Consider the following 71,688-nt stretch of genomic DNA (forward strand, 5'->3'; position numbering starts at 1 on the left):
TGAGTTAGTAAAAGTTAAAATATCAGCATATTCATAGCATCAAAAGAAACAATGGTTAAGAAGAAGCAAAAATGTATGCATGAATTTAATAAAATGCATACCTTAAATGCAATGTTGCAATTTCCATAAAGCAACCATAAAGCAATGCCCTATCACAAACCTGTTTTTTTTTCCTCTTTAAATGCTACAGAGTCAGGACTCTAGGTTTGCAGACAGAATGATGTTCATATTTATTACTTCACATTCCAGTATCTAGATTTCCCTTCTTGCAACGCATTCAGTTCTCCAACAAACACACACTTCTTCTCCCACCACAGTCAGTCTCATCTATGCTATCTTTCATTTCTCCCTGTCTCGAACTCTATCTGCTCTAGTCTTCGTCAGCAAACACCTCGTTCATACTCGCTTTGACAGTGGTCTGGCCCCGAGTGAATTTCACAGGCGCTTCTGAGCCGAACGTTCAGATAATTTGTACATACCTCACAAAACTCTCTTCGATCAGTAAAGAGATGTGACAAGAAAACATCTGTGATGATGCCCTTAGTTTTGACTATCAGAGGTGTTTTCAAAATCTATAGTTCGCTAGTATATATGTTTGTATTATTGTATGTGCTGCAAAAGGACAATAAAGATTTCTACACTCATCATCCTAAAATGACTCCTCTGTTGTTTTGAGTATTCGAATACAGGACCCAACCCCTGTACATTTTGCATGTCAAATCATCAGCTCATTAGTATTGGGTGTCCGATAAGGATGAAATACAAAATGCGGACTGCTGGGGGTCTTCCAAACCCCTGTTCTAATCGACAGCACTGAAATGAAATCATCTTCACCTCTGAGCCTCTCTGATATAATGCTTGTGCTAGAGGAGCAGAGGATTTTCATGTTGTTTATCAGACCTGTGATTGGGATCACAAGCTGTAATGGAAAGCGTCCCATTAGGGTTCACAGTGCCATGCAGATGGAGACGGAGGAAGTAGGGAGCGATATGGAGGAGATCTGATGATTTCACAAGTATTCCAGAACCTGCTTAAACTGCATCCTGCCCTGCTTTGGACTCACTATCAATAATTTCTTCTATTATAATATGCATGTGTGTGTGTGTGTGTGAGAGAGAGAGAGAGAAAGATTATCTACAATGCAAAAATCAAACTCATTCACATATTCTCCCAGGAAATCCTTAAAGTACAGTAAATGGTTTATCCATTTAATTTTGTGTCTCTTCAAGTGAGCATGAAGACTTACACAGGGTGTCTTAAATGCGCATATTGTTTTTTTATAATAGCAATTTTACCATATTTCAGGTTTTTATTTTCAATACTGATTCAGAATAAAAACAAAACAGCTATTCTGAACTCTAATTCTGCAATTAGACAAAAAAAGCAAGTTTTTAAACAGGAAACGACATAACATAATAATGAAGGCGCATTCGAGACGCATAATTGTAAATTAGGAAGGAAACGGACACCAAGTCTGAGTTTGTTTATGGAAAATATTCCGATAAATATTAGAAAAATAAATAAAATATTACATAGAATATTTGTAAAAATATTTTACATATTATTGTATCACTAGTATATCAAATATGATAATAAGTAATGAGAAACATGATTTTGGTTTTACTTTTACAAGTGTCATGAGAGGCATGATAGAAGGTTATGCGTATAATTTATACTAATTTATGAAATTCACAGTATCGACGAGAAAAATGTAAATAGCTCTCAGGCAATGACGATGTATTATAAGTTCATATCTGACTGTAATTCTTAGGAAATTATATTGTGTAATTAAATAATTTCGATAAACTGTACAGACATTTAAGCATTTTAGTTTCGGAAAGACTCTTCCCTGCTTTTCTCTCATTTCTCTTCTCCTTTGCTTGTCTCGCGACATTAATTTAATTTAATCAAATAATTTATTGAGGCTCTCAGTCAATAGGTTTCAAGTAGGTTTTTCAAGCATTCTTTTAATTTGTGCTCATATCTTGCAATACTGGAAATAATTGAGGAATCCAATTCAATTCGGTAATATATATATATATATATATATATATATACTTTTTTAAAGTGTTTTTTAAGGAAATTATTAGCAAAGAGTTTTTATATGACCATATTTATTAGTTAAATGGAGTCTTTATTTTTAAAAGTAGAATATCAGAATTAATTCGTATGCACATGAGCAAATATACATATTGCAGTTATTACGCGTATAGATAAATGTCGTATACATGAACTGTTGTGTGCATTATATGCTTCATAACGCTCCTTATATGCATCATAATGACTGTAGATTTTTTTCCGGAATATTTTTTTCGTGTAAACGATGTCGGTGACCCGAGCGGGACTGAGATGCGCTTTACTGGAGGCGGAGAGATTGGGAGGAGTGCTGGGAGAGACTTCAGTGGGACTCTCCACCCTCATCTTCCTCTGAGTCTGCCGTAAAGTGAAGTGAAGCGGAAATGCTCCCGGCGGGCGCAGGGTGAAGGACAGCCCGGTGAGATCGAGTGGAATGATCGCTCACCTGTGGACATGTATCAAGGCGTAACGATGACCACGAACCACGGACCCGCGTCTTACGAGCCCGGTTTCCTCCATAACGCCGTCTCCGCCGCCGCTTCGCCGGTGTACGTGACGCCCACCCGGGTCACCCCGATGATCCCGGCGCTGCCGTACCTCCAGACGCCGCAGCAGAGCAGCCCGGTGTCCGCGCACTCGGGATGGGCGCAGTCGGGCGCGGACGCGGTCGCTTCTTACAGCTCCGCCGGCGGGCACCATCACTCTCCGGTCTCCAGGTTCACGTTCTCCACGAGCCCTACGTTAAGCTCTTCGGCCCGGGAGACGGCGAGTTACTCGAGTCCGCTGAACATCTCCGCTGGCGGGCGGGAACACTACGGGACCCGAGGTCTGAGCGGATCCTATCACAGCGGGTACCCGGCCTACATGAGCCCGAGCATCGGAGGCTCGTGGACGGCGTCGCACTTCGACAGCTCCGTGCTGCACAGCCTCCAGAGCGGAGGAGCGGCCGGTGCCCGGCGACACCCGAGCTTAGGTCAGCATTCGGAATGATTTCTAATGCACTATTTTATTAACCGTATCGATAAATTAAGTCAAATAAAGTAAAAAAAAATTGCAAGTCATTTTTACAAATAATCACAATTAAACGGCAGACAGATTGAATTAACATGACATTTTAAAGCAGAAAGACTTTAGCAAAGCTTACTCCAATATTTTTTTTTATTTGCACCTTTGAAAAATGTATTGAAAGATGTATTTTCGGTAAAATGGCTGTTTGAGATCTTAAAATTAGGTAAAAATGTAAAAGAGAAAAAAAATCGATTGTTTGAGCCTGATGTGGTTGCACGTGCTATTTGACGAACTTTAAATAAGAATTTGCAACAAAAAATAACTTAACTTTTATAAGATTACACTACAATTAATTTAACGCTTATGAATGTGCTTCTATTTTACCTGTTCCTTCCGTGAATGCATTTAATTGCTGATTAAACTTTAAAACCGACAAAAACCCGCTTATAAATTAGTGAAAGAAAGAAAGAAAGAAAGAAAGTCTATTATTTTTTCCAAGATTGCGTTGCATTTTAAAAGCATGTGAGTGACAAACTACAAAATAAAAATGATATATATATTTTTTTACAATTTAATCCTATTTTCTGTACAGAATAACACTTATCAGAGTAATAATTCAGTTTTGTCAGGTAACCTAAAATTGCTTTACGTGTTAAAATAAATGTAACTTTTTGATTTTATGCGTATAAACAGCAGCTTTTGGACAATATGCTGTCTTTTGGGCCTTATACAATTTTGCAGATTCATTATTATTTTATTTTTATGAAAGATTACGGAGTTGACATAAACAGTCTTGTACATAATCAATGTATGTGAACCCATAATTTATATGATTTCACTCTGACCGAGTCTGACATAATAACTTGTGCAAAAATGGGATCTGAATATAGACCAATACAACACAATTGTATGTAATGTGAAAACGTGCAGCTGTCACTTTAAATAACTTGGATTGTGTGCGATCTGTGTAATCTGAAGACTGATTCCGTCAACGATTAATGTTATATTGAATAGATTACTGGATTGCTTTAGTATAATTACATTAGTATCAGTAGCAATTAATAATTATAATAAAGGGGAAATAACAGCCTGTGCATTTACTGCTATCGTCATTTTCCTCGTTTCTTGCGTTTAATATGAATGTATTTATTGTTGCTTAAACTTTAAAACACGATTATAAATAGTCAAGAAGATTATTTTAGAAAGCATGAGGATGAAAAACTACAACATATATAAGAATAATAAGAATTACATTAATTTCCAGATGCAGTCGAGATCGTTTATCGTTTATATTTACTTAAAGACATAATGTCTGATGATTATAAATCATGCAAAACCTATTATTTTTGTCTTAATACGTGAAATTGTTTAACTTTTGAATTTTTTTATTATTATTTACATTTCATGAAGAGTAAGCACTTTAATTCAAAAGCGAAAATTAATCAAACACGTGATAGTTTTTATTTATTTATTATATATTCTTTTAAGTATGCTCTGTTTATTTTATGGCTAAATAAATTATATTGTTTTTACGGCGTACTGTTACTTGCGAGAGACGTTTAAAACATTAATTATAGTCTTGCAAATTAATCAAACTATAATTAATTCATAATATAATTCACTGTACATTAACTGTAAGCGATACTTTCATTCAATGAATCCAAAAGAAGAAAATGAATAAATTACGTCTCGGATAAAATACATAATTTTAGCTATATTTAATTTGGTAATTTTTATACATTTAAAAGACGATTGTTAAAAAATTACTATATCTAAAGTTTTACTTGTTTGTGTGTGTGTGTACTAAAAATTAAATTCAGCATGAGTATAATTCATACTTTAAAAAAAATAAAAGTGGTTTTGCATTCAATTTTGCTCTTGTTAAATCCTGTTAAAATAAAAAGAGGTTAAATTAACCTAATAAATGCAATTTTATGGTATATTTGAATAGATTATATTAAATAGTGAACTCATGAATTCATGTAACAATGATAATCAGTCATCACATAAGATTTTATTTATATCAGAGACTGCACACTCATGATTAAGATTATTATTTATATTATTGTTATATTCAGAGTGATGCATAATAACAAATCTGTGTGCATGATAAATGATATTTGCCTTAGAAATAAAATAAACTATAGTAGCAGATTTTTAATTAATCCTAATAACTGATAGGAATCCTGTTCTATTAATAGTCTGTCATAAATGACCCAGAGATGGACTTTAACACGCGACTGAAAGAAGCTTCAGTTCATTTCTCTTTGGCTTTGTTTTCTGTCTGTCTGTATTTTTGGAGGTGTTGCAGCTTCAAGTGACTTTATTAACGATAAAAAGCAGTTTTCCATATTACAATTCTTAAAAAAGCAGCATTTCTCTCTATGGTGCTGGTGTGAAGGTGTGTGTTGTGTGTGTGAGCTGCAGTCAATAACGCTATTTGTCAGTCGAGCTGAATGATTGCTGAGGCTTTTGTTCGCTCTTCCTGTCGTGTGGATTGAAATCTCAAGGTTAGAGCTGCTGTCAGACTGGAGTAAAGGCCACTTACAACAATATGTTCTGAGAACGTTGTGCTCACGTTGTGGGAACGTTCTATTTTAGAATTCTGCAAACATTATTTGGAACGTTCGGAAACAAGAAGTAACATTTAAAAAGGTTACATGAACGTCCAACTGAAATGCTTTGGAAAAAAAAATTTTTTTTTTGTATGAGTTTTGAAAACATTATTTCTCAAAGTTCTCTAAATGCTCAGAATTTCGTTTTTTGTTTAATGTTTTAAAATGCAAGCGTTTGCTAACATTATGGGAATGCTACTTTTGAATGTTGTCTTAATGAACAGTGTATGAATAATGTTTTTATGCATTTTTAAAAATGATTAAAGAACGGATATTTCTGAATGTACATTCTATTTATGTTTTTAGTTATTGCAGTCTTTTCAGTGTTTTTTATTGCACTTTTTTATTGTTGCATTGATTATGTTTATCTATTTTATTGTTCACTGCTTTATTATTATTTATTTTTTATATTGCATGATTTTTATTATTGAAATTTTTATTTTTATTTTGTAAAGATTGTATAATGTATAAAGCGCTATATTAATGTAAGGAATTATTAATTAATAATTTTTATAATTGCAGTATCTTTGGTGTTTGCAGAACTTTCTTTATATATCAGTGTTGTGTTTTTATTTTTGCATTTATATATATTTAATATATATTTAAATATATATTTATTTTTACTGATTTATTATTCAAGCTTGAATAGTTTTTAATAATCTATTTTATATAATTTTTAGCATTGATGAAAACATTGTACATTTTTGTGTTGCAAAATGACTTGCTGTAAAAACTGAAAAGATTGCAATACGAAGATATTAGTGCAAAATAAAAATAAACTCTACAATTTAAAAAAAAGCAAAATAAATACTAAAAATAAACGCTGTAATAGATTAAAAAAATAACAACAACAACGTTGGAATAATAACAATTTAGGTTAAAAAAGTTGTAAAATAAAAACGAATGGTTTGGTGTAAGCTAACAGTGTGTCTCTGTTCTCTGATTGATCTGTGTTCATGAGGAAGTGGATCAGAGAGTTTGTTTCTGTGTCGTGTTGTTGTGTGACAGATGATTTATGATGCTGAATGCATGTGAGTAAAGCTAACAGCTTGTTAAAGGTGTTTGAAAGCCTGAAGAATGGTTTTGTGAGAGACACGCTTCTGTCTCATTTGTCCACATTGCTCCGGCGCTCAGTGATGTAGTTAAGGTCTGTCATACATGAGCACTGTTTCCATTTAGAAAGATTAGCTGAGTTTGTGCAGGATAAGCTCTTATGTCTGTAACACCCTTGATGAGCAACAGCGCCACCTGCTGATCAGGAGCCTTCAGCAAACGCTGGAAAACAGCTAGACGTTTGTGACTCTTCCTGTGATGTGAAACATCACTTTTGCAATATTTTTTTTTTATTGCAGAATGCAATTTTGCACTTGTTTTTATTATTGCATTTATTGTTTTCGTTTTTTTATTGCAGTGTTTGCGGTGTTCAAAGAAAGTTTATTTTATATTTTGCATAATTGTTTTTTATCAGGGTGTGTATTTTTATTTTATTTTTGCACTTTTGTACTTTTTATTATTGCATTGATTATATTTATTTATTTTAATTTTTCACTGCATTATCATTGCAGTGTTTTCAGTGTTTGCAGAAAGTAAATAGTTTTATTTTCCATTTGCATCAATTTTTCTTGTGTTTGCAGAAAGTATGTTTTTGTTTTGCATTATTCTTTATTATTGCAGTGTGTATTTTTTCACTTTTTGTAATTGCATTGATTATATTTATTATTTTATAATTGCCATATTTTCAGTGTTTTATAGTTTTTATGATTGCTGAGTTTATTTATTTTATTTTGCACTTTTTCATTATTGCTGTGTTTATATTATAGCAGTTTTTCAGGGTTTGCGGAAAGTTTATTTAGCACTTATTTTCATAATTGCATTCTTTTTAGTGTCTGCAGCAAGTTGCCAATTTGGCAACAAAAGTTGTTTTTTAATGCAATTTTTTTTTGACTAACTAGATTAAACTAGCAACAGAATACAGATGCTTTTCTACAGAATAGACAGGTGTTTGTGAAATGTAAATGTTCTCCAGTGAGCTCAGAGCAGGTTTGATGAGGACTTTGATTGTGGTTTTGTTTGAATATGAATATGCATGAGTGTGTTTGTGTGTGTCTCCCCTCAGAGCTGCTGGATGATTTCACTGAGGGTCGTGAGTGTGTGAACTGTGGGGCGATGTCCACTCCTCTGTGGCGGCGGGACGGGACGGGTCATTACCTGTGTAACGCCTGCGGTCTCTACCACAAGATGAACGGGATCAACCGGCCACTCATCAAACCGCAGAGACGACTGGTGTGTTTCACCAACAGCACTAACAACATTCATGTGAAAATACTCTTAACATCTATGCATGTATAATAAATAAGAATAGTACATGTTATAGTAAGTATAGTACACTACAGTTCATTAAACACGTTTTTTATGTTGTTGACCTATCATAATTAAGTAGAGGGAGAAAATGACATAATATGGAGCGTGCAAGAACTTAGCTTCAACCTAATTTATTTTTAATTTACTACTGCAGGGCTTTTTTTTGCACTATTTTTAAAATTGAAAAATTATACATTTCTATTGTACTGTATATATTAAAAACTTTTTTTCACTACTTTTTTATTTTATTAATGTTCCATTACTTTTTATTATTGCAAGGCTATTTCTGTGTTTTATATTTTATATTATTGCAGAGTTTTTTATATTTTGCACTATTTTTATCATTGAAATGTTTATTTTTGCACTATTTTTATTATTGCATTTATTATTTCAATATTTTCAGTGTTTGCAGTACTTTTTTAATTTGCACTGTTTTTGATTATTTTGTATTGTGTGCAACAAGTTTATTTTTTATTTTGCATTACATTTTGTTAGTAAAGTCTTTATTTAGATTTTTTTTTATTGCAGTGTTTTTTTTCACTTTTTCATTGTTTGCAGTAAGTGTATTTTTTATTTTGCATTGAATTGTATTAATTTTGTTAATTATTGCAATGTTTTCAGTGATTCCGGCAATTTTTTTTGCATTACTTTTTTATTATTGTAGTGTTTATTTTATACAATTTCCATTACTTTTTATTATTCCAAGGCTATTTCTGTGTTTTTTGTTATTTCCTTTTATTATTAATATTTGAGGTTCATTTCTATTTTGCACTATTTGTATCATTGAAAAGTTGATTTTTGCACTATTTTTTATTATTGCATTTATTATTTCGTTATTTTCAGTGTTCGTAGCATTTTTTGAATTTTCACTGTTTTTGATTATTTCAGTGTTTGCAGCAAGTGTATTTTTTTATTTTGCATTGCATTGTATTTACTTTTTTAATTATTGCAATGGTTTCAGTTATTTATCGACTTATTTTTTTGCATTACTTTTTTTTTTTTTTTGCAATGTTTTGGAGGTTTGACTCATATTTGTAGACTATCACTAACATGCCTGCTTCTGTCTCTTGGTCAGTCTGCGTCCAGACGGGTTGGTTTGTCCTGCACTAACTGTCAGACAACCACAACTACTCTCTGGAGACGTAATGCAGAAGGAGAGCCGGTCTGCAACGCCTGCGGACTCTACATGAAGCTCCACGGGGTGAGACAGACAGAAAAAACACTCCATTTAGTTTATCTATCTAGTTTACCTTTTCCTTTGGCAATGCAGATGTGCAGTTTATGTGCCCAAAACTCTGTAGAAGCATGTGTGACCAGCAGATGGAGTCAGAGAATGAGTTTCTGCTCTTCTGTTCAGGTTCCTCGTCCTCTCACCATGAAAAAAGAGGGGATTCAGACCCGAAAACGCAAACCCAAAAATATCAGCGAGTCCAAACCTGGTGAGTGCAGACACTGATCACTGAACACAACAGAACACTCTTCTCCTTCATCTCACTCTCTATAGCACGTCAAGTCAGAATCCTGAATCAGTGATTGTGACCTTTGACCTGTGTGTGATTTGTAGGGTCATCTGAGGGTCAGACGCCGTCCAGTGCTGCAAGCTCCAGTCCCACAGATGAACCGCGGTCAATAAAGACGGAGCCGGACACAGCGTCAATCTACACACACCATAACATGAACACAGCGGTCAGAAAACACACACACACACAGACACACACACGCACACACAGACACACACACACACACACACACACACACACTACACACATACACACACACACACACACACAGACACACACAGACAGACAGACAGACGCACATACACACACAGACACACACACACATACACACACACACACACACACACACACACACTCACACACACACACACACACACTCACACACACACACACACACACACACACACACTTACTGCAATTTTATACATAAAAATTCCTTTACAAGTATTATAAACAGTCATTGAAATAAAATACGTTTAATCTATTTAATTAATAAATTAATTAATAATAATATTTAAATATATACAATTTATATAAATCTAAATATTAATTTAAATATGAAATCTAATGAATATTTTTAGGCGGAATTTGTTTTCTCTTTTATAATTATTTATTATTTATTATTATTATTATTGTTTAGATTTAGGTTATATTAATTAAGTAGTTTCATGAGTTCACATTAATTAAGGGAGTACATATATATATATATATATATATATATATATATATATATATATATATATTAAACACATATAATTTGTATTTATAAATATTATAAATATTCATATTCAATATATTAAATATTTTATTAATATATTCACAAATTCGGGTAGCGTTTCATTTCTTTTATAATTATCGTGCAGTTTATGAGTTCATGTTATTTTACAGAGTTCATGAAAAAGTAAATATATGTATTACATTCAATTTTATTTCAATTAAATTCAATCCATATATATATATATATATATATATATATATAATAAATATTAAGGAAAATATTGAATATATTTCATATTTTATATATTTAACAGTTTCCGAAACTTGAAAAACTATAGTTACTTCTGTAATTTATAATATTTTAAACATAATGTATAATATGTCCATAAATAACAATTGCAACATCAAATATAATACTTACATTATAATAAATAATGATAACAATAAATATCTAATTACAGTATATGTATTCAATTTGATTTAAAATAAAATGAATGATATTTAAGCTTCTTTCGTTTAAAATCTCAGTGTAGAAAACGAAATGTCGATGTTCTTAATCAAAGGCGTATTTACAGTTATTCGTTTATTAAATGCTTTTGTCTAAAGTGAATAAAACTCCGGCACGAGCGATTGATCCCAAGCAGATGACGTCTTTCCTTCGTCCTTCCAGGTTTCTGGATTTCCGTCTTATCTGGGAACTCCAAGCTCAAGTTCTGCTCTCAAGCTTTCTCCAAGTGGATCTTCTAGCTCCAAAAGTGAAGTGTGGAACAGTCTGGTTCTGGCATGAGGAACCTCAGAGCTGAAGATCTTGTCCATCTGGAGTTTCAGTGGGACCTGAACGCTGTGCTGGATTCACATCAACAGATCCGCTGTTGATCAGATGCAGAAAACCCTGGAGCGAATCCCAGAAACCAGAGACCGTTCAGTCCCAGCAGATCAGGAGAACATTATATAACCCGGATGTTCCAGATCAGATTGGTTTCGTTCATATTTCAAACCCTCTGAGTGGCATTCGGTTGCGATAAACACCTTAAAGCAATAGTTCACCCAAAAATAAAAATTTGCTTCATCCAAGATGTTGATGAGTTTGTTTCTTCGTCAGATTTGGAGAAATGTAGCATTGCATCACTTGTTCACTGCAAGTGAATGGGTGCCGTCAGAATGAGAGTGAAAAAGTGTTCTGGTCTGAATCAGGAGTGAAATCTGCACAGATCAAGCAGCGTTTAAACAAACATGTGTCTGGATTTTAATGTGAGAGACGACAGAAGATGCACTTTTTCATTGGAGGAAGTGTTATTTTGGATTAATGACTCTGTTTATTTGAGTTAAAAACGTCTTTAATGCTGGATTTGATTCATCTTTTGTCTTCTCCGGATGTGAACTGATGGACTGTGGATTGTGATGTTTTTATCAGCTGTCTGGACTCTCATTCTGACGGCACCCATTCACTTGCAGTAAACAAGTAATGCAATGCTACATTTCTCCAAATTTGACGAAGAAACAAACTCATCTCATGCAAATTTCATTTTTGGGTGAACTATTGCTTTAAAAAAAAATTTGCACAGTCAAACACAACACTTTTCTCAAGAAATGTAGTAACTTTTTGTGGTTTGTTGTGACATTTTTAAAGCTGAACTCTTCAGAGACAATATTTCAATGAAGCACTCCAGCGGATTCTTTTCCTTCACACTTTATCTGCAGGAAACATTTATTTTCCTTTTTTGTTGTCATGATGAACATGTCTACGAGCTGATCGAACTTGCAATGTGTTAATCCTGCTCACATCTGACTCAAACCTTCATGTTTATTTTTTATTTTTATTATTTTTTTTAAACTTAGATTTGATGCAGTTTAGGTTTTCATATTTGATGGCATCTATTGTGAAGACTGTTGAGTCGACCTGAAACCTTTGCATTAGCAGCCCGACACACCACTGAAGCCACTTCCTTTAAACTTGTTAAACAAAATAACCCTCAAACACAAATGTTACTTCCTTTTCAAATCAAAAAAAAAAGAGACAAAACCCCATTTTTAGTACAGCTGAGCACCTATACTTGTAACAGATTTTTAAACCTTCTTATATTTATTTCCATAAAGAAACAGGGTTACAGTTTGTCTTTCCGACTGGAGAGGTTTCAGAAGTCAATTAAAACTTATGATATCTTATTATAGGTTAAACATTGTTAGCATTTCTCTTGCACATGTGATTATTTTCTTGTAGTAGCATTCTTTAAATGCAAATATAACTGTATGTACACCAAACAACTCACTCCACGTTTAACTGTTGTTGTGCTACACAACATCTATGTGAAAATTAGATTAAACTTTATTCTTGCACAGAGAACAAGGTTTTTAAATGCCGAGTAAATCATAAAATCAAATAATAGTTTAACGTTTAAAATCTAATAAATAGCTATTTCTATATGCTAAAAACAAAGAGAACAGCGGTTTCGGAAATATATGTGTTAAAGCACATGTAGAGTAATTATTATTGTAATAATAATAATAATAATAATAATGTGTTCTTGAATCCCATTACATTTTTATGCATTTAGCCGATGCTTTTCTCCAAGGCAACTTACAGTGTATTCAGCCTAACATTTTTAACTAACAATTAATTAATTTAATTAATTTTATTGATAATTTATTATTATTATAATAATTTTTTATTGTACTGAAACGTCATAAGAACACGTGCAGCCAGGAAAATATTCCTGAGCAATATGTGCATACACATTAGGCACAAGAATAGTTTTAAATCACAGTGGTTATATATTATATAAAACCGTGTCAGTCTTATTAGTAGCCCAATAAGCAGTTGAAGTGATTCTGTTTCTTCGGAATCCCGACGTCATCACCCCTCTGACCAATCAGCGCCTCGCACTTGTTCAAGGCGGGCCATCACGCCAGTGGCTCTCGCCGCTCATTGGTCCATGCGCTCTAAACCCATGACGCCTCAGCCAATCAGAGGAGTGAATGGATCGTGTGAGTGAGGGATAGCGCAGGTAAACTCATCCGATGCTGAACTGGATCTCTATAGAGTTTGAATGGAAATCAAGCTCACCTGTTTAGAAAAGCGTCCTCATAAACACACGCGGTTAAATGGAAATCCTCAAGTCTCTAGGTCACCCGGAAGAAATAATCAACCTCTTTAAATACAAAATAGGAGGCTGTCGGTCTGTAATGCCTAAACTGGATTATGTAAGTAAATGCATTTTGAGCGTTCATCTTTAATATTCATTCATTGTGAGTGCATGTGCATCTGTCAAGATGCATGTCAGATTTAATAAAAACACTTCTTTTAAGCAGAGATTAAATGACATTACATCAGTTCTGCATCTAAAGATGGGGACATCTCCTGTCAGATGTCAAATAGACGTTTAGAAGATGTCTTTAAGATGTTTATGATGTAAAACTGACATCTTTAAGATGAGTTGTTCTCTGTCCCTCTAGATGTCGCTGCATCTTTATTTTGTAAAAAAAAATGTAAATGTAAATTACATGCACATTTAGTTTAATGGCATGTATATGCTTTTAAATCTACATTATAGTATTTAAAACTGTATTGCGTCAATAATTATGTGCGTTTAGATGATGTTTGGTTTGCTAACCTTTCATTAGCTACTAATACAAGGGATTCGCGTTATTATACATCCAGAGAGAGAGAGAGAGAGAGAGAGAGAGAGAGAGAGAGAGATTCAGTCTAACCTCTGCAGGATGTTCTAGCGTCATGTTTATCTCATACATGATTTATCAGCAAATGTAAGCACAAACAGTACATTAACAAGTGGTTTTTGTCACTTTTGTCAAGGCCAAAAGTAGCCTTAGTGTAATCTATCAAATACACACATCATGCCGCCTTTTAGACAAGTCCCCGATACAAAATAATAATAAAATAATTTTACTACAACTGAATGTATTTAATGTCATCACAATTTAATAAGAGTTGAGTAAATTATTAATTAGCCTACTACCACTTTTATCTCCAAGGTTATTCAAACAGCGAATAAGTTACAGAAAGCAGTAAAGAACATTTACATGATAACATATTATTGATTTGCATAATCCCTGACTTCAGTCTAGCACAAGTTTAAGCACTCTCAAAAAACTCCCGTTATAATCAATGAAGCTGTCTAAATACTGTACAAATAATCTCTTACTTACATCGTACGTACATCTGCACTTTGTTGTTTACGATGAGAGGATTTGCGAGAGCAGAATAAACAAAACTTTCAGCGATGACTCATCTGAAGGCCTCCGATTGCCTGCCTGATAGCGATCGTTCATCACAGAGATGTCTATATGACGTCTGCATTTGCATCTGCAAGACGTAATCTTTAAAGAGTTTGCTCATCTGCAATACATCTATAGATCGTTTCCTATCAGATGTCAAATAGATGTTTAGAAGACATCTTAAAATAGGTCTATCAGAGCTTGGTTACCATCCGTCTATATTAAACTCCTTCATTCTGTTCTGTAGAGGTTAAAACAGCACAGGATTCCCAGAGTCCTCAACTGCAAATTAAAAACTAAAGGAAAATACAAATTATCTATTAGGTCGGCACAGAGAATTTAGCATTGTGAGGTTTATTAATTAACATTAATTGATGGACTGTGGATGATTGTGATGTTTTTATCAGCTGTTTGGGCTCACATTCTGACAGCACCCATTCACTGCAGAGCATCCGTTTATGAGACACTAATGCAATGCTACATTTCTCCAAATGTGATGAAGAAACAAACTCGAATCACCTGAGGGTGAGGACATTTTCAGCAAATATTCGGAGCGGGTTCGCGAATCATTTGAGTCAGTTTGGGAGTTCGGAGCAGGTTCGCGAATCATTTGAGTCAGTTTGGGGATCGCGAATCATTTGAGTCAGTTCGGGAGTTCAGAGCGGTTTCGCGGATCATTATTAGTCAGTTTGGGAGTTCGGAGCAGGTTCGCGAGTCATTTGAGTCAGTTTTGGGATCGCGAATCATTTCAATCATTTCGGGAGTTCGGAGCGGGTTCGCGAATCATTTGAGTCAGTTTGGAAGTTCGGAGCGTTAATCATTTGGATCAGTTTGGGACTTCGGAGCGGGTTCGCGAATCATTTGAGTCAGTTTCCCAGATGGCAAGCAAACGTTGAATCATTTGAATCATTTCGGGAGTTCGGAGCCGGTTCGCGAATCATTTGAGTCAGTTTGGGAGTTCGGAGCAGGTTAGCGAGTCACTTGAATCAATTTTGGGATCGCGAATCATTTCGGGAGTTCGGAGCGGGTTCGCGAATCATTTGAGTCAGTTTCCCAGATAGCAAGCAGACGTTGAATCATTTGAATCATTTCGGGAGTTCGGAGCTGGTTCGCGAATCATTTGAGTCAGTTCGGGAGTTCGGAGCAGGTTCGCGAATCATTTGAGTCAGTTTGGGGATCGCGAATCATTTGAATCATTTCGGGAGATCGGAGCGGGTTCGCGAATCATTTGAGTCAGTTTCCCAGATAGCAAGCAGACGTTGATTCAAGTCGATCTTTGGGTGTGAAGGACAGTATCGGTCGTCGATCAAATTTCGATGTTGAATCAACGTTCACTATATCAGAACGTTATTTAGTGGAAAATAAAGCATCGATTCAATGTTGAAATCACGTTGACTCATCAACCGACACAGCCGACGCATCTGATCGAAATCATAACGTCTGATATGTTGAAACTTGATCAGAGGAATCGGAGATCTGTGCATGCACTCTCACAGAAAGAAAAAGAGTAACTTAATTTATTTTTCTTCATTATTTTATATAACCTCGTGGGTTATGGTCCGTGTATCTTTTGGTCATTTGATTTTCTATTTAAAAATAAATAAAGATAAATGAGAAACGGTTTGATTTTCGTTTTTTTGTTTTGTTTAAGAAACGGAAAAAGAAAATGTAGCTGGATTTTTCGTATTTTTGTTTGTGGGTAAAAAATGAGATTATGCTTTAATATTTGTTTGAATGTGTGGGCGGTGCTGAAACGCCCCTTTCATCCTTCTGTACTGCACCGACAAGCGGCAACCGCAAGCTCAGTTCATTTTCACCAGGAGAGAAGCGGCAGACAGCAGAGCATATTAATCCCGCGGATTCTTTGCTAGTGGTGCTTGCAAGATAAAATAATAATAATAATAATAATAATAATTAATTAAATAAATTAATAATAAAATAAAAAAATAATATTATAATTTTCCAGCTGCTGCATGTTATTGACAAAGCAGACTTGACAACTTTATTATTTTAATTATTTTAATTTTTATTTATTTTATTCTAGGCCATTCATAAAAAAAAAAAAATAGGAAAAACCCAACCCCACATTTATAATAAAATTTATATTAAAATAAGTTAAGTTTTCCCCATAATTAGTCTACTTTAAATGTTTTAATTATAGGCTATAGGCTACTTAGAATTATGAACTGAATTCACGAATTCTGTAGATGACAGTATGAATATAGTGATGGTGTGACATCATTACAGATAATGAGTTCAGACGAGAAACACTGCACCTCTCGTTGGTTTCATTTGAATTACATAGGCCTAAATATAAAATTATTATTATTATTTTTCTATTTAAATGGATTATTTTAAAAGTAGACATGTCCAGCTAGACACGGTTCGTCTGATGCATGAGCCTGGTTCATTTCTGACGTTTCAGAAAGAAGTTAATGTAGACCGAGATGGCAGAAAGTACATCGTGTTGAGTTTTGTAAGGTTTTCGTGTTATTTAGGGTGTTTTACGCAGGGGCGCCCCCAAGGGGTGGCTAAACTCTGGCCACCCCTGTGGCCACCCCTAGGATTATTTGCAGTGGGTACTATTAATTTAAATGCAGAATGTAAATTCACAATAGTTTAAGAAGTGAAAAAAGTGCAGCAGCTGCTGCAGCCACAGTTTTGCGTCTCTGAGCAACATTAAAGTGTTTCGTTCCTGAATGAATCAACCGTTTAAATGATTCGGTTCAATCGCAATGACTCACTTATTAACAGTGACTCGCTGCCACCTATTGGCGGTTTTAATTTCACATTTTATGGAACCTTTTCATTTTTTAAATAATTTCAAACATCAGTTTTCAATGTTTTATCTTTAAAATATCAAAACATTATTTATTCATCTGTAACTGCAGGTTAAAGTATTCCATGTTCCACGGAGCTGCATTAAACAGTGTGTAAAAACATCTAAATAGCACTTCAGATGCAGCTTCTGTTTTATCTGCATTGCAAAGATCAATTTTGTTGATACTGATTGCATTTGCTTGGTAACAGCCCAAATGCAAGTATTTGACCTAAAATATGGTGCACACTTTTAGAAACAATGGTGTAAAGGTAAAAAAAAAAAAAATCAGGTGTCAGCACAATTAAAAATAAGATATCAGCACAATAACACTCAGCAAAATAGTGTAATTATCGTTATCGATAAAATCCAAGAACTCACAGATATAACTTTTTGTCTATATTGCAAAACTTATTTTTTTTTCTTTATTTTAATGTGCCATCCCAAAATTTACTGTGGCCTCATTTGGCCACCCCTGTTAACATTTTCTGGCGGCGCCACACTGTGTTGGGTTTTACGATCCAAACTGACGGAGCTGAAGCTCTTTCCCCTGTTTTCGGGATGGAAGGTGTGGATCGGGATCCGCCGATCAGAGAAGTGCAGCAGACTACACTCTACAAGATAAAGCTTCAGTCGCTGTTGTTTGTAATAGCAAATGAAAACATAGGCTACTTGTGAGGTTTTTCTTAAATAGGTATAGAATAAAATTAGTAGGCTAAAAATCCGCATATTTCATGTCATTGTAGATCATATAGGCCTACAGTAAAATTCAAATGTCATTGAATAAATTAATTTCTGTTTGGTCAAAAAAAATTTATATATATATATATATAAAGCTTGCAAGCACCACTAGCAAAGAATCCGCGGGATTAATATGCTCTGCTGTCTGCCGCTTCTCTCCTGGTGAAAATGAACTGAGCTTGCGGTTGCCGCTTGTCGGTGCAGTACAGAAGGATGAAAGGGGCGTTTCAATAAAAGAGGAATTAAAATGACAAGTAAAATTTACATTTAAATTTGAATTGTGTCACTATTATTGCGTGAGCGTTAATAAAGAGCTTTGTAAAAACTGTATGTGTAGTTTCTTTTTCACGTTTGCTTTTCATTTTAATATTGGCAGTCGTGCCTCGAGACTGTATTGAAAATGAAATGTGAAATCAGCAATTGCATTTTATTTTTCAATTTGACAGGTATGTCACCGTGAAAATGAAATCATTTAATTTCATTCTCAATTTTGTCACATATTTTGCGTACAGTTTTCTGTAATGAAATAGTTAATCTGGTTTTAATTTTAATTTTAATCATTTCATTTATTTATTTAAATTTGGCAGAAAATGCCTTCCATATATAAGATCATCTTATGTATGGCTTATTTTTTTATTTTTTTATTTTACATTTAGATTATCATCTATATACTTTGAAAAGGCTCAATATCAGTAAAAGTTTTTGAAATGTTTATTTTTTTAAAGAAGTCTCTTCTGTTCTCCAAGCCTGCATTTATTTGATCCAAAATACAGCAAAAGCAGTAATATTGTCAAACATTTTTACTATTTAAAATATATGTTTTCTGTGTGAATCTCTGTTAAAATGTAATTTATTTCTGTGATGCGCAGCTGTATTTTCAGCATCATTCCTCCAGTCTTCAATGTCAATGTCAAAGTCACCTTTATTTATAAAGCGCTTTAAACAAAATACATTGCGTCAAAGCAACTGAACAACATTCATTAGGAAAACAGTGTCAATAATGCAAAAATGATAGTTAAAGGCAGTTCATCATTGGATTCAGTGATGTCATCTCTGTTCAGTTAAATAGTGTCTGTGCATTTATTTGCAATCAAGTCAACGATATCGCTGTAGATGAAGTGTCCCCAACTAAGCAAGCCAGAGGCGACAGCGGCAAGGAACCGAAACTCCATCGGTGACAGAATGGAGAAAAAAACCTTGGGAGAAACCAGGCTCAGTTGGGGGGGGGGGGCCAGTTCTCCTCTGACCAGACGAAACCAGTAGTTCAATGTCACATGTGTCAGTGTCACATGATCTTCAGAAATCATGAAAATATGATGATTTGCTGCTCAAGAAACATTTCTGATTATTATCAATGTTGAACACAGTTGAGGAGAATTTTGTCAGGAACAGCATTTATCTGAAATAGAAATATTTTGTAACATTATAAATGTCTTTATCGTCACTTTTGATCAATTTATAGCATCCTTCCTAAATAAATGTATTAATCTCTATAAATTACCCCCCCCCCCAAAAAAAAACAAAAAACAAAATAAAATAAAAAATAAATAAAAATATAAAAAAACTCCTTTCCCGATTCTTCAAAGAATCCTGTTTTAAATATTGTTATCATTAATAATAATAAATGTTTTTTCAGCATCAAATCATTATTTTAGAGTGATTTCTGAAGATCATGTGACACTGAAGACTGGAGGAATGATGCTGAAAATACAGCGGAGCATCACAGGAATAAATTACACTTTACAATATATTAATATAGAAAGCGATTATTTTAAATAGTATAATAATATTTCACAATATTACTTCTTCTGCAGTATTTAGGATCAAATACATGCAGGCTTGGTGAGCAGAAGAAAAAAAAGAAATCTTACTGTGCAAAAAACTTTTGACTGGTAGTTTACAGTTGGTCCCATGCACAGTTTGAGTAGGTGTGTCCAAGCGGCCTGAAAACATGCGCGTGTTAAAGCTGGGAGGAGAATCGAACCCCAGCCAATAATAAAGCCTCAGTAGTCTGTTTACATTTCAGTCGTGTGTTTGCGCGTAAAAACGCGCTCATCTGACGCTCCGCGGAGCGACGGGCGTTTCACCTCCTCGGGCGAATGACTTTAAATAAAGTTTAAGAGTGTAAAGAAAAGCAAGAGTTGCAGGAGCTCGTTCGCACATGGCTGGAGTCGTCGGTAAGAGCTCCGTGTCGTTCTCCGTGCTCAAGCGCTCGTTCTCGCTGCGCGGCTCGGTGCTCACGGGCGGGCGTCGGCTGGTGACCCGTACTCCTCCTCACCCGCTCCGGACTCACCGACACCCCGCGTCTGTGTGCTTCTCCTGCCAGAACTCCATGAGCAAGACCCTAAGGACCTGCTACGCGTATCTGGACCAGACCAGCCGGAGCTTCTCGGCGGTGATCCAGGCCCTAGACGGAGAGCTACGGTAAGACCTGCGGAGCGCTGCGGGAGAGGCGTCACCTCCGCCGGTACACTACAGCGGTGCAGCTGGGGGTTAGATATTAACCACATGCACATTTTGGGCGCACTTAGGTGTGCTTCACTTGTTTGCAAGATTTGTGGTTCTATATTAACGACCTTGCGGAACATGTGCTTTCTAGATAAGTCACACACAAATATTCTATAACAAAATATATAAGTCTGCCTTATTGCATATCTATTTATACACGCATGAAAAAGAGCAGATTTCTACAGTTTATAAGTTATAACTTGGATTAAAGAAGTCATGCACATCTGGCATTTTGCATGCATGTACTGTACACTGCTGCTCACAGTTTAGGATCAGAAAAACATTTTAGACATGTCTTCTGCTCATCAGGGCTGCATTAATTTGATCAAGAATACAGAAAAAGCAGTAACATTGTGAAATATTATTGCAATTTAAAATGCTGGTTTTCTATTTTAAGATACTTTAAAATGTCATTTATTTCTGTGATGTGCAGCTGTATTTTCAGCATCATTCCTCCATTCTTCAGTGTCACATGATCTTCAGAAATCATGAAAATATGATGATTTATTATCTATCCCGTCATACCCTGTGTGGAGTCTGCGAACCCTGCAGAGTTTCCCGATCAAAAGTCACGCAGATGTTCAGAGATGTTGCATGTGTTTATATCATCCGCTGATCAGAACAGACCGTGTTTGTTCACTTGTGTTGAGTTGAAATGCACCGCAGATCTTCATGGATGTTAAAACATCGCCGTCTCTCACTCAGGCATGCCGTGTGTATTTTCTACCTGGTTCTGCGAGCTCTGGACACGGTGGAGGATGACATGAGAATCCCGCTGGAGAAGAAGGTCCCATTACTACAGGACTTCCACTCGTTCCTCTATCAGCCCGAATGGAGCTTCGCAGAGAGCCGAGAGAAAGACCGGCAGGTGCTGGAGGATTTCCCCACGGTCAGCCAACACAATACATCACAACAATAGCCAAATCTAAAGCCTAGGAATAGGTTTTTTTTTGCAAAAAAAGAGTGAATGAAACCTGTTTTAGGAGTATTTTTGCATCATTGTGCATTAGAGATAAACCGATATATCGATTTACCGATATTTTCCCCGATATCTAAGCATTTGACCATAATCAAGTATAACATTATTACAATATATTCAACATAGAGTGTTCCTGTAGCTCAATTGGTAGAGCATTGCGTTAGCAGCGCAAGGTTATGGGTTCGATTCCCAGGGAGCACAGGATAAAAACGTCTGCTAAACGCATACATTTAATTTAATCGGTTTTGTAATATCGGATTCACTGATTAAACGCTGAATTGAATTCTCTTTCCATCATTAGTCTTGTGAAGACGCTTACATATTCACGATGAATTTTTGCTAAGAAACATAAAATAAATACAATAATTATTCATTTTTGCCGCAAGCGATCGCAGTTCTGTGTAACTGCATCTAGGACAAAACTTTAATAATTTTGATAGGACTTTCCGGTTAAAAAAAATGCAATAAAATACAATGTTTTGTTTGTTATATTCAGAGAATATTATTCAGTGAATTAAGTTTATCCAGTGATTTATTATTGACTATTAAACAGCTTGTAAACCTAAAATGAAGTTGAAGTTTCAAGAAACAGCTAAAGACTCACCTTTTTCGCCTGCACTTAACCAACTAACACTAGCACTTTTCTTGTCTTTTAATTAAAAAAAAAAAAAAAAAAATCCTACCTATGTGTTCTGTACTAGACTAACTGAGACTTGTCATGGCACTTGTATACTGTTGTTGTTCTCTTGTTGACCTGACTGCTTCTATTGTTCTCATTTGTAAGTCGCTTTGGATAAAAGCGTCTGCTAAATGATTAAATGTAAATGTAAATGTAAATGTGATATGACTGATATGTCCTTTATATATTTTCTCCATTTGAAAACATTAGACATTCTACATTTATTTTGGTTATTGTTAATATTAGTGTTGTTTCTGTTGATGCTTTTTATTAAAAAAAAATGTATTGTTGTATTATAAAGATTAAATTTAACATGAAAGACTATTAAACATGAAAGACTATTTTTCAACAGTTAAAAATAAAAAGATGATTGAAAAAAAGGAAAAACCTCAGTTTGTTCACTCAGACATTAATTTATTTTATAACAGTTAATAAATATCGGTTCTGCATATCGGTTATCGGGCACATAAACATGCAAATAATTAGTTTTGGTATCGGTTGATCATTATTTTGCATGCTTTTAGGCATTATGTTGATGATAATTAAATGCATTTTATCCCCAAATTCTTATTGCTGTGATGAAGCATGTATAACTGTTGTTTCTCTGATGTGTCTTACTACTTAATGAAACTATATATATAATGTACACACACACACACACACACACACACACACACACGTTTAGCCATTTTAATTATATAGAATTTTTGTAAATGAAAATTACACATTTTTCATTATTAATTATTAGGGAGCACCGGAATGAATATTCTGGGACAAATCCGGAAAAATTCTGGATGCACCGAAACCGAAAATGCTTTGTAATAATGATTTATTATTTTATTAAATAACAAAGTAATTTTGTAAGCGTTTTTAATTTAACTCAATAATTTTAATGATGCTGAATTTACATTTACATTACATTTATTCATTTAGCAGACGCTTTTATCCAAAGGGACTTACAGATGAGGACAGTGGAAGCAATCAAAAACAACAAAAAGAGCAATGATATATAAGTGCTATAACAAGTCTCAGTTAGGTTAACACAGTACACGTAGCATGGGATTTTAAATAATAAAAATAAATAAAAATTTAAAAAAGAATAGAACAAGCTACTGTTAGAGATCTTTTCACATACACACACACACACACACACACACACACATATAATTGCATAATAAATGAAAAGAAAATAGAATACAAAAAGATTAGAAAGGTAGGTAGATTTTTTTAAAGAATAAAATTATAATAGTGAGTGTTAAAGTTAGAGGGTCAAATAAAGATTGAAGAGATGTGTTTTCAGCCGATTCTTGAAGATGGCTAAGGACTCAGCTGCTCAGATTGAGTTGGGGAGTTCATTCCACAAGGAGGGAACATTTAACTTAAAAGTCCGTAAAAGTGACTTTGTGCTTCTTTGGGATGGCACAATCAAGCGACGTTCACTTGCAGAACGCAAGCTTCTAGAGGCACATAAGTCTGAAGTAACAAATTTAGGTAAATGGGTGCAGAGCCAGTGGTAGTTTTGTAGGCAGACATTAATGCCTTGAATTTTATGCGAGCAGCTATTGGAAGCCAGTGCAAACTGATAAACAGAGGTGTGTCGTGTATTGTTTTTGGCTCATTAAAAATTAATCTTGCTGCCGTGTTCTGGATTAATTGTAAAGGTTTGATATAACTGGCTGGAAGACCTGCCAAGAGGGCATTGCAATAGTCCAGCCTGGAAAGAACAAGAGCATGAACAAGGAGTTGTGCAGCATGTTCCCAAAGAAAGGGCTTGATCTTCTTGATGTTGAATAAAGCAAATCTGCAGGATCGGACAGTTTTAGCAATGTGGTCTGAGAAAGTCAGCTGATCATCAATCATAACTCCAAGGCTTCCAGCTGTTTTTGAAGGAGTTATGGTTGATGTGCCTAACTTGATGGTGAAATTGTGATGAAACGATGGGTTTGCTGGAATCACAAGCAGTTCTGTCTTGGCAAGGTTGAGTTGAAGGTGATGGTCCATCATCCAGGAAGAAATGTCTGTTAGACAAGCTGAGATGCGAATAGCTACCGTCGGATCATCAGGATGGAATGAGAGGTAGAGTTGAGTGTCATCAGCATAGCAGTGGTATGAAAAGCCATGTTTCTGAATGACAGAACCTAATGATGCCATGTAGACAGAGAAGAGAAGTGGTCCAAGAACTGAGCCCTGAGGCACCCCAGTAGTTAGATGTTGTGACTTGGACACCTCACCTCTCCAAGATACTTTGAAGGACCTATCTGATAGGTAGGACTCAAACTATTGAAGTTTGGTTCCTGAGATGCCTTTTGCCAGTAGGGTTGATAGGAGGATCTGGTGGTTAACTGTGTCAAAAGCAGCGGATAGATCAAGCAGGATTAGTACTGAAGATTTGGATTCTGCTCTTGCCAGTCTTAGAGCTTCAACAACTGAGAGCAAGGCCGTCTCAGTTGAATGCCCACTTCTGAAGCCAGATTGGTTGCTGTCAAGGAGGTTGTTGTTTGTGAGAAATGTAGAGACTTGGTTGAACACAGCTCGTTATAAGTGTATTAGTGACCATAACTGTCATTGTTCTCATTAATTATTTGTATTACTGTAATGAACATATTACATTGTTACATTTAATATATATATATATATATATATATATATATATATATATATATATATATATGCACACACGTGCACAAAATCTATTCACATATAATATAATAATATAATATATGTTTAATACCTTTTATAATGATAGTTTTTTTTTTAAATCAACAAATCAATATAAATTTAATTTAGTACGAGAATGGGGATTTGTGTATAAATCTATTAATATATATAAAAAAAACATTTAATAAGACCTTTTAATTATTTACTTTTTGAATAAAAAAAATAAAAAAAACTTTTTTTTATTTATTTATTTTTTTTTTTTTAGTGGAGTGAAAAGTCCTGATGTGAACCCGTTTTCGCAAGGGAATTCTATTTTTATTTTTATTTTGACTTAAAACCAACTTGAACTTGCCGAGCCAAAATTTTCTTCATTTTATCGTTTTCTGCTTTTTTTTTTTTAAATACACTTCTGCTTGTAATAGCTTCTCTGTTGTGCATTACTTCATGCTTTTTTGTTTTTATGTCATGCTTTTTTAATCGTTCCGTTTTCCTCAGATTTCGATGGAGTTCAGGAATTTGGGCCAGGAGTATCAAGAGGTGATTTCAGACATCTGTCTCCAGGTGGGTGCGGGAATGGCCGAATTCCTGGAGAAGAAGGTGTCTTCCATGAAGGAATGGGACAAGGTAAACCACATATGTCGATTTATTGACGTGTAACTCCCCTCATTGCATTTGAAAGCATTTCTTTTGGCTGTGTACAGTACTGTCATTACGTGGCGGGTCTGGTGGGGATAGGCCTGTCCCGTCTGTTCTCGGCGTCCCAGCTGGAGGACCCTGAGGTGGGCCGGGACACAGAGCTGGCCAACTCCATGGGTCTGTTCCTCCAGAAGACCAACATCATCAGGGACTATCTGGAGGACCAGCAGGAGGGAAGGGCTTTCTGGCCGCAGGAGGTACAAGCTTTTAACCTGCTCTCGTATTCCATGACCGTGTTGTACACTTACAGTATAAAACAGCAGCTTTGGATGCCTGAACTTTACTTTACAAAAGCACAACAGCAGTATTTTAGGTTTAACTAGACTGAACTTAAATTTATGTTCTGTAAGTTATTTTAGTATCATTGCTATACCATTATACATTTTTGTTAATATTTTATTTTTATATTGTCGTTTTTTATTTTATTTTGTTAGTTTGTTTCTAAGTATCTCTGTTTATTTTAAAATTTAGGACTAAAACTAAACAAACATGAAATATGTTGTTTTGGCAGCTACGGTAGCTGAAATAAAATAAGTTTAAACATTTTTAGATTTTATTCTATTTCAGTTAAAACTTTGTCATTATTTATAGTTTATATTTAGTTTTGAATTAAAATTGTAAAATTTTTAGTAATTTTATTGTCTTTTTTTTATGATAGCGCTTTTTTCATTGTTTTTTTAATTGTTTGTTTTTGTAATTTTATTATAAATAAGTCCTTATTTTTTATAAAGTTTCAGTTTTGGATTTAAGTTTATATAGTTTGAGTTGCTGAACCTAAACTTAATGGGAATTTTAAAAAAAATATTTATTTGCATCTAGCTAAAATAGGTTTAAGCTTTTTATATATATTTTTTTTTTCAATTAATGTTTATTTTTATTAACTAATTACATTTTAACAAATGTAAATATTTTAAAGTAAATTTTGGTTAAAGTTATAGTAGTATATATTAGTTTTATTGTGTGTTTTTGTCAGTTTTTATATGTCTACATACATGTATATTATATGTGACCCTGCAGCACAAAAGCTGGGGTATATTTGTAGCAATACCCAAAAATACATTGTATCGGTCAAAATTATAGATTTTTATTTTATGCCCAAAATAATCAGGGTATAAAGTAATGATTATGTTCCATGAAGATATATTTTAAATGTCCTACTGTAAATATATAATCTTTTTGTTTTTTTATTATCATTAGTAATTTGCATTGCTAAGAATTCAACTTAAAAGATGATTTTCTCAATATTTAGATTTTTTTTTGCTCCCTCAGATTCCAGATTTTCGAATAGTTAAATCTCTCGGACAAATATTTTAAACCGTACATCAATAGAAAGATTATTTATTCAGCTTTCAGATGATGTATAAATCTTAATAAAAAAAATAAAAAATTATCCTTATGACTGGTTGGTTGGTCCAGGGTCACGTATGGCAATTATAAATTTTTTGTTGTTGTTTTTTTCATTTATTTATTTGTTAATAGTAATAAAAATCATAATTGAAAAAGAATATATCGAACTTTGATTTTCCTGAAAAAAAGTTAAATTTCAAGGCTTTTGACTGCGAAGGCAGCAAGTGTGACCCATAAAAATGAAGGGCCCAGAGGGTTAAAATTGCAATGAATGATTGGTGTTCAGGCCTGGAGTCAGTTCGCGGCTCGTCTGGAGGATTTGGCTCATCCTCAGCACCTGAGCTCCGCTCTGTCCTGCCTCAACCTGCTGGTGACCGATGCCCTCCATCACGTCCCAGACGTCATCGCATACCTGTCCCGCCTCCGCAACCAGAGCGTCTTCAACTTCTGTGCCATTCCTCAGGTCTGATTTATTTCTGACACAGAGCACTGAACCTTCCTCAGTTTATGTGGAGTTAAACCGGTCAGGTCTCACACAGCGGTAATGCAATGCAAAGTTATCTAATGCTATAAAAGTGCAGATTATAGAAATGACACGCAATGAATGCATGGTTTTAAACATGTGTTCCACTGTGATGCTTTACCATAGTTTACTATACAAACATGCACTACATGCAGTGTTGTTGTGATTAACTAAATCTAAAATTACTAAAACTATTATTTTTTTTAAATAAATGTAAAGGTAAATATATCAAAATTGTAATCTTGTTTCAGTTAATTGCGAAGGCAAAAAAAAGGCAAATTAAAAGAATTTTCAAGTACAAAAATGGGCAAAACCAAAATAAAAATTATAATTATTAAAAAAAATTTTTTTTATAAAATTGACTAAAACACAAAAACAAACTAAATGATTAAAACTATAACTAAAGTTAAAAAGAAAATGTAAAATATAAAAACTAATTTAAACTTTCAGTCTTATTTTTGTTTGAAGTACTGCAGTTACTAAAATTAAAACTGAAATAAAAAATTATAACTAAATATAAATATAAAAACAAACTACAAAAACGTTTAAAGTAAAATTAAAAATAAAAATAAATTCGCAATAGAATATAAAAAGTACACATTTTATTTCTGTTACAAATGCAGAATTTCTTAGTTCTGTTTATTTTAAAGTTGAAGTGCTAAAACTAAACAAATAATAAAAAAATAAAAACTAAAAAGACATAAAAAAGACTAAAACACGAAAGTCTTACAAATTTTTTTTGCTAAAATGGAAAAACTAATTCAAAATAGAATATGAAAAAGTAAACTTATTTTATTTTTAGTTATGAAGGCAGAATTCGTTTTTTCGTTTAAAGAGCTAAAATCACTAAAACTAAAATTAATAACAAAATAATAATAATAAATACAAAAAAATCAAAAACTAATAAGAAAGACTAAAACGCAACAAAATGACTAAACCTAAAACATAAAAATAAACTAAGCATAAAATATACATATTCAAACAAAAACAACTTATACAAGTACTAATAAAAATACATCCTAAGCCGTAAAATAACCGTGATGGAACGCTCTCCTGGTGCTGACTGTAATTGTGCTGCTTTCCTCCGCTCAGGTGATGGCCATAGCGACTCTGTCGGCGTGTTACAGCAATCCTCAGGTGTTTCAGGGGGTGGTGAAGATCCGGAAGGGTCAAGCTGTGACGCTCATGATGCAGGCCACAAACATGAGCTCCGTTCTGAGCATCATCGCACAATACAGTCAAGAGGTGCGTCCTGAAACACACTTCTATCATGACAACTCTCCGAGGTAATGCACTACACGATGGTGTTAATGTATTTGGCTACTGCGAATACATCCACAACAAGCTGCTGTGAGCATGTCAGAAATTTTGCTGCTGAAAATATAACACGCATGAAATAATCGTGAATTGCGAAATTAGTAGATCTATACAGGTGGAGCTGGGGAAGGTGGAGGGTTTCTGAAGCAAGCTGCAACTGCTATGGCAAGCACTAGTCATATATTTGAATTCTGAGCTTTGAGCTCATTGGCTACCGATACAGGAGAGAGCCAATCAGCTGTGCCATGTGATGATGATGTCATTAGGACAGATTGAGTTCAGCCTATAGGACTGTGCCATCTAGAGTTTCATGCCACAACTCTGTAATTCTTCCGTACTCCAGTAATCCTCGTCTCCTCACAGATCCTGCAGAAGGTTTCCGTCACAGACCCGTCCCGGGAGAAAACGCTGCATATCTTGAGTCTCATCCGAGAGAAGAGCCTGTCTCCAGCCGCGCTGTCGTCCCGCGCGCACCACATCTCTCCGGTCTACATCTCGGCCGTCATGCTGTTAGCGGCCCTCAGCTGGCAGTATCTGAACGCCACGGCCGGGCAGCCACCAGGGGGCGCAGACATGCAGGGACACTGAGACCACACCCAACGACCGCCCGAAAACTGCCAGACCAAAATACATGGAAAAAGACATGAGTTTGGAATGTTTCGTTTTATTTTCTATTATGCTAAATGTTGTTCAGGTCATTTTCACCCCATAATAAATATATATACATGTATGTATGCGTGTATATACATGTATACATATAACTTCTGCTCTTCTGCTCATCAAGGCTGCATTTATTTGATCTAAAATACAGAAAAAAACTAAAATGTTATTATAATATAAAATAATGGTTTCTGTTTTAATATACTTTAAAATATTATTTATTTCTGTGACGCAAAGCTGAATTTCCATCATCATTGCTCCAGGATAAAGTGTCACATGATCTTCAGAAATCATGAAAATATACAGATTTATTATTAGATTTATCAATGTTTTCTTTTTGTTTGTAAACTGATACTTTTTTCAAGATTCTTTGATAAGAATTTAAAAAGAACAGCATTTATTCGAAATATAAATATTTTCTACCAGTTTAAATCTTTGCTATCACTTCTTAAGCTGCACATCACCGAAATAAATTACACTTTAATGTATATTAAAATAGAAAACTTTATTATACATCATAATAATGTTTCACAACAGTTTTTTCCAGTAATTTTGATCAAATAAATGCAGCCTTGATAATCAGAAGAAAATACTCCTGTAAAAAACATAAAAAATAATTCTGATCCCAAACCTCTGACCGGTTAAAAAATAAATAAATTATATATATTTAATTCGTTTTTATGTATGTAATATGTAGCAAAGTAAATGTTACTTTTAGATATAAAAAACCTAACTATTTATATATCACAATATATTATAATACTTCATAATGCAGAAAACAATAATGGTATAATAATCATAATAATATATAAATTTTTTAATTATTATTTACAGAAATCTAATATCAGCACTAAAATTGTGTAATAAAAATAATGCATTATTTTTCAGTGCTGTTATTACATTTTTGTGAATAAAATAAAATCTATAAAATATTGTAAACATTTTTATACAAAATAAACTGTGAAAATAGTATAAAATAAAAAAACGTTTTTGATTTTTTTTTTTGTTTTTGTTTATGGTGTGTCGCAGACATGTTCTTGACAGGATTCATGAGATTCTATTTGAGGTTTGTCCCACATCAGATGGCTGCAGATTCAATGTTTTCATAACAAATGTGTGCAAACATCAAAAGAGTTTATCATCGCTCTGGTTTCATCTCAACACTGTGAAGCGCTGCATTACCGTCTGGTTTTGCACATGAATTGGTCCATTTTCACTGGGTCAGTTTGAATATATAGTCACTGCAGAGTAAAGAACCGAATATCTGACGTTTGAGCTATAGCAGACGACTGTAAGTGTCCTTAATATTCAGCTTTTATATGGAAAAGCTAGCAAGAACTTCATGCATATCAAAGATCAGTTTAATTAGCATTGCTATGTAATGTGGGAGTTTGATTTGTTAATGCATTCATTGAATGTTGATGTGTATTGTAGCAAGATGTTTATGATTTAGTTTTCTGTTGTTCTGATGAAAGTAAACCCAGTTGTACATCACAAGCTCAGGTGTTTGTCTCATGTTTCTCCGTGTCAGACCTGTGCTTGTCTTGTGATGTTGTAAAGGCACCTGACAGTCCGTCACATGATGGTTTACTGCATGAGGCTTTTTTAAAGGAGCAGATTTCACATTTTGTCACTTTGTGACTCTTCAGTTTCAAAGACAGAGGAACAGAATCTGATGCTCAGGTAAAGTTTTCCTTTGCAAGGAGATCAGTGTTTAAAATGAATGATTTGAAATAATGTGGCATGACTATTGTGTAGCATAATCCTGTATTGACTTATCAAATGGTTCTGTTAATAATTTCTAATATTTCTTATTTACAGTCTTAAATGTTATTAGTCTTTATTAATAATAATTTGTTATACCAATACAGTCAATCAAATGTTTCCGTGACATTGTAATAGGTTTTATTAAAAATAAAAACAAATCTATATTATGGTTTAAATTTTGCATTTTATTTATTTTAAATATATTTTAATGATTAATCGTTATAACGTTTATTAGACTTAATTTCAAATATCGAAATTACATTGTAACAAGTTTAAAAAAAACATCTAAATATTTAATATGCATTTGAATTTAGATTGTTCTTAAAGTTCTATTTAAATTGTTAGTTTTAATTTTTTAATTAATTGTCTTATTTATTAGTCTTACTCACATGAATATTACAAGCATGGCTAATCAAATATAATAAATTTTTTTATGAAAAATATAAATTTATGCCTTTTATTTTTCATTTCCATTTGATGAAAATGTAAACATATTTTTTATTATTATTAATATTTTTGTATAGTTTCTTTTTTATTCACATGAATATTACAAACATGGCTAAGCAAATATTGCAATCAAATTCTAAATAATTGTACGGTTTTGAATTTATTTAGATTTGATCTCATTTACTATGGTTTCATTCTGTTTTCTTCTTCTTATTATTATGTTTTATTCATGCACATGAATACTGAAGCCCGTGATGCTCATAAATCCCATGCACGTCGTCCTCAGGATGTGGCGTCTCTGTTTCCTGTCCGCTCTGCTGTCCATCACCTGCGGCCGGTCACATGACATGATCCGCTTCATCAACACGGCCAAGACCACGTGGACCGTGAGAGTTTTACTGTGTTTGACTGTCTCTGTTCATCTCCAGCAGCACCTGTTCACCGCTCTCTCTTCCTCTTTCTCGCTCCTCTCTCTTTCGTTTCTTCACAGGCAGGTGTGAACTTCCAGAACGTGAAGTATGAACATCTGAAGTCTCTCTGTGGGACGATACTGAAAGGCCCACGACTGCCTGATACGTGAGTGACAAGAATCACATGTGATATACAGTATATTATATCATAAACTGTATGCACCTTCATGCAACTCGGTAGATTCCTATAGACTGGTTATAAACCAGATGAATTAGAAATGGATTACTAAATGCATTTGATTTGCATGCTAAGATTCTCGTGCATATAGTTCAATCAGTTGAAGGTCACTGGTTCGATTCCCAAGGAATGCATGAACACAATGCATCTGCCAGATGCATAAATGTACATTTGCATTTGCTTTATTGTATTGCAACAACAAGTGGATTTTACATGATTAGTTAATTCTCAATCATTTTATCGGAAACTATAAACAGAAATAAGTAAATGTATCTCATCGTCAGTGTTTCTATTCTAAAATACAGTATGTTATTAATTAAACAATTAAAAAAAAAAAATTCAAGAAAAAAATAAATATATTAATGTATTTCAACTTATGCTGATTTTCACTACATAGACAATAAATAAAAAACATTTACATTTTACATTTAGTAATTTTTTACAAACAAACTGATTTATGCGGATTTTCACTACAAACAAACAATATATTTTTTTATATAACTATTAATATATTATGGCAATATTGTGCAAATAATAAATAAATGCACTATATATATATACATATATAAAATTATTAATATATTATGATAATATTTTACAAATACATTTTTTGCACATTTATTGCATTTTTTTGTGGGAAGTGTTTTTGAACGTACGTGTCATGTAACAAATATCGCGCATGGTGAGTCATTGACAAACATACAGAAAACATAATATAAATTAAATAAATAAATTAAAAGTACAAAATAAATAAAAAAATATTTATTTAAATACTTGTAAAATTTATAAATACATTTTAATGAATTAAAAAAAATCTATAAATCGTGTGTTTTGTCCATCTTTAGGGTGAAACATGTCGCTAACATGAACCTTCCAGCCAGCTTCGACCCGAGGACGGAGTGGCCTTACTGTAAAACCCTCAGTCAGATCCGGGATCAGGGCTCGTGCGGCTCCTGCTGGGTATAAACCACCTGCTACAGTCACAGCGTGTGTGTGTGTGTGTGTGTGTGTGTGTGTGTGAGAGCTTGTGTTTGTGTCCCGCAGGCGTTCGGTGCAGTCGAGGCCATCTCTGATCGTATCTGCATCCACAGCAAAGGGAAAGTGTCTGTGGAGATCTCAGCTGAAGACCTGCTGTCCTGCTGCGAGGAGTGTGGCTTCGGGTGCGACTGACCACCAAAAACACACAGAACTGCAAATATATCAAACCTCAGAGAGATTTCAGTATCAACTCAATCACTCCATCGGAGCTGCTCCAACCGTTATCCCAGTGAACTACAACAACAAACATTCTCGTACTGAGAAAAAAAACATATATCACTTAAACTTATCTCAGATATTTGCCAAGACAGCATTTTTAATTTTAATTTAATTTAATGTGATGTGCTAAAATAATTAGAACAACCAAAAGAAGGATAAAAATAATAAGAAGGAAAACCCCTACTTTATATCAAAATACAGAAAAATAAAACAATGTGGTATAAAAAAAAGAAAAAATATAATCCATTTAATACAAAATAATCAAAAAAAATTTAAAATGTTAAAATGAAATAAAAATATTTATTTGAATATTTTCGCCTTACAAATTAAAAAAAAAATATTAAAATAAAAGTGTCGAATTGGTGTTTTCTGAGATCTTGTTGTAAAAGGTTTTAGGTTGCAGACTAAATAAGTAAATAAATAAGATTTTAAAAATAACATTTTTAAGAGTTCTGGGTCCTTTTTAAAGGTTGCTGGGATGTTTGTTTCTCTCGAGGCAGATGTTCTGGAGGTTTTCCGTCAGCAGCCTGGGATTACTGGACCAAATCTGGTCTGGTGACCGGAGGACTTTATGGATCTAACGTGGGTGAGTCTGGATCAGAAAAATCTGGATCTTTTCAGCCTTTCGACAAGAATAAATGAAAGAAAGCTCATCAGATACGATAACAGATCATAAGTTAAGTGTAGAGGTTTTAAAAAAGATTGTTTGTCAAACGTGATAGCATGAAGGCATGAACATTATGCTAAATATCTCCCTTTGAGTTAAAAAAAAGTATATCATACAAGTTTGAAATTAAATGAGTGAACCATTTTATAAATGTAAACAACTAAGACAAATAAAAAAAACTAAACTTTCAACAACAACAACAAAAAGTGCATAAAATAGTAGACCTATTTCTGTCTTCTGAGATCTTTTTGGACATTTCTACATTGCAGGCAAATAAAATAAAATAAGGTAAAATAAAAAATGGAATAAATAGTCTATTAGAATAAAATAGTTGTATAATTGTGGAGGTATTCCTGAATGTTTTTAGGTTGCAGAATTAAATTAAATTAAATTAAATTAAATTAAATTAAATTAAATTAAATTAAATTAAATTAAATTAAATTAAATTAAATTAAATTAAATTAAATTAAATTAAATTAAATAAAGTTAAATTAAATTTAACAAACAAACTAATTTAACAAACAAATATTCTATTAGAATAAAATAGTTGTATAATTGTGGAGGTATTCCTGAATGTTTTTAGGTTGCAGAATTAAATTAAATTAAATTAAATTAAATTAAATTAAATTAAATTAAATTAAATTAAATTAAATTAAATTAAATTAAATTAAATTAAATTAAATTAAGTTAAGTTAAATTAAATTAAATTTAACAAACAAACTAATTTAACAAACAAATATTCTATTAGAATAAAATAGTTGTATAATTGTGGAGGTATTCCTGAATGTTTTTAGGTTGCAGAATTAAATTAAATTAATTTAATTTAACAAATATTATATTAGAATTAAATAGTTGTAGAATTGTAAAGGTAAATATATGTTTTAAGGTTGCAGAAGAAAAGAAAAGAAAAGAAATATTATATTAGAATAAAATAGTTGTAGAATTGTAAAGGCATTCATGGATGTTTTAAGGTTGCAGAAATAAAATTAAATAAAATTAAATAAATAAATATTATATTAAAATAAAATTGGTGTTGGTTTTCCTGAATGTTTTTAGGTTAAAATAAAATAATTATAGATTTTTTTTTAGAAAGAATAAAAAAATTATATATAAATGTTTATAAAACAGTTCTACAAATAGTTTTTGAACATTTCTAGGATGCAGACCTTGAATTAAATAACATGCGAAATAAAATACAGGTAAATGCATTAAAAACAAATTGCCTGAAACAGCGGTAGTTGTAACGCTTCTCTCTGACCGTGTCTAGGATGCAGCCCGTACACTATCTCTCCCTGCGAGCATCACGTGAACGGGACACGGCCGCCGTGCTCCGGAGAACAGGACACACCTCAGTGTAACTCCGCCTGTATTCCTCAGTACAGCGTCCCGTACAAACAAGACAAACACTTCGGTGAGTCTCATCTTCTTCTTCTTCATCTTTAAGTTCTCTACTGGCCCTCAGACCCAGGCTCAGCTCTCTCTCGTGTCTCTTCCGCCTCCTGCAGGATATAAAGCGTATAACGTTCCCTCGGACCAGCAGCAGATCATGACTGAGCTTCACATCGGGGGGCCGGTGGAGGCGGCCTTCACCGTCTACGAGGACTTCCTGCTCTACAAGAGCGGTCAGAACACACACGCTCACATCTCTAACAGTCATGTGCACAGGGCCACACACCAACATCTGCTTTGGTCTCTCAGGTGTTTACCAGCACGTGACGGGCTCTGAACTGGGCGGACATGCTGTGAAGGTCCTGGGATGGGGAGAAGAGAACGGGACGCCCTACTGGCTGGTGGCTAACTCCTGGAACTCCGACTGGGGCGACAACGGTGAGAAATTATCATTAGATAATCGTTATGATCGTTATGAGAGTTTATCATGCATTCTTAATGAACTGCAGTGATTTATTATTCTTATTTTTATATCATTTATTGTTATCATTTAAATTGTATTTAATGAATTACAATAATTATTTTTGCATTAATTCATTCTAAAATATAGATTACATTTTAAAAATTATTATAATTAGTATAAACATTTTTTTATTAATAATAATAATAATAATTATATATATATATATATATATATATATATATATATATATATATATAAATAATTCAAAAATTTCTATGTTTTGAAATCTTTTTTCTAGTTTGCAGACCGAGAAAAAATTGAATTATGTAAAATAAATAGAAATACAATTTTTTTTACAAAAAATAATATATAAATATAATATAATAATACGATACAAAATACATAAAAATGTAATAAAATATACAATAAAATACAGAAATAACAATAAAAAATAATTCTGAGTTCTTGGATGTTTTTAAATGTTTCTGCATAAAATAAAATAAAATAAAATAGTTATGAGTTTCTTTTACATTTCTAAGTTTATAATAAAATAACATACAATATAAAATAAATTAATTTGAAATATATTCAAATAAATAAAATATTACATTTAAATAAAGATAGTTTTAAAATGTATGAGTTCTGAACAAAATTATAATAATATATTGTAAAATATATATATATATATATATATATATATATATATATATATATATATATATATATATATATATATATATATATATATATATATATATATATATATATATATATATATATACAGTACAGACCAAAAGTTTGGAAACATTACTATTCTTTATATTTTTGAAAGAAGTTTCTTCTGCTCATCAAGCCTGCATTTATTTGATCAAAAATACAGAATTTTTTTTTTATATTGTGAAATATTATTACAACTTAAAATAATAGTTTTCTATTTGAATATACTTAAAAAAAAATAATTTATTCCTGTGATGCAAAGCTGAATTTTCAGCATCATTCCTCCAGCTTCAGTGTCACATGTAACATCAGTCGATCACATGATCATTTAGAAATCATTCTAATATTCTGATTTATTATGAGTGTTGGAAACAGTTCTGCTGTCTCATATATTTGATCAATAAAAGGTTAAGAACTGCATTTATTCAAAATAAAAAAATTAATTCTAATAATATATTTTCTAATAATATATTTTCTTTACTATCACTTTTTATCAATTTAACACATCCTTGCTGAATAAAAGTATTGATTTTATTTTAAAAAAAAAAAGAAAGAAAAAAAATTACTGACCCCAAATTACTGACCAGTAGTGTATATTATTACAAAATATTTATATTTTAAAAACATAGCTTCTTCTTATTTTTATTTTTTTACTTTTTATTCATCAAAGTATCCTAAAAAAGTATCACATGTTCTGAAAAAATATTAATCAGCAGAACTGTTTCCAACTTTGATAATGAATCATCATATTAGAATGATTTCTAAAGGATCGTGTGATAATGATTCTAAAAATTCAGCTTTGCATCACAGAAATAAATGATAATTTAAAGTATAATACATTTAAAAACTATTATTTTAAGTTGTAATAATATTTCACAATATTACTGTTTTTTCTGTATTTTTGATCAAATAAATGCAGGCTTGATGAGCAGAAGAAACTTCTTTCAAAAACATTAAAAATAGTAATGTTTCCAAAATTGTGGTCTGTACTGTATATATATATATATATATATATATATACAAACAATCAATACAAAACAATGATATAAAAATAAAAATGTTCAGACCTATAATAAAATAACATACAACATTAAATAAATTAGAATTATATTAAAATAAGTAAAACATATTACATTTAAATAAAGATTAGTTGTAAAATGTATGAGTTCTTAACAAAATTATAATAATATTATTATTAATATTGTGAAAAATATTTGTCTTTCCACACAATTCAAATTTCAATAATCCATTAATAATGATAATACAATGAATGCATTATTATAATTGATTAATACAAATACTATAGCAGTTTATAATTGAAATGTATTATTAATGTTGTGGAAAATATGTTTGTTTTTCCATATAACACAGAACTAAAACTAAACTAAAATACAACAAAAAAAAAAACATGACAAGGCAGCATTCCTCATTCCATTTAGTTCATCTTGATGCACTAAAAAAAACTCAAACTAAAACAGAAATAAAAAATCAGGAATAAAAAATGAACACATTTTACATAGACATTCAAAAACAGAAAAAGTTTTATTTTTTTATCAAAAAATACAAATGATTGTAAATGATTCAAACTTGAAGTGAGAAGCGAATGAAGCCTGCAGCATGTGAGTGATGTTCTCTGTGTCTGCAGGTTATTTTAAGATCGTGAGAGGCCGGGATGAATGTGGGATTGAGAGTGAGATGGTGGCTGGCGTTCCTCAGCTCTGAACAGATGCACATCAACACTGAATCATTTCAACAGAAATAAAACTCTGTCTGCGTCTCATTACTGTGGTTGATACGTTCTCAAATAATAGTCAACAAATCATTAAAAGCAAAACTCTCATAGTGGTAATGTGAAAAATAAAGATATGTCATTTACATTTTATTATGTCATTTTATTGGGTGATTTTTACATTTTTTTACCCATGGTGCTGGGTATCTTTTCTGTCATTTTTACTGTCAACAAATGATGAACGAATTATGAAATCAACATTTGTATTAAATTGTAATTGTGTTCCTATCAAATTATTACTGTGTTAATAGTAGCGATGGTGAAATGAAGCTTTAACATTTTTTGGATTGTTTCATATAATAAATCAATTACAATTATTTAAAAAATGTCATTGTACATACTTACACGAATAAATAATAAATGAGTCATTTCTGGAAAAAAATATGCATGCTCAGGCATATATGATCAAAATAAGCCATAATTATATATATATAAAGACAGAAAGAAAGTGAGTTATTAATTTATTTGCCTACTGGAGATTCGAACTGTTTCGAACGATTCCGTCCGATTTGGTGAACCGGTTCACTAAAAAGAACCGATTCAAAAGAATCACTGCGCTCAACCCAAAAGATAGCGTCGAGCTATTACTTTTTAAACATTAAACATAAGTCATTTAATCAAGCCAATGCCGTTTCTAACCACAGATTCCCATTGGCTGCTCCTGTAACTTTTATTGAATGTTTTTGAAGATTTTATGATTGTAAAAAATCAGAATCAGAATGAGCTTTATTGCCAGGTATGTTAACACATACGGGGATTTAGTTTTCGTGCTCCGCAGTACAACAGAAGGACAGCAACAGAACACAAAACACATAATAAAAGAATAAAAAATGCAAAAATATTGTATATGAAGAGTTCTTGTCCTGGATAAAACAAATGTTAGAGTGCATTTCTGTCATTTAAAAGGAAAACCCTTCTGACCCATTACTTTTTGTCAAAAAAAAACAACACAACATATGGGTTAATGTATAATGTATAGTACCGTCAAGAGTCCAAACAGCTGATAAAAACATCAGAATAATCCACAGCACTCCAGTCCATCAGTTAACTTCTGGAGAAGACAAAACCTGAAACAAATCCAACATTGAGACGCTTTTAATGTCTAAAATATGAGTCCATAATCCATTATAACCCTTCCTCCAGTGAAAAAGTGCATCTGCTGTTGCAATACAGTACAAAATAATATAATATTTGAAAATATACATATGAAATTCCACAAAGGATTTTATGGATGCCTGCTATGTATAAAAAGTTACTGTACAACAATAAAAACGCACAAAATAAATACGTCATGGATCTGTCTGGAGTTAAAGCGGGGGAGGGGCGTTTTCGCTTTTCCTGTCAATCATACGGGAAAAGGGGCGTGGTTAGGAAGGACTTCGACCTATGAGGAAATCTACATTTAAATTTAGATATGAATGCATAAATAATTCTATTTGCAAACCCAAACACGCACATCCAGCGTTTCGGCCGATTGTTTGTCGATATAACAGATCAAAGTCCAGAAAACAGACAGAAATTCACCCAGAAAACACCGAATACGCTTTGAATCTCGATGTAGATGGACTTTAATACTTTACTAGCGTTAGTCTGGTAGCTTGGACTGCATCCACATAAACCACTTGATTACGAATATTATTGTCATAATCGACGCCTGATGCTGTTGAGAAGTGAAGGAAGCTGCAGGATCTTCAGGGATGTAACATCATTGTTTGTTTAGGTGGGTGTTTGCTTCTCTGCACATGTGCATGCGATGCATTACCTTCTGAATCCCATAATCAGATCATCTGAATGGCAGGACCACGACGTTTCAAATGCATGCAACAGGAACGTCTTTAGTGCATTTGATTTATTGGCATGACTGTTTATATATAATATGAGCATACATCATTTGTCCTGCCTGTGTGTAAATAAAGGTATGCATGATGTGATCTTTTGTAAAACCTTGCATATAATGCATGCATATAATGTTGTCACATGTGCATGAATTTCTAGTGTTGTGCGCGAGACAGATCCACTGTGACGCACGTGACGTCATGCTGCATGCACGCGCGTGAAAGTTACGTGCTTAACGTGTGTTTCACATTTTAGACGTGGGTTTTAATCTGATTATGTAATTTGTTTGTTCAGTTTGGTGTGACCAAAGCTGATTGATTGGAGATATCAGGTAGTAATCATATGCTTGGGCTCAATCTAATCACTGCTTGTCACTGGCTTTTGTTGATCTTGGACAATAATGAGTGTTTTAACAATAAAGATATATAATCCAGTGGCTTCACCCCCAAAAAACAAGCTCAGTTTTGTCAGGTCAGGTCTGAATCGGCGGTTTCTCGTCCCTGATGCTTATGTTTTTGGGGGCTATTGCAGCAACCCTTTAGGTGACCCATTGACCCGAGGCTAAAGATAAGGGTGAGCGTATTTAGGGGCCAATCTTAACCTCCCTTCTTTGTGAAGACGGGAACACTCAGGCAACATTGCACGACTGATACCGGAGTTGGAGCATTTCAGACATCCACAATGGAGAAGACAGAGAAGAGGCCTGGATACTTCGCCAGGTGAGAAATAATTTACACAGGAAGTACTTGAAAGGAAGTGAGAGCCGAGTGGGCAGACATTAAGGGATTGAAGTTAGTGATAGTGCTGCTGTGGTCGATCTGAAAGAGGAATTAATGATGTAGTTTCAAGATTAGGATATTTAAACTAACACAGGTTTTGCTGGTGTGAAAAATTTAACGAAATACCCAATTTTTCCCACATTAGAAACAAAATCATGCTGTGGTAGTTCAGAACTATGACATAAAAACTGAATTATGCTATACTCTGTTATAATTATAACCCTAACCTAAAAATCCAAATTATGAGAGTATTAGCCATAATTATGACCTAAAAATTGAAGTTGTGAGAAATTTGGAATTATGAGATACTTAGTCATAATTATGACCTTAGCCAAAGTTACAAAACTCAAAATTTGGATATAAAAAGTGATAATTATGACATACAGTGTTGAAATTATGAGGGAAAAAAGTCTTAATTTTGAGATACTAAGTAACAATTATGACATCAACATTATGAGATACTGTGTCATAATTGTGACAAAAATTCTAAACTATTATTAAAAAAAGTCATTATGATGTACAAAGTTAAAATTATGAGAATAAAGCCATAAATATTACTTGAACTGTCGAATTTACAAGAAATAAGTCAAAATTTTGAGATACCAAATCATAATTGTGACATGTTTAAATTATGTATAAAACTGCAAATTTGGATATAGAAAATTCATAATTATAACATACAAAGTTGAAATTATGAGGACAAAAGTCTGCATTTTGAGATACTAAGTAACAATTATGACATCAACATTATGAGATACTGTGTCATAATTGTGACAAAGTCAAAATTATTATATAAAAAGTCATTGACATAAAAAGTAGAAATTATGAGATTAAAGCCATAAATATTACATGCAATGTCAAAATTACAAGAAAAAAGTCAGAATTATGAGAAACCAAGTCATAATTGTGACATATGTCAATGTTATGATGTATAAAACTAATTTTAAAAAGTAAAATTATGAGATATTAATCATAATTATGACGTTAACCAAAGTTATGATGTACAAAACTCAATATTTGATATAAAAAGTCATAATTATGACATACAGTATTGAAAATATGAGGGGAAAAAGTCTTAATTTTGAGATACTAAGTAACAATTATGGCATCAACATTATGAGATACTGTGTCATAATTGTGACAAAAATTCAAAATTATTATATAAAAAGTATTTATGACGTACAAAGTAAATATTTTGAAGATAAAGGCATAAATATTGCACACAATGACAAAATTACAAATAAAAAGTAAGAATAATGAGATACCATGTCATAATTATAATGTTAGCCGAAGTTAAGATGTACAAAACTCTAAATTTGGATATAAAAATTCATAATTATGACATACAGTGTTGAAATTATGAGGGGAAAAAGTCATAATTTTGAGATACTAAGTAACGATTCTGACATCAATATTATGAGATACTGTGTCATAATTGTGTCAAAATTATTATATAAAAAGTCATTATGACGTACAAAGTTGAAATTATGAGATTAAAGCCATACATATTTTATATATTATATGTATTTATTATTATCGCAGGCTGAAGAAGAAGCGGCAGCTGAAGCAGAGCCAATCAGAGAAAGCAGATGCCGAGCAGAACCAATCAGATTTGGAATCCAAGACTCCAGTCATCTGTGAGCCCGCTCCCATTGGTCGATCTCAGCAGAGGAATGCAGAAAGAGCAAGAGGCTCAGGTGAACATATTGAATGTACATAAATTAGGGGTTTTAATGAAATCTGTTTTTTTATTTTCTTATTTACTGTCTATCTTAACTCTTAAAATTTCAAGAATATTTATGAGGAGGGCTATGTAATTAATCAAAATAAATCCCAAATCGCCACATGGCTTAATTATAGAGATGCCAAAGGCTGAATTTTAATTAAATTGCATTTTGGGAACACAACATATAAAAACCATCTTCCCACGCTTGTAATTAAAAGCTCTTATCAACACAACAGAAGCTACGGTTACGAAAACCCATCAAAATAAAAGTTAGGTAGTTGTAATTGTTACAATTAAAGAAATTATTATTATTATTTTTATTTTTTTTGTCAATGCATTATTTCAACTTCAACTTATTTCAGTTAGCCAAGGCAGCTTTTTAAATTTTTATTACATTTTTACAGTTTAACCCACTGTAACAGTTTTTGGTTTTAAGTAACATTTTGACTGATTCAGTGATTCAGTGAGTCATTTGAGTCGTTTGAATCATTTTAATTAATTCGTTCAGTAGAACCGCTTCATTAGAGTCATTACTTTTCAAATCGGACCACACCAGTGTTATTTTATTACTGTTGAGATAATATTATTAAAATAATATTTCTGTTTTTCTGATTTCATTTACATTTCTGTTAAAGTTTTATGAATTTTATGTTTACATAGTATTACTTATTTAGTACATTAAATGAAATGAAAATGACTGAAAATTATTTTAAATATAATTTTATAATATATATATATATATATATATATATATATATATATATATATATATATATATATATATATATATATATATATATAATTTATTTATTATTATTATTTTTTTATTTTTTTTTCTGTTTTTTAAATTTTTTATTTCCGTCTCTATTCATTACTTCATCATGATCATCGTTTATATGAATATTTATTCAGTATCTTTCTCAGCAAGAAGTAATTGTACTGTGATTCAGCAAGGATTATCAGCATCCTCTAAATATCTTGACTGTTGAATCTTTTCTTTTCAGATGACTACAGCCAGACCAAGAAAGAGAAAAGTAAACCTCCAAGGACTGTGGAGTTCACCGTGAGTGGGTCTGACTGTACAAACACTGCTCGTCTCATTAATAAACTGCTTATATCTGATGTGTTTGACTGGTCAGGTCGGAGCGAAGGACACTCTGAACAGCATCGCTCTGAAGTTCAACATCACCCCGAATGAAGTGGTGCATCTGAACCGTCTCTTCTCTCACAGCGTCGTACCTGGACAGGTGCGTTCCTCTCCTGCTGGCTGATCTGTGATTGAGTAAAGCCTAGAACTGACCGTCTCGTTTCTCTCGATCCTGCACAGAAACTGTTCGTCCCTGATGTGGACCAATCAGAGCGCGGTTCTCAGGTGGACGGCTCCTCTGAGCGTCTCTCAGCGTCAGAGTCGACAGAGAAGGAGATGAAGGTAAACTCTTTTATGAGTCAAACATCCCATGATGCAATGCGCTACACTATAATAAAACTATTGTTTAAACAGAATTACACACTTAGTGTAATTTATTGCTAGACCAGGGTTATTATAGTTAACTAAAAAAAACTTTAAATGAAATATGTATAAAAATGTATTTTATATTTATTAAGAACTTCTTAACTTTAACTTTTTTTCAACTTGATGTACTAAAGTATTATTTAGAATTTTTATTTAAATTTTAGTTTTATTAATTTTATTATGTGCTTTTAAAAATATATATATATTTTTTATTTTAGTCATTGTAGTTTTTAAACTTTTATTTATTTATTTTTAAGTTAATTTAAAAAGTTTACTTTACATTATTAAAATCTAATGTTTAGATTTGATCTTGTTTTATTTACGCTTTATTTCCTTTAACGATGTATAAAACTAAAACTGAAATTAAAAAAATGTTTTTTTACAAATGTATACAAATGTAAACTTTTTTTTTAATAAAATGAAAAAATAACTAAAATATATATATTTTAAATTTTTTATATACTTTAAACATTTTTAGACTAAAATATGTATAAAAACCTATTTTATATTTATTAAGAGCTTCTTATTTAACTAACTTTTTAATTTCATTGAATTCAATTTGATGTACTAAAATGTATCAGTTTAGGCTTTTTAATTTTTTTGTTTTTATTTAAATTTTAGTTTTATTAATTTAGTTTAATTAAATGCTTCTCATTGTGCTTTTTAAAAAATATTTTTTTAAATTTTATTTTCGTCATTGTAGTTTACTTTAATTTAAAAAGTAAATATAAAAAATTTTGAAACTAATATTTAGATTTGATCTCATTTTATTTCCGCTTTATTTCCTTTAACGACGTATAAAACTAAAACTGAAATAAAAAATAAAAACAAATTTTTACAAATCTATAAAAAAATTTTTTTTTAAATAAAAATAAAAATAAATAAATATATAATATTATCTTAATGATATTAAAATAACACAGCGCTATACAATCAATGATTAAACAACTTTTTTCTTAGTTAAGTCCCCCTGAGATTTAAATATCCTAATAATGTTTAAGAAATTGTTCAATAAATTCGATTTTGTTTCAATTTTGCTTGATTGTTTTCAGGTTTCCTCCGACCCCAGAATTTCATAAAAGCTCATGAATTATTAATATTAATATGATATTAAGCTTGTTTTTTACTGGCGGTGCTTAAATCTCCAGTATACTTCATTCTGAGGAGTTTTTGCTGATTTCTTCTGCTGTATTGTTGACTAATGCAGTCATAATGAGCGTTATGAGTAATGAATGTGTATCAGGCAGCACTAATGGATCTCTGATATCTCCGTCTGACAGGATCTGTCTGAAGACGAGAGTCCGACCACCGTCAGATTCATCAAGATGAGCTGCAAGTACTTCACTGACGGCACGGTGAGCCTTACATCCACTAAGACACATTTCAGAAACGTTCTGATCAGAAACAGAATAACTGCAACATTGACACACAGTTTCATGTTATTTAACGACATGTGACTGTAAACCCAAGAGAGTTCCCAGACGTGTAATACTGAAGATTTAATGCACTTTAACGATTCATGTTTCAGTCATGAAGATGACATGAAAAGAAAAACCTCCTGGTGGAAAATAAAGACTTTTAAGATGAAAATTACATGACGTTTGCATTATAATCAGCAGCTGTAACCTCTTTCTTTACATAAATATAATAACCTCTTTATAACCTCTTTCTTTAAATACATTTTATAATTTTTTTAAGCTAAGCTCAACTATAGGGAGCCCTTTTATATTAATATAAGGCTATAATTTAGCGACAGAGCCCAAACTTAAATTTAATTGCTATTTATTTTTAAATATTATAATCAACGGTCACTCAACTTAAAAAAATTAAATAAAATAAAAATGCATGCAAAGATGTAAATTGCACGTTGTGCAGTTTGGAAATTGCTTGTTTCATAACAGATTTCTTTAAACATACATTAAAGAATTAAGACATCACTTACATGTGATGTGTTAAATTATTAAGAAGTGAAAAGAATTCCGAAAAATAAAGTATCGCAGTTTCCAAAAAATAACAATTTCAACATTAATAATTCCAATAATAAATGTGACTCTTTACACTAGAGTAATGATGATGGAAATTCAGCTTTGCATCACAGAAATAAATTATATTTTAAAAGATATTAAAATAGAACCTATTATTTTATATAGTAATAACATTATGAAAGATTACTGTATATTTTTCAGTATTTTTGAACAAATAAACACAGCCTTGATGACTATAAGAGACTTCAAGAAGGTAGTGTATATAGTCTAATATTTATCGGCGCAAATGCATGCACTGTTACACACCTAATCAACACTGATAGGACACAGTGTTACAAAACCTTCTGACCAATGGATTTCTGGTCATCCCAGATACATTTTTACTCAATAAAGTGATTTCCATGATGCATTAAATGAGGCTTGTGTTTTACTTCTGGTCCTGCAGGGAGTTGTGGGAGGAGTGTTGATTATAACACCCAATAACATCATGTTTGACCCGCACAAATCTGACCCGCTGGTGATGGAGAACGGCTGTGAGGAGTACGGTCTCATCTGTCCCATGGAGGAGGTGCTGTCCGTGGCCCTGTATGACGACGTGTCCCGAATGAAGCTCAAGGACTCGCTGCCGTCGTAAGCAGGACTTTATATGCATTGCTAAGAATTCATTTGATGATTTTCTCACTATTGAATTTTTATTTTTGCACCATCAGATTCTAGATTTTCAAATGCTGTAGTTGTATCTCGGACAAATATTGTTCTGTCCTAACAAACCACACATCAGTCGACCAAATTTGGCCCTTATATTGGATGATGTTTTGAATAGCTTTGCACCACTGTTTGAAGCAACTGCATGCCATATTTTTATTATTAAAATTAACAAGCTGAAAACACTCTTCCAGAGAAACTTTAATTGCTTTTCTATAGCATTGAACCTTTAAATGTCAACTATACATTGGTTTGGTTTCACGGTAATCATAATGACCTAATTAAATACCAATAGGACTTTTTTGTAATCTATTAGGCGCCTGATCCTTAGTTTTTTTTATCTTTAGGGGTTTAGCTGTTCTAATTTCTCATGATGTAGTTTGTTTCTGTGGTAATATTTGCAGTTTAGTATTTTAAATTAATTTAGTATTTAATATTTTAACACTGTGAATGACCAACAGCAATCCAGTTGTTTTTTGTTTTTTAAATGAAATGTATTTATTTTAATTAATTTGTAACACATTTTTTTTTTGTATTTATTTATTCATTTAAATGTAATTTACTTGTCATTTATTTTATTTTAACTTGTCTATTTTTTTCTATTTATTAATTAATTTTATTGTAATTTGATTTATTTTATTTTATTTGTTTTTATTTTATTAATTTTAATTTATTTTCCTTATTTATTAAATCATTTTTTATCATTATTTTATTTATATTAATTGAATAATTTAAATGTTTTTGTAAAGTTTATGTTTTAGAATCATTATGATAGTTGCATGTTTCAACCCCAAGCTTTTTTCCCACAGAATGAGGGATGTAGATCACCTGAAATACTCCACCTCTTTCACTTTTCTCACTCGTTCCATTTCCGTTCAGCTTTGACACCAAACACCACTTTTATCCCTTAAGTTTTGTCATATTTATTTGTCACGTTCACTTGTCTTGAGTTTGTTCATTTGGGATGTTTTGTTTGTTTTTCTCTTTAATTTCACCATCTCCACTCTCATGGTGATGATGGCCGCTGTTATCCGTTGTAGTGATGAACCCCAGGATCTCTGTCTATTATACAGGCCGGGCGAGTGGGAGGAGCTTCCCTCCGAACGAGATCTGAACCCCTTTAGTCGTTACGAGGCTCTCGGAGCGCCCAACCAACTAATTGTGTTAGACGATACCGAAACGGCTATATCTGAGACATCAGAGTGCCAGATCACTGACAAATCGCCGTCGGACGAAGGTTTCACCGAACTGGAGCTCCTGCAGAGCGACTGTAGCACCACCTGCTCCAGCCAGGAGGGGGCGCCACTACAGGAGCAAAGAAAGACGCCAACAGACCAATCAGTGAGGTTGTATCGTGCTGAGGAAGACGAAGATGAAGGCCTTTACAACCATTCCACAGATGACAACGCAGAGCTACCCGAAAAGCTGGACGAACCAGCACTGGTGCATGATGGGAAGGAAGCGGTCATAGAAGTGGACGAGGTGACCAAAACAAGGGGTGAAACATTAGTAGACGGAGTCTCGGCAATCGAGGCGACCGCAAGAGACCAAAAAGAGAAGATGACCCCAGAGGACTCTGGGAAATGTAGTTGTCCTGGACCCAATGTTGAAGATAATAAGACACCAAACTCGGACGTACAGCTTTCTGAAGCGGAGCTACACAGACGAGCCAGTGAGGCCGAGATGAAGTCATGGCTGCTAAAAAGAATGCAGAGACCAATCGAAGGTGAGTCTGTATGATTGACAGGAAAGACCAGCCAATCACAACCAAGGATTGTTTTTGAGGTGCGCATATACTTTTTTTTTTAATTTTATTAATCTTTTAAGCTGTTTCTGAAACTAATGTACTGCTTCGCTGTCTACCGTCTACATAGGCAGAATCCTAACTGAGATAAGAAACGTATTTATTATTATAGTATTTATTAATAATTTACGTTTTTATTAATTAATTTTACTAATAACCTTCCTTTAATTCTTTGGTGTGTGTTTTTGTCTTTTTTCTCTAAATAGTTTTAATTTCAGTTTAAGGTTTATTTCAGTTAGTATATATTAAGCAAATTTCAACTTAGTCATTTTTTGTACATGTTTAATAAAACTTTACACCGTCTTTTTTACGTTTTTTTTTTTTTTTAATTAAAATCTGAAAAAAAATTGTTTGTTTATATATTTATTTCAGTTATTTCAATTTTGAGTTTTCTACATTTTAGAACTAATTTAGTTTCTAATTATCCGGCATGTTTTTTTAGTAGGGCTGCCCCCAAATAGTCGACTAATTGTTAGTCGACCAAAAAAAGCCTGGTCAACCAATATTTTATTAGTCGAAGAAAAAAAAATCCTCAGGTGAAGTCACACAGTCCGTGACTAACAGTTCATTAACGGCTGGTCTTTGGTAATACAGTATATCCGGCAGGACATCAAAACACTCGCCTCAAATAAGGCTTATCATCTAAAATATGTAAATCTAATGTTATCTTAGAGAAATGTCCGCTGTTCAAGTGTGTGTGGAAGCGCTCACTGACAGATGGAGGTGCTTAGTTGCTCTTAAAATACTACTCCGTTTTGGTTATACAGATAAAAGTAATACATCTTCCAAATCTGTAAAGATTCTACGTTTATTTGTGTGCACTCACAATACTGTGCTTTTGTAAAATAAAGAAAGCAAACAAGATGCACTTTCTGCCATCTCGGTCTCTAAACTTGAGCGCGATCACATTGTATATCTCTGCCTAACAGACATTAAAATATACATCTATAGAAACTGAATTATTTACTTTTTTAAACAAAGCCATTCAAATGGATGGAAAACACATTCTCAGATTATGTTCACTACTGCGGAGTCAGTGTCACCGACTTCATCCCTTAATCCGAAAACCAAGAAAGCACTTGTTTAAAATTTTAATAATATGATAATGCAATCTCCTTACTGTTTGTCACTGACACATTCATAATCATTACTTCTGCCTACTTTATGTGTGTACTTGAGCTCTCAGTAGACTATGTAGGCAGTTAAAGGCTTATAAGGAATTAAATGGTTTATTAATAAACGTGCAATTAGTCGAACAATGCTTCAAATGAACTACTAGTCGACCAGAAAAATCTTTAGTTGAGAACAGCCCTATAGGGCATTATATATATATATATATAAATATTGTGTGTGTGTAATAAATGTATTTTTGTTAATTTAAATATTTCATAATTTGTATAATAATTTAATAAATCCAAAGTGAATAGCTTCAATTTATACAATGCATATTATATTTTAGTTTTATTACTTTTTTTAATGTTTATATATATATATATATATATAAAATGGCACACTGCCATTCAAAAGTTATAAATAAGTCGATTCAAACAAATCAGTAAGATTTGTAATGTGTTTTAAAGAAGTCTCTTCTGCTCATCAAGTTTGCATTTATTTGATCAAAAATACAGAAAAAAAACGTAATCTTGCAAAATGTTATTACAAAATAAAATGGTTTGTATTTTAATATCCTTTAAATATATACAATTTTCTGCGATGCAAAGCTGAATTTCCATCATCATTACTGCAGTATAAAGTGTCACATGATCCTTCATAAATCATCCTAATATGATGATTTATTATTTGAATTATCAATGTTGTGCTGCCATAATGTTTTTTGGGAAACTGTGATACTTTTTTCAGGACTCTTTGATGAATAATAATTTGCTAACAATATAAATATTTGCTATCACTTCTTAACAATTTAACACATCCTTGCTGAATATTTTTTTATTTTTAGAAACAATACAAATTTACTGACCCCAAATATTTGAACTGTAGTGTGTATTGTTTAAAAAGAATTATATTTTAAATAAATGCTCTTTTTTTTACTTTTCATTCATCAAAGACTCCTGAAAGGTTCCAAAAAATATGAAGCAGCACAACACTGATTTCTGAAGATCATGTGACACTGAAGACTGGAGTAATGATGCTGAAAATACAGCTGCGCATCACAGGAATAAATTAGAAAATGTTTATTAAAAATTCTAATAATATTTCTCAAAATATTTTTTTTTCCTGCATTATTGATCAAATAAATGAAGCCTAATGATACAGGTAAGCAACGAAGTTTTCCAGACTATCAGCACGATTGCAAATGTGCCTTTGATTTTATAAAACAGTAGTTAAATAAACGAGTAGTTAATATTTACTGACTTACAGTTTTTTTCCAGTGATTCCTTATGGAATTATTCAGCATTTTTTAATGAATTGAATAAGTCAGTGATTCAGTGATCCATTGATTTATTGAATGAATCAGCCGTTTGATCGAATCTGTTGAATCAATGACTCACTCATTAAGACAGTGACTAGTTCTTTGGTTTCATATTTAAAATGATCATTGCATTTTCCCAACATTTGTATGTTAAAAAAGTAAAACATAAGTCTTATAACATTTTTGAAATTTTATAACAAAGTTTGAAATTTTACTGTGTAAATGCATTTATGGAACCTCTTATTTTCATAATAAGAGGAAAGGCATTTAAAAAGTACTTTTGATGAAGCTTCTATGTGAGTTTGAATGGTAACAACCATACAGTGTCTTATCTTAACTGACTGCATTTATTAAATTTGTGCGAGTCAGTAGGGGTTGATGCATTAAAAGTAACATGCTGTTTTATGGATGCTCACTGTAAGATTATTACCCAAATCTTTATCGTTATTAGTTACACTACTAGTTACTGCAAAAATTATTACTAATACTTAATACTGAAACTATTTACTGCTCAACCCTGTTGTTAACCATGTTAAAATTGATATAAAAAAAATAAGAAACATTTGTAATGCTCACAGGTGCCTTTAATTTTTAGTTGCTAAACATACAGTAAAAAGAGCTTTTTGCAGTGTGTTGTGGGATTGCCTTCTCCATGATGGATACATGGATGCATTGCATGCGTTAAAACAAGGTGTCAGAGAAAGAATAATCGATAATGTTGCGGTAGTATGGAGCAGCTTGTGTGTATTAAACGCACCTATAATGTTTTAAAATGCTGTCTATGTAGGTTTTAAAGCAGAGCTCTAGTGTTCGAGCTCGTATGTTTGATGGATGAGGGTTTATCAGGCCTCTCAAGCAGAAGCTGAACACTTGCATAATTTCCCATATAGCCCTGTAGCAGATTCGACATGATGCTTCTGTCCCTTGTGCACTTAATGCCTAGTGTCTCCTAAATAGTGCAGAACAGTTTTCGGAAATGTATAGCAATTTGTACTTTAGATCATCTCGACTAATGAGGCCAGGAGACGCTGAGTTGAGATCTGATCTGATTTACAGACATGCTGCTGTCCAATGAAGAAAAGAGCAAAGCTCCGCCAATGTTCCTCTGCTTTAAGGTGGTTAAACCAATGAGGAAGTCTTTCGCCACTGGTTGGACGTCTAGCCCCGCCCACTCGTACATTGGCAGAGGACGGCAACCAGAATATTGGTTTGCTGTGCCTCAAGAGAGGTACGGATGGGCTCCTCAATATGTGAATGGGTTTAATATGAGAGATTACACTCCTGAACAAACCGTTCTGCCATTTCTTCAAAGAGTGGACCACATGTACTCGTTCTTCATCCAATGGTCTTCAGACATTAATGGGAAGGACGCTCAGGAGCAGGGCTTTGTAGTCGTGGAGAAAGACGAGCTCAGCATGATCGACAACTTCTTCTTTAGTGACCCGGTTCCTCGCAGCTGGGAGGTGAGGAACATGTGACTCTGGAACACTTGGGAGAAACCGCTAACAGAATATGATCGATATGAGTGCTCGGTTTGTTCTTTGCCATCAGATCATCACGATTAATGATGCCAAGAGACGCCAGAGCTTCAGCTTCGAGGACGAGGAACTTCTAGATCTTCTTCCTGTTCTGATGGACGACAGTGCTCTTCTGGAGGACACGCACATTGAGAAGGTCTCCATTGTTTGCTACTTCAAACGGACAGTATTTGGTGATTCATAAAATGCAATGGCTAACTGTTTTTGAGAATTAAAAAAAGCATATCAAGGAAAATTAAATTAATGCCTGGGACTCCTAACGATATATTGAGGTCTTGCGAAGCGATCAATGTGTGAAAGAAACTGGACATTATTTACAGCTTTATTATATTTAATCCAGAGACGCAGGCCAATGAAGAACTCTATTCTTTTCCTGAAGAACTGGTTTGTTGCAATGAACTGGTTCAGTTCACTAGTTTGTGCATGATGTAATATATACACAGTTATATTATTAAAGTACCCAATAATGATGTGAATCGTAGATGTTTTATGGCTTATTCGTCTTCGGTCCAAGTCTAACTGTTTTTCTTGATTGAGTGACTGTTGGAGGAACTGGAGAGATAAATAAGTTCATTTATCATTGAATCAGATACGCAGCTATTTTGACTCATTTATAGTCGGAGTGACTGTCAGCCATCTGGAAAAGTGAGTTTCGATTGAGTAACTTGTAGATTTGTGCTACTCGAGTCGCAAACTGTTGCAGGCGATTCAGTCCTGTTTGATTAACTGGCTCAACTAGTTCACTAAAAATAATTGATTCAAAAGAATGATTCATTCATGAACCGGACTTCACTCCAGACCTTTTGCCTCCGGACCTTTCATTTTTTTTAAATAATGTTTAGGTTCTTGCACAGACTAATCGTTTCGCTTCATAAGACCTCAATATATCGTCAGGAGCCACGGGGATCCAATTTGTGTTCCTTGATATTTTTTTTAATTAATTCACAAAAACCATTAGCCATTGACAGTCTCCTCTGCAGTTGTCCACTCGATTGCCGGCCCGTGTTCAGGGCTATCCGTGGCGTCTGGTCTACAGTACATTGGTACACGGAACCAGCCTGAAAACCCTGTACAGGAACATGATGACGCTGGACTGCCCTGTGCTGATGGTCATCAAAGATATGGACAACCAGGTACATCACTACTGTGACCGCTGTTGGTGTCACAATTGATGAAACTGGTGTTGCCATGTGGAAAAAAAAACTCTTCATTTTCTCCTGCAGATTTTTGGAGCATTTTCCACTCACCCTTTCCGAGTGAGTGCATACTGTTATGGTACAGGAGAGACCTTCCTCTACAGCTTCTGCCCAGAGATCAAGGTGTGTTTCTGATGATGATTTTGTTTTGTTTTGTTTTTAATGACCCGCCCCAACCCAACATGCGCATCACTACTAGCGACCATTTAGAAAATGTTAGCAACTGCGTAGTACCCAGCAACCCACCAGAGCTTGAATCTTGAGTCAATCATAAGGTTCCTAGCAGAAGATAATCAACACACTGTTCCTAATTTAAGAATATTGCTTTGTTGCGCCACAATTGTGAGTTGCTCCAAAGTGACCTATTGTTTTGATTTAGGAATGTCATGGCGTCTTACATTCACATCGCTTAATCGTGCACAGTGTAAAAGGCCCTTAAATTGTTTCAAACTTTAAATCTCTTTTCAATTTAAGTATTCCAAAAATTGACCGTTTTGGCTTGTTTATAGTTAATTGAATTCACGTTTATTTGCATAGCGCTTTTCACGATACACATTGTTGCAAAGCAGCTTCACGGAAAATCTGTGTTTAGTTAATGACACTCAATGTCTTCAGGTTTACCGCTGGACGGGTGAAAACTCATACTTTGTGAAAGGAAACACAGATTCCCTTCAGATTGGTGGAGGAGGGTGAGTTCAGAAACATGCTAACGTGCCCTACATATAGGTTTCACTGCGTTTAATGCTCAACTGTCCGTTTTCCAGGGGTCGTCTGGGCCTGTGGCTGGACGCTGGCCTTTACCATGGCTTCTCATCCAAATGCTCCACCTTCAACAACCGGCCACTGTCTTCCAAACATGACTTCACCATCCAAAACCTGGAGGTGTGGGCCTTTAAATGATCGCTGGACGCTAACGTACCCATGCGCACCAAGAGACACGCCGAATCCAATCCTGCTTGACCACATGGTTTTACTTGGTTTCTCCTAGTCTGAACCTAGTTTCCTAGTCCAACTAGATCACACAGAGAGAGAGAGAGAAGTTCGTGGCAGCGATGCCGCCCAGAGCTATCCCAGCATGCAATATTCTCTAGAGATGTTCTCCTTCTGAAATATAACCAATATATAAAAACATGTGTCTGTGAACGGTGAGGTCTGTGTATGATACTTTGGAAGTGTTCAAAGCCGAAAACATATACAGTGGCCAAATCTGTTGCTTCAAAGCCATTTACACGAATCAAATTCTTGGTTTACATCGTGGCGGTTTGATGCTTTTAGTTGGTGTATTTGCACAAGTAAATACAAATATGTCCACGAACTGGTTTTGTTGACCAAAGCTTTTTATTTGCCTTGTTCTCCAATGTTTTATATTACATTTTGTGTGTGTGTGTGTGTTTTTATTGGACGTGACTTGTTTTATTGGTTGTTTTACTGTTTTGTGAAAATTTTAGGGACGTTTTCTAGTTAATTCGAAAGGGAAGCACTTTGAATTATGCCAGTATTACTCGTGTACACTCTGGTGATCGCAAGCCTGATTTCGTTAACTGAGTTGCATCAGTTTCTAGCACATCAGGTTCACCACTTCACTGTGGGTTTGTGTATACAATCATTGACCGATGTCACTTCCTGTTATGCGGTAGCACTACTGTATAAGGAAAGCGTGAAAAGACGTATGGTGCATTCTTGCTGTTGGAGGCTTGATGGGTTGCACAGCTCTTTAAAAGCATCCACTTATTCACTACTAGACCCCTTCAGTGGGGATTAACTAACCGTGTCCATTCCAAATCCACATTACATGGTCCATTAGGGGGGGGGGGGTTTAAAAGGGATTTAAAGTTTCTCTGATTTCAAACACTGTCCAGTTGTGTATGGTAACCAGTGAATGTCATATTTATTGTGTATTTCTGTGTTTTAAAGTGAACCAAATAAATGCAATAAATGAAGATGTAAATGACTCATGTTTCATTGATTGAATATCATTTAATGCAAATATTATAATACTTTTTAACAGTAAGCAGATTTTTGTCAACATTAGTTATTTTGTTACAGCATTTATTAACCTTTGTTAGAAATACAATTGTACTATTTTATTTAAATGGTAGGTCCAGTTTATTATTGTGCAATATATGTGGATATTTTATTCCAAACATAAAAACAAATACATTCATTTTAAACATTCTGTCCCTGAGATACTGTTGAAAAACAGTTTTACAGCATAAAACTTATGCATTTAGCAGGCACTTTATTCCAAAGCGACTTCCAGTGCATTCGGGCTATATATATTTTTTTATTATTTATTACCAGTATTATCCCTGGGAATTGAACCCACAACCTTTTGCGCCGCAGTGCTCTACCACTGAGTCACAGGAACACACAGTACAAGCAGAGAAAGTAAAATATAAATCACAAAAATATAAAAGTTATTAATCAGACAGCCATCAAAAAATATTTCTTAGTTTTTGGAAATATATATATATTTTTATATAACGTGTATATATACCCAGTACTGTGAAAAAGTCTTAGGCCACTAGTATTTTCACCAACAAAAATGGTTTTAAGTCTGTTATCTCTGTTTTGCTGTAGTGTGTCAGTAGGAAATATCAGTTTATATTTCCAAATATTATTTTTGCCATTAAATATAATAATCCAGTGAGATTTTTCTATGCACAGAGTCTGACAGCAGCCAGTGCTCCACACAGAGATCTGATCTAATCATCATCAGTCTGTGTGAAATAACATGAAGAAACAGAACAAACTGAGACAGAATCAATCCAGAAGAACTGTGCCAATGTCTCCAAGACACTTCAAGAAACCTGCAAAGATACCTGAAAAACAATGCGCAAGTGCAGCTAGGATGAAAGCTTTTTTAACGCATACATGTGCATCTCAACAAATTTGAATGTTGTGGAAAAAGTTCATTTATTCCAGCAATTCAACTAAAATTGTGAAACTTGTGTATTAAATAAATTCAACGCACACAGACTGAAGTAGTTTAAAGTCTTTAGTTCTTTTAACTGAGATGATTTTGGCTCACATTTAACAAAAACCCACCAATTCACGTTCTCAACAAATTAGAATATGGTGACATGCCAATCAGCTAATCAACTAAAAACGCCAGCAAAGATTTCCTGAGCCTTCAAAATGGTCTCTCAGTTTGGTTCACTAGGCACACAATCATGGGAAGGACCGCTGATCTGACAGTTGTCCAGAAGATAATCATTGACACCCTTCACAAGGAGGGTAAGCCACAAACATTCATTGCCAAAGAAGCTTGCTGTTCACAGAGTGCTGTATCCAAGCATGTTAACAGAAAGTTGAGTGGAAGGAAAAAGATGCACAACCAACCGAGAGAACCGCAGCCTTATGAGGATTGTCAAGCAAAACCAGTTCAATAATTTTAGAGAACTTCGCAAGGAATGGACTGAGGCTGGGGTTAAGGCATAAAGAGTCACCACACACAGAAACCAAGGTCCTAGAGTCTGGAGGAAGGGTGGAGAAGCTCATAGCCCAAGTTGCTTGAAGTCCAGTGTTGAAGTCCAAGTTTCTACAGTCTGTGATGATTTGGAGTCAATGTCATCTGCTGGTGTTGGTCCATTGTGTTCTTTGAAAACCAAAGTCACTGCATCCTTTTACCAAGAAATCATAGAGCACTTCATGCTTCCTTCTGCTGACCAGCTTTTTGTAGATGCTGATTTCATTTTTCAGCAGGATTTGGCACCTGCCCACACTGCCAAGAGCACCAAAAGTTTGTTAAATGAGCATGGTGTTGGTCACCAGACCCGAACACCAGAGAGAATCTATGGGCTATTGTCAAGAAGAAGCTGAGAAACAAGAGACCAAACAATGCAGATGAGCTGAAGGCCACTGTCAAAGAAACCTGGGCTTCAGACCACCTCAGCAGTGCCACAAACTGATCACCTCCACGCCACGCCGAATTGAGGCAGTAATTAAAGCAAAAGGAGCCCCTACCAAGTATTGAGTACATGTACAGTAAATGAACATACTTTGTAAAATGTTTATTTTTATTGGTCTTATGAAGTATTCTAATTTGTTGAGATCGTGAATTGGTGGGTTTTTGTTAAATGTGAGCCAAAATCATCACAATTAAAAGAACCAAAGACTTAAACTACTTCAGTCTGTGTGCACCGAATTTATTTAATACACAAGTTGAATTACTGAAATTAATCAACTTTTCCACGACATTCACATTTTTTAAGATGCACCTGTAGTGTGGTCCCACCAAATGTTGATTTAATTTAGCTAAGATCATAGAAGTTAATGAATAAAATCTATCTATGGCATTATTTTTGACGGCATCCTCACTTTTTACACAAATGCCTAAAACTTTGCACTGTCCTGTATCTTTGCAGGTTTCTTGAAGTGTCTTGGAGACATTGGCACAGTTCTTCTGGATTGATTCTGTCTCAGTTTGTTCTGTTTCTTCATATTATTCCAAACAGACTGATGATGATTAGATCAGATCTCTGTGTGGAGCACTGGCTGCTGTCAGACTCTGTGTGCAAACAAATATCTCACTGGATTATTATATTTAATGGCAAAAATAATATTTGGAAATGTAAACTGATATTTCCTACTGACACACTACAGAAAAACATAGAAATAACTGACTTAAAACCATTTTTTGTTGGCTTTTGCTTTTGCACAGTACTGTATTTATATATATAATAAATATTTTATATTTAGATTGATCATTTATATTTTTTTATTTAATGTATATATACTGTATGTATGACTACATTCAAATGGAAAAAAGGATTGTGTTTGTGTGTGAGTGTGTGTGTGTATATATATATATATATAGCATTTTTTTTCCTTTTTTAATAAAAAATGTAAAAATTGGTGTCTTAATAATGTCTTGTAACTCTTTTGGGGTCACTCTTGTATGAAGTTTCCGTGTGTCTGGTGTCCGCTGATGACAGGATTCTCTTGGTGGGCGGGGTAAACCTGCTCAGGGGTCAGAGGACAAAGTTCATGGGTGCTCCTCGTGTAGTTCACACCGCCCTGCTGGAGGAGGAGCAACAGCTGACGGACGAACAGTGGCTCCACCTGTAGGACAGGAGAAGGGACAGCCATGTTTAGTCATGTGGAGGCGTGTGTCAAAGCAGATGGAGCGGTCAAAGGTCATTACCTGGACCGACAGGGGTCTGTTGTCAACGGAGGGGTCACAGCACTCAAAAAACAGCTGCACGTGGAAACGCGGAGGAGGACGAGCGTGCAGGAAATAACCCTGGAGCTCTTCAGGAGTTAATGCATATAAACTTAAAGGGTTAATAAAGCCAAAAGTAAAGATTCGTCATCATGTACTCACCCTTATGTTGTTCCAAACACTTTAGACATATATATATATATTTTTAATGAAACTTGAGATTTCTGACCCTCCATTGACGGTCTAATGCCCCGTTTCCACCGCAGGAACTTTGGACTTTGGCCTGGTACTCGGTGTGTTTCCACCGCAGGAACCAGGAACTAAATAAAGTTCCGGGTAAAAAAAATGCCCCTCAGAAAGTCCCGGCTGGCGAGGTGGTACTTTTTAAAAGTTCCGGAACTTTCGGGGGCGGGGTTTGGGCGTTAAACATCCTGATTGGTTGAGTTCACGCAGCATTGGTTGAGTTCAACCACCATTTATTCGGATCAACATTTTCAAAATATTACTGTTATTGTGTCATGAAATGTCATTTTAAAAGTATTTCAGGCGAGAATGTAGTTGTTTAAAACTCAAATCTGTGGTTTATTTATAAAGACAGCGCCTATTTAAAAAATGTGTTTCGCCATGGCTGGACTGCCCATTGGGCATACCGGGCATTTGCCCGGTGGGCCGACGTGCTTTTTGGGCCGATATATCTCATACTCATACTTTTTTTTTTTTTTTAACGGCCCATAAAATGTGTACATCGGCCGCCCATTCGTTTTGTTTTGTTTTGCTTAATTGGCGGCGCTGGGTTTGTGCCGGTGTAATGCATTGGTCAAAGTCAGTGTTAGTTTTTTTTTCTGACAGACCAGCCCATGAAACACGTAGATCAGCGGCCCATTGGCTCTTTTCTTGATTGACACTGGGCTGGCCCAATCACAACTTTAAACGAGTGAGCGAGCGGCAGCAGTGTCAGTGTGTATCTGTAAAAAAAAAGGTGGAGAAGAAACGCAAGGAATGTGCAGATAAAGAGCGTGAAAAAATAGAACCAGGCCCTTAAAGCAGACACTGTAAACTGTGTCAAAATATATCTTTATTTTTTTGTGCATTTGTTTTACAAAATATGGCTATTACTGTCAGCGGATTAATATTATAACTATTATTATGTATAGGTGTAATGTAAATAGACACTGTAACTAAAAGAGGTTTGAATTTTTCTTTGTTTAATTTGCACACTGAATATGGGTTGGAGCTTTTAATTTTGAACTCTCAAAAGGCTCCAGATTAATGAATTTAACATTAAAATGCACAAAATTTTCTCACGGGGGGGCATGCCCCCCAACCCCCCTAGAAGGACCGAGGACACACCACCATAGTTTTAACAAAAATCCTGTAAGAAACACTGGTATTGCTATGCCAGAGCCGCTTATAGCTTGTTTTAGGATTCACCGCTGTGGACTATAGTTCAACTGTATTAATAAATATAACATTTTGACTTATTTCATCTGTTAACTCTCACTCGTTCCTATACTCACTCATTACATGGCATTAGTGGTTTTAATAAATAGGAGTTGGTATGCATATAATTAAGGGCGTGCAAAGATGGGTGGTGTTTATGATCATATAGTGGGCCGGTCTGGGCAAAAATGCCCGGGCCGATTTTTTGTCCCAGTCCAGCCCTGTGTTTCGCCGATCTCAGAGACGGTGACTCCACGCGATCAGCGGGAGATCAGTGATCATGTATCCGCCGAGATGCAGTCTCTCCTCGGCTAGACCTTCTGATGTGTGCCGATGGCTCTGATGTCTCTTTAGTGGTTAAACATAAAATATAATTCAGCTGCAGGGTAAATCTAACAGGTTTTCTTTGGTCTGTATTCAATTTATCTAGATGTTAAAATGAAAATAAAATCTAGGCGAATCTATATAATATTTCGTTTCATTGTAATGGCTGTATATATACACATATCCCTAAACGAAGTACATTTCTGCAGCTGTTATTATGCTTAAATGAAAACAAAGGAGGCAGTGGTATTTGATATCCTATTTCTTTTTATTGTAAATATACAGAGAGGAAAATTGCAGTAGCCATGGTCAGCTGACTGAAGTTATCAAGTACGCTGCTGTTTGCAGATTTACCGGACTTGCTCGTCGCGGACATCACACTCCCGAGACGAATGCACAAAGTCTGAACTACCGAGGAGGATGCATGCCCAAAATCAGCGCACTTTGTATTGAGAAACGCGCGCAGAGCTACGTCACCAGTCTATTTGCCTAATCTTCCCGGTACTTTACACCGTGGTGGAAACGCAGAAAGCAACAGGTCTGGGGGGAAAAAAGTTCCTGGGAAAAAAAGTTCCTGGTACAAATGTTCCGGGTAATTTCGGTGGAAACGCGGCATATGCAATTATCACCTGTGTTGCCAAGTCCTCGATTTTACAGCAGAATTGGGTTACTTTTTTGTTGTTACCACATGTTGCTTTTTAGTCTGCAGGTTTTTGGTGGCGATCTCCAACCCCTGGAATGCTATTTTGACAGAGCAGAAAACTGGGATAGCTTTGATTTTGATTGACAGATCTGGCAACCCATACTCCTGAGTTTTCAAAAAGTTCATAAAGAGATCTTAATACTAATCCATATGAATTTAGTGGTTTAGTCCAAATTTTTCTGAAGAGACTAAATGATGTGCAGATTTAATTTAGTCTTTCATTCACATATTTATATTGCTAGGTCCGCAAAACAAAATCACCCCAACTATTCAAAACTAGCCGAATTGCGTTTTTCTACACTGTGGACATAGCGTTCCAGTGGGTGGGAGATTGTTTTAAACTGTGAAAACAAAAAAACTTATCTAAAAGAACAACATGTGACAACAGTAGAGGGACAGAACTCTCTCAGGTTTCATTAAAAATATCTTCATTTTGTTTTCTGAAGATGAACGAGTCTATGTCTTAGAGGTTTGGAAAAATGTGAGTAAGAGAAAACCATTTTTGGGTTAACTATCTTTTAACTATTAAATATATAAAAATGCCATTTAGTAGTTGTTGAGCCGTTCTAACCTGTCAGGAAGAGCTGTGTGTCCAGTAGTTTGCTGGTCTGCTCTCGCTCTAGTTTGCAGAGTTTGGTGCTCAGGTTAGCGTGTGTCCCATCGCAGTAGACCCTGGACTGACAGAAGCGTCGGGCGTACAGTCCATCGGGCATCATCCAGAGCAGGACGCCCCCCTCCAGCGCTCCTCTCTCAACCTGAGGGAGAGGAACCAGCTCCGGGCTGCTGTAGGTCCAGTTGTCATCATGTGGAGCCAGTCGACAGCCCTCGGCGCTCACCACGGTGACGTCCGTGACCAGAGTTTCACCGCTGAACACCATCACCTGCAGACGGGCGTCTGGAACGGGTCAGAGATGCTGGTGAGTTTCTAGACTGTTGCTTTCTAAGTAGTTACTGGGTCATTTATATGTAGTTTATATGTAGGCAGTTGCTAAGATGTTCCAAGTGTTTACTGGAGCATTTTAAGGTAGTTCTAGTATTATGTCCTACATAGTAACTTTGGCCTTTGTAAGTAGTTGCTAGGCAGTTGCTTGGCATTTTAGGTTGTTGCTAGGCAGTTGCTAGGCATTTTAGGTTGTTGCTAGGCTGTTGGTAGGCATTTTAGATTGTTGCTAGGCAGTTGCTAGGCATTTTAAGTTGCTAGGCAGTTGCTAGGCATTTAAGGTTGTTGCTACGCTGTTGCTTAGCATTTTAGTTTGTTGCTAGGCAGTTGCTAGGCATTTTAGGTTGTTGCTTTGCAGTTGCTAGGGATTTTACGTTGTTGCTAGGCAGTTGCTAAGATGTTCCAAGTATTTACTGGAGCATTTTAAGGTAGTTTTAGTACTATGTCCTACATAGTAACTTTGGTTTAAGATGTTCTGCATAGTTACTGGGGCCTTTTTAGGTAGTTGTTATGATGTTGCTAGGCATTTGTATACAGTTGCTAAAAGTTTCCTCCATTTGTAGGTAGTTGCTAGGCTGTTGCTAGGTGGTTGATAAAATATTCTAAGTAGTTCCTGTGGCATTTGTAGGTAGTTGCTAGGCTGTTGCTAGGCATTTGTATACAGTTGCTAAAAGTTTCCTCTAAGTGGATGCTGGGTCATTTATAGGTAGTTGCTAGGCTGTTGCTAGGTGGTTGATAAAATATTCTAAGTAGTTCCTGTGGCATTTGTAGGTAATTGCTAGGCTGTTGCTAGGCATTTGTATTGCTAGGCAGTTGCTAAAAGTTTCCTCTAAGTGGTTGCTGAGACATTTGTAGGTAGTTGCTAGGCTGTTGCTAGGTGGTTGATAAAATACTACAAGTAGTTCCTGTGGCATTTGTAGGTAGTTGATAGATTGCTATGATGTCTAAGTAGTTACGTGCACCTTTGTATGTAGATGATAGTCTTTTGCTAAGTGGTTCACAAGAGGTTTTAATTTTACTGGGGTATATTGTTGTTGCTAGGCAGTTGCTAAGATGTTCTAAGTGGTTACTAGGGCATTTGTAAGTAGTTGCTAGGCAAGTGAGTTAAGAAGTTGGTAACAGGCATTGTTAGACAGTTGTTCTAAGGTGTTTACTAGGTCTTTTGTTAAGGTGCTTTCTTTGAGTGGTTGCCTGATGTTGATTGTTGTGTGCTAAGATATTCTGAATGGTTACCAGGGGAAGGTTACTAGGAAGGTTATTAATTGTATGTGCACCTGACAGTGCCATGGCCTCGGCTGATCTCATGCTGGCATCCAGGGAGAACGGTGAGGGAGGCGAGTCGAACGTATTACAGCTGTAGAAAGAGCCACTTATCTGGTACCCTGCACACACACACACACACACAGAGACACACACACAGTCTTTACTATAAATGACTTAATTTATTTTGTAAATTAAAACAGAGAGAGAGAGAATAAATACCGGTGTCCCAGCGCGAGTTCTGGCTGAAGTGGACATCGGACAGTGAGTTCTGCTCACACAGGAAGTTACACACCTGTACAGGGAGACGGACACAGAAACAGATTACCACCTTAACTGTTTCATTATCATGGACAGATATTACTTTAGAGTTCAATATAGTGGTGAATTACAGTATGCTTGTTTAAAATAGTGTTACCTGACCCTCCATGGGTTCATATGAAGGATAAAACGGGTAGTTATGGTGACTCAAGCTTGTGGAAACTTTTTCATATGATTTTGGTGCTGAAATGAAGGAGAAATGAATTGCTATTTAAATGTATATTAATATATATACAATTTTAAAACAGAATCACGGAGTTGGAAAAAGGATCACCCCTCCTAAAAATTATTTGTAAACACAATCAGATGCAAAAGACAAAACGAAAAAAAAAAATTCAAAGGCTTAATCGATGCCTAGTGAAGTCTATTATTCAGAAATGAAAGGTAAAACACAGACGCTCCTTGGATCAAGACATCGCTCCAAACTGATGAAAGAGCTCGAGGAAACTGATCAGAGAGACGGCCGAGAGACCTACAGCGACTCTGAAGCAGTGAGTGGTCCTTGTCCACATCTAAAAACATCACAGATTGAGTTATTTGGCCTCAACACCAAACGATATGTCTGGAGTACATATAATGGAGCTCAGCATCCAGATAAAAGAGTTCCTGCAGTAAAGCATGAGGTGTTACTGTCCTGTTATACAGTGTTTCTCTGCAGCAGCGTCTGGAGCACTTCTCAGGACAGAAGCACAAGTGAATAAAAGACCTGAATGTCCCTGCATGTCCTCGACAGAGTCCAGACATGAAGACCGCAGTCTAAAACACTCTCCATTAGACCAGACTGAACTGAACTGAATTTAACTGAACTGAACTGAACTGAACTGAACTGAACCGAACCAAACTGAACTGAACTGAACTGAACTGAACTGAACTGAACTGAACTGAACTGAATTGAACTGAACTGAGCTGAACCGAACTGAACTGAACTGGACTGAGCCGAACCAAACCGAACTGAGCTGAACTGAACTGAACTGAACTGAACCGAACCGAACCGAACTGAGCTGAACTGAGCCAAACCAAACTGAACTGAACTGAACTGAACTGAACTGAACTGAACCGAACTGAACTGAATTGAAATGAACCAAACCAAACCGAACCGAATCGAACCAAACTGAACCAAACTGAACTGAACTGAACTGAACTGAACTGAACCGAACTGAAATGAACCAAACCGAACCAAACCGAACCAAACTGAACTGAACTGAACTGAACTGAACTGAACTGAACTGAACTGAACTGAACTGAGCTGAACCGAACTGAACTGGACTGAGCCGAACCAAACCGAACTGAGCTGAACTGAACTGAACTGAACTGAGCTGAACCGAACTGAACTGGACTGAGCCGAACCAAACCGAACTGAACTGAACTGAACTGAACTGAACTGAACTGAACTGAACTGAACTGAGCTGAACCGAACTGAACTGGACTGAGCCGAACCAAACCGAACTGAGCTGAACTGAACTGAACTGAACCGAGCTGAACTGAACTGAACTGAGCTGAACTGAGCCAAACCAAACTGAACTGAACTGAACTGAATTTAAATGAAATGAACCGAACCAAACCAAACTGAACCAAACTGAACTGAACTGAACTGAACTGAACTGAACCGAACTGGACTGAGCCGAACCAAACTGAACTGAACTGAACTGAACTGAACTGAACTGAGCTGAACCGAACTGGACTGAGCCGAACCAAACCGAACTGAGCTGAACTGAACTGAACCGAGCTGAACTGAACTGAACTGAGCTGAACTGAGCCAAACCAAACTGAACTGAACTGAACTGAATTTAAATGAAATGAAGCGAACCGAACCAAACTGAACTGAACTGAACTGAACCGAACTGAACCGAGCTGAACCGAACTGAACCGAGCTGAACTGAACTGAATTGAAATGAACCAAACCGAACAAACTGAACTGAACTGAACTGAACTGAACTGAACTGAACTGAATTAAACTGAACCGAACCGGAGCAGTTCTGCAAAGAAGAGCCGGCAGATACTGCAAAGTTACTAGAGACAAACCCCAATAGACTGAAGACTGGAGTTAAAGCAGAAGCTGCTGCAACAAAACACTCATCCTTTTTCCAACTCAGTGATTCTGCTTTTTTTTGACATGTTAGGGTTCTATCTTTCACTTGATGTAGTAAATACAGCTGATAAAACAAAAACCATCTTTATTTCAGGCTGCAAAGCTACAAAATGGGTTATTTTAAAGGAGACTGATTTTTTTCTAAACCCACTGTATGTTTGTGTGTGTGTATATATATATATATATATATATATATATATATATATATATGTATGTATGTGTGTGTGTTTATACTTTTAATTATTAATGTATTATAATCTATTTATTAATTAATAAATAAATATATATATATATAAACAAATAAAAAAACATATAATTACATATATTTAAATGTATATATACCTTTTATAAATAATTTGTATTTAATTAACAAAAAATTCTATATATACTAATTTCTCTGTTTATAAATTAAGTCGAATAAATACATAGTTATCTATATATTCTATGTAATTATTTATTACTATACATAAATGTATATTTAATAAATTATTGAATATATTACACTATACATACAATATATACACCTTTTGAAATTAGTTGGTATTTAATGAAAACATTTTTTTTTTATAAATTGCATTGAATAAATTTTTCAGTCATTATGTAAATGTGTATATACATGCAATATCTGCATTATAAATAATTTCCGTATTTAAATGTTAGCTAAAGCCCTATTTATGTGTATAAATGTGATCACCTCTTTTGGTTCCCTCGGGAATAACGCGGTACACTTTAAACGGTTCAGACACGTCCAGCTGGCTTCGGCCCACGAGCTCCTCGAAGTCGCTGCTCTTGTTCAAGGCGCACCTGAGCCGGGTTTTCCAGGTGGGAGGATCCGGTTTATCAATTCCTTCGCGATACTTGCCCTTAAACAGAGCCCAGGCCTGATCCAAGAAACCAGACATCATTAACATAATTTATGCGGAACGGATCTCATTTGCATATGAATTTACAGCAGAGCTGAAAGTGTTTGCACAACTGAAAATGTCTGAATGCCAATGCATAATAAAATTAACGGATATGTAAACTATTAAAAACAACTAGCACTTATTGCAAATAAATAAATCAATGTACAAACACACTTTACAATCAAAATAGTTCATGCATACAGTTTGAAATGATCAAACACATAGCGTGACTAATATACATTTTATTATTATTTTTTGCATGCAAATGCAATTTATTATTGTTGTGTATTAATATTGATTTTTATTTTAGTTTTAGGTGCACCTGTATTACCTTGAAGAGCGCGGCGTCCTCGTCTCGGTTGTAGTCCTGCTTCCCTGCGTGTTTCCACGGGATGCGGAACACGGTCCGCTCCCGGTCCTCCCAAACTAAACCGGGGTATTTCCCAGTGTCCACCTGCTCGATGAGCCACTGACGCAACTTCCCGTTCCCGGTGCTTCCCGACATCCTCAGTTTGACAAATCAAAGCTTGGGAATATCGTCTGAACAGAGCAATGATGGAAATAACAGGAGCTCTGGAGAAGCATGTGTCTTCAGCAGAGGCTACTGAGAATTTGGTTTTGATAACTCATGAGGTTCAGTTTTCAGATGAGATTTTTCATAATTATTTGCCTTTTTATGGGAGGAGCAACAGATGCGAAGCTCAAAGTCATGAAAGTTCTTCAACATAAACACACATACACACGCGCACGCACGCACGCACACACACACGCTCAAAGACACACGCACGCGCGCGCACGCACACACTTATACTTAGTCTTCTGTTGCTCACAAATTACTTTTCTTAACTATTCTATAACAACTAAACACTGTAAAAAATATTGTTTTTAAGTTAAAACAGATTAATGGGGAACATTTTACAAGAAGATACAAAGTTCACATTTAATTCAGTGTGTTACTTGACATCTCATTTTAATTACTAGTGTTTCTAAACCAAATTTTTATTTCAGTTTTACCCAAAGCATTTCTGCATTATTAAAAGTTAAATAATTGCCTCTTTTATGTAGTTTTATCCCATTATCAAGAGGTTCATTTGAAGGATAAAATAAGCTTGTGGAAAAGTTTTCATTAAAATTTAGAAATTAGAAGTAATTTAATTAGTAATTAATTTTTATGGTTTACTTACATCTATATGTTTATAAATATAGTGATTTATTATTTCTACACTTTGGTGTGTGTGTGTATGCCCCAGTCCTTAAAGTTTTTGCATTATTAAAAGTCAAATAAAATGTATTTCCTCCAATAGCTCTGTGTCACTATAAGGCCTTTTTTGTTGTTGGTTTGTTTTTGCAGGTTTAACTATATTTGACCGAATCTCTCTGTTCTACCCGAATTAAATGCACGTCTCTGTGGAGATCATTGAGGGATTTTATTAATATCACAGATGATTATTGCTTCGACATGACCTGAGAAAATGACTGCAGCAGTTTAAAGCCACAAATTCCCCTCCGTGTTAAATGACAGAGCAGTTTTGGCGGCCGTGTGCACCTGTGAGTGTTACTGCTCCTTATGTTATGACTGGACGGGAACACAAGTCCTCTGGGACTGCAATTACTCAGCAACACACACACACACACACACACACACACACACACACACACACACAGACTACTCGAGCAAAAGGTAAAATAATAGCATTTCATTTATTCATTTATAAAACAAATGTACAGGGTTTGAGATTAATACATTTATTTTCCAGATTTTTTAATGTGGGCATCCACAGATCATGTTCACTTAGGAAATATTACAATCAGAAATTCATATACTGTATATATATATATAAAGTGGAAATACAATATAACTATAAATATATATATATATATTTATTTGGTTTATGGATATTTTATTTTAAAATATGGACAATTAATTAATTTTTAATTTATTAACATTTAACTAATTATTTAACTAACTTATTTTTTTATTTTTTTATATACATTTAGCTCATTATTTTGACTAATTATTTTTTTAATTCTGTTTTATTTTCATTTATTAATTTTTTATTGTTTCTTAATAAATATAAATATAATCAGTGTTAAATCTATCTATCTATCTATCTATCTATCTATCTATCTATCTATCTATCTATCTATCTATCTATCTATCTATTTTATTTATGACTCAAAATGCAAACTCATTTTCCCAGAAATCTGTTACATTTTGTGGTTGTCGGCCGGATATTCAAATGAATCCCTTCATCTGTTCAGCGTGAAACTGTAACAAAACTGTCAAGTCATGAAATTAAAGTCGTTGTGTGAATCTCGCATCTGTTGTTTATTTTTATTTTTATTGTATGGACCTGAAAATGTTTTCACGAAATGCATCTTTCCACAAACATGGTTTGAAGAAGAAAATGAATGAGCAATAATAAAACACAATTACTCATATAAAGAGCAGATGTGTGTCTTTCAAGATACAAATATCAGTTATAAATCAGCATATCATATAATAATACATCAGTCAGAGAATGTCTCCCTTACAATATTTAACCCATTTAAGTTTTATATGTTTATTATCTCAGTGTTTATACAGTCTGTTTTCTTTTATTTCATGCAAACATGCTGCATTCAAGAAATTATGATTTATGTCCCAAACCTAGTGCACTAGCTTGCTGTCTACTGAAATGGCAAGATTTGCAGTTGATTTCCATGAAGTCTGATGTTAAACCTAACATACACAGTAAAAGAGTTCATTAGAATTTGATAACTATGATGCCTTGAAATGCTTCCAGCTCTCTGGGTTCAGGAACAGTGTTCGTCAGACATGAGTCTCCATCGTTTAGGAAACTGAGAGCTTTTGGGCTACTGGTGAGAAAAGATGAAAGTTATGAAAGATGCATGAAACATCCTTCAGATCGCATAAATTCAGACATATGATCACAATCCTTCACCTTTATATGCATGAAGATGAAACACGTGAACGTTTGCAGGTTTTTCATTGACACACACCCAAGAGAACGGCTTTGTTTCGATTGATGTAATGACACTATGTGAAACTGCCATGGTTGGTGAAAATGTATATTTTTGAACATATTTTATTAATTTCACATCTTAAGGAAAGTTTGACATTTACCAGCAGCTGACTTAAATTTAGGTTTCTAGCAGATGTTTTTTAAAAAAAGGGTAAATGCATCACTTTTTAAATATGTAAAAAAATATATATGTGTATATAATTTTTTAATTGTATAAATTGTATTTTATAGAAACATATGCATATATAATATAATAAATAAAGCATTTTTTATTTACAAATTTTATTTATATGTATTTATGTAAGCATTTTTCATAAAAAACATTGCATTTATCTGCAGAAGCAGGATGATACATTTATTAATAATTTTCACAATAAATTAAAACTATATGGCAATTTATGCTACCTTTTTCTGTTACTTCATAGAGAAAAGCATATTTCTAGATCTATATACTGTGCAACTATCATATCTCATGTTTATGCAAATATTTCCGGTGTTCAAATATAAATGCATTAGTCAGAAATAAATAGAATTTGTCTGATTCATTTTGCCATTTTTAAGAGCCATGTGTTCTGATTTTGACTCACTGATTCCATTATTTTGCTCCGTTTGAACTTCATGGAAACAAAGTAAAAATGTCCTTTCTTCCTTTTTTGCGTCTTTCATTCTGACTCTCTCTCTCTCTCTCACACACACACACACACACACACACACACAGTCACATCTGTGCAAAACTGCTGTTAGAAAGTTGCAAAACATGAGATAGAAATTCATTGTCTTGTGAGATTTCTCGCACTTTCTTTTCCTCACCTGAAAGCAGGGGAAGTTGGATTTCACTTGAGGGATCACACAAACATCGCTTTCTTCTAGAATCACCTGATAATGAGTTTCACAGCGCTTGTTTTCAGAAAGCGTGAATCTTTTGCCAGCGGTTTTCTCAGAAGATCACTGCAGTCATCTTGAACTGAAGGAGGAGACTGATCTTCTGGTCTGTAGAACCAGAACCAGAACTAATTAGATTAGAAGGAGGACGAGAAAGAAAGCTTGAAAAGCTCTCAAAAATAAACTAGTGTTTATAGCTATAGAGGAGGCATTTTTGGGTTCTCCAAAGAACCTTTCAGTGAACAGTTTTTAGAAGAAACATTTTTTTGTTAAGGGTTCTTGGAACCAACAATTCAAAAAAATTACCTTTAGTATTAATTGTGCTTAATTGATTCCAAGACGAACCTTTTACATACTTGGAAACTTTCCAATTCACAAATTCTTGATAGTGAAAAATGTGTTATTTAAAAGAACGAGAACTGAAAGGTTCTTTGGGGAACCTAGAATGGTTCTTTTGTGGAGTCGCTGAAAAAACTTTTGTTTGTGTGTGAACAACATTCTGTAGAACCTTTTATAGAATA

General features: G+C 34.2%; 5 protein-coding genes and 1 long non-coding RNA gene across 8 annotated transcripts; 4 read left to right on the forward strand and 2 right to left on the reverse strand.

Annotated features, from left to right (window-relative positions):
- Positions 1–2,374: 2,374 nt before the first annotated feature.
- LOC132092052 (transcription factor GATA-4-like) lies at positions 2,375–11,250 on the forward strand. Its single transcript, XM_059498115.1, has 6 exons — positions 2,375–3,049; positions 7,816–7,982; positions 9,136–9,261; positions 9,418–9,499; positions 9,625–9,746; positions 10,968–11,250. The coding sequence occupies exons 1-6, from the start codon at positions 2,530–2,532 to the stop codon at positions 11,082–11,084; spliced, it is 1,134 nt and encodes a 377-aa protein (XP_059354098.1). The 5' UTR covers positions 2,375–2,529; the 3' UTR covers positions 11,085–11,250.
- A 1,902-nt stretch (positions 11,251–13,152) lies between these two features.
- fdft1 (farnesyl-diphosphate farnesyltransferase 1) lies at positions 13,153–29,401 on the forward strand. 2 transcript variants are annotated; one of them, XM_059498117.1, is made up of 8 exons: positions 13,153–13,498; positions 20,416–20,513; positions 21,303–21,486; positions 25,409–25,537; positions 25,615–25,806; positions 27,243–27,419; positions 28,572–28,724; positions 29,160–29,401. In XM_059498117.1, the coding sequence occupies exons 1-8, from the start codon at positions 13,400–13,402 to the stop codon at positions 29,382–29,384; spliced, it is 1,257 nt and encodes a 418-aa protein (XP_059354100.1). In that variant the 5' UTR covers positions 13,153–13,399; the 3' UTR covers positions 29,385–29,401. The 2 variants fall into 2 exon arrangements, with proteins under 2 accessions (XP_059354100.1, XP_059354099.1); XM_059498116.1 differs by lacking the exon at positions 13,153–13,498 and having other exon boundaries at positions 19,889–20,513.
- Positions 13,776–14,725, reverse strand: LOC132092055 (uncharacterized). Its single transcript, XR_009422185.1, has 2 exons — positions 14,384–14,725; positions 13,776–13,918 (listed from the first exon to the last, which is right to left on the reverse strand). It is a non-coding gene; the product is annotated as an uncharacterized LOC132092055 (long non-coding RNA).
- Positions 29,402–30,920: 1,519 nt separating the features above from the next.
- Positions 30,921–38,693, forward strand: ctsbb (cathepsin Bb). Its single transcript, XM_059498120.1, has 10 exons — positions 30,921–31,139; positions 31,957–32,056; positions 32,161–32,246; positions 33,164–33,278; positions 33,363–33,478; positions 34,076–34,161; positions 35,510–35,653; positions 35,748–35,864; positions 35,941–36,069; positions 38,457–38,693. The coding sequence occupies exons 1-10, from the start codon at positions 31,132–31,134 to the stop codon at positions 38,531–38,533; spliced, it is 978 nt and encodes a 325-aa protein (XP_059354103.1). The 5' UTR covers positions 30,921–31,131; the 3' UTR covers positions 38,534–38,693.
- Positions 38,694–40,901: 2,208 nt separating this feature from the next.
- Positions 40,902–55,921, forward strand: LOC132092059 (nuclear receptor coactivator 7-like). Its single transcript, XM_059498121.1, has 15 exons — positions 40,902–41,155; positions 42,758–42,912; positions 43,946–44,004; positions 44,081–44,188; positions 44,269–44,370; positions 45,735–45,809; positions 46,885–47,069; positions 48,218–48,870; positions 52,436–52,607; positions 52,692–52,842; positions 52,931–53,053; positions 53,898–54,050; positions 54,141–54,236; positions 54,729–54,802; positions 54,878–55,921. The coding sequence occupies exons 1-15, from the start codon at positions 41,118–41,120 to the stop codon at positions 55,011–55,013; spliced, it is 2,280 nt and encodes a 759-aa protein (XP_059354104.1). The 5' UTR covers positions 40,902–41,117; the 3' UTR covers positions 55,014–55,921.
- A 2,199-nt stretch (positions 55,922–58,120) lies between these two features.
- Positions 58,121–67,904, reverse strand: LOC132091749 (interferon regulatory factor 4-like). 2 transcript variants are annotated; one of them, XM_059497872.1, is made up of 9 exons: positions 67,591–67,904; positions 67,049–67,235; positions 64,363–64,448; positions 64,167–64,239; positions 63,959–64,066; positions 62,316–62,639; positions 59,260–59,366; positions 58,994–59,177; positions 58,121–58,623 (listed from the first exon to the last, which is right to left on the reverse strand). In XM_059497872.1, the coding sequence occupies exons 1-8, from the start codon at positions 67,762–67,764 to the stop codon at positions 59,004–59,006; spliced, it is 1,233 nt and encodes a 410-aa protein (XP_059353855.1). In that variant the 5' UTR covers positions 67,765–67,904; the 3' UTR covers positions 58,121–58,623; positions 58,994–59,003. The 2 variants fall into 2 exon arrangements, with proteins under 2 accessions (XP_059353855.1, XP_059353854.1); XM_059497871.1 differs by lacking the exon at positions 58,121–58,623 and having other exon boundaries at positions 58,958–59,177.
- Positions 67,905–71,688: the final 3,784 nt, after the last annotated feature.

Source organism: Carassius carassius, chromosome 18 (genome assembly GCF_963082965.1).
Source record: "Carassius carassius chromosome 18, fCarCar2.1, whole genome shotgun sequence".
Classification (NCBI taxonomy): domain Eukaryota; kingdom Metazoa; phylum Chordata; class Actinopteri; order Cypriniformes; family Cyprinidae; genus Carassius; species Carassius carassius.

What these genes read in the sequence shown, in the direction of transcription:
- ctsbb (XM_059498120.1), top strand. An exon ending in CAAACAAGACAAACACTTCG is followed by an intron (nt 35,654 to 35,747) that starts GTGAGTCTCATC and finishes CGCCTCCTGCAG; the next exon opens with GATATAAAGCGTATAACGTT. An exon ending in CTTCCTGCTCTACAAGAGCG is followed by an intron (nt 35,865 to 35,940) that starts GTCAGAACACAC and finishes TTGGTCTCTCAG; the next exon opens with GTGTTTACCAGCACGTGACG.
- fdft1 (XM_059498116.1), top strand. Translation starts at nt 20,251, where the DNA reads ATGGCTGGAGTCGTCGGTAAGAGCTCCGTGTCGTTCTCCGTGCTCAAG. An exon ending in TGCTGGAGGATTTCCCCACG is followed by an intron (nt 21,487 to 25,408) that starts GTCAGCCAACAC and finishes CGTTTTCCTCAG; the next exon opens with ATTTCGATGGAGTTCAGGAA. An exon ending in ACTTCTGTGCCATTCCTCAG is followed by an intron (nt 27,420 to 28,571) that starts GTCTGATTTATT and finishes TCCTCCGCTCAG; the next exon opens with GTGATGGCCATAGCGACTCT.
- LOC132092059 (XM_059498121.1), top strand. Translation starts at nt 41,118, where the DNA reads ATGGAGAAGACAGAGAAGAGGCCTGGATACTTCGCCAG. An exon ending in TCAAAGATATGGACAACCAG is followed by an intron (nt 54,051 to 54,140) that starts GTACATCACTAC and finishes TTTCTCCTGCAG; the next exon opens with ATTTTTGGAGCATTTTCCAC. An exon ending in CTTCAGATTGGTGGAGGAGG is followed by an intron (nt 54,803 to 54,877) that starts GTGAGTTCAGAA and finishes TCCGTTTTCCAG; the next exon opens with GGGTCGTCTGGGCCTGTGGC.
- LOC132092052 (XM_059498115.1), top strand. Translation starts at nt 2,530, where the DNA reads ATGTATCAAGGCGTAACGATGACCACGAACCACGGACCCGCGTCTTAC. An exon ending in CCGGCGACACCCGAGCTTAG is followed by an intron (nt 3,050 to 7,815) that starts GTCAGCATTCGG and finishes GTCTCCCCTCAG; the next exon opens with AGCTGCTGGATGATTTCACT. An exon ending in ACCATAACATGAACACAGCG is followed by an intron (nt 9,747 to 10,967) that starts GTCAGAAAACAC and finishes TCGTCCTTCCAG; the next exon opens with GTTTCTGGATTTCCGTCTTA.
- LOC132091749 (XM_059497872.1), bottom strand. Translation starts at nt 67,764, where the DNA reads ATGTCGGGAAGCACCGGGAACGGGAAGTTGCGTCAGTGGCTCATCGAG. An exon ending in AGGACGCCGCGCTCTTCAAG is followed by an intron (nt 67,236 to 67,590) that starts GTAATACAGGTG and finishes TTCTTGGATCAG; the next exon opens with GCCTGGGCTCTGTTTAAGGG. An exon ending in CGAGGCCATGGCACTGTCAG is followed by an intron (nt 62,640 to 63,958) that starts GTGCACATACAA and finishes GACCCGTTCCAG; the next exon opens with ACGCCCGTCTGCAGGTGATG.